Source organism: Globicephala melas, chromosome 8 (genome assembly GCF_963455315.2).
Source record: "Globicephala melas chromosome 8, mGloMel1.2, whole genome shotgun sequence".
Classification (NCBI taxonomy): domain Eukaryota; kingdom Metazoa; phylum Chordata; class Mammalia; order Artiodactyla; family Delphinidae; genus Globicephala; species Globicephala melas.
Window position 1 is genome coordinate 33,925,663 of NC_083321.1, and position 72,089 is coordinate 33,997,751.

General features: G+C 37.7%; 1 protein-coding gene and 1 pseudogene across 1 annotated transcript; both read right to left on the reverse strand.

Annotated features, from left to right (window-relative positions):
* Positions 1-20,579: 20,579 nt before the first annotated feature.
* SLC17A6 (solute carrier family 17 member 6) lies at positions 20,580-58,930 on the reverse strand. The gene is made up of 12 exons (XM_030864948.2): positions 58,085-58,930; positions 55,076-55,328; positions 53,368-53,486; positions 36,625-36,739; positions 35,438-35,525; positions 34,818-34,904; positions 31,686-31,828; positions 27,803-27,952; positions 24,535-24,667; positions 24,013-24,123; positions 23,419-23,546; positions 20,580-22,698 (listed from the first exon to the last, which is right to left on the reverse strand). Exons 1-12 carry the CDS (start codon positions 58,168-58,170, stop codon positions 22,363-22,365), a joined length of 1,749 nt encoding a protein of 582 aa, XP_030720808.1. The 5' UTR covers positions 58,171-58,930; the 3' UTR covers positions 20,580-22,362.
* An 11,695-nt stretch (positions 58,931-70,625) lies between these two features.
* LOC115857688 (small ribosomal subunit protein uS2-like) lies at positions 70,626-71,610 on the reverse strand (annotated as a pseudogene).
* Positions 71,611-72,089: the final 479 nt, after the last annotated feature.

Genomic DNA, 72,089 nt, shown 5'->3' on the forward strand with positions numbered 1-72,089 from the left:
TTGTGCTTCGCGGTCGGGGGCGGGGGGGGGGGGGGCGCAGCAGTGAGAGGCCCGCATACCGCAAAAAATAAAAAAAAATAAAAATAAAATAATGCTCAAGTTCTTAAATGTTTATATTGCCATGTGTAGAATATATGATTTATAGAATTGCTGTTTTTTTAATTAAGTTCTTTTCTCCAAAATTCAAAAAATAGCCATATTGTTGAATTTCTTTATTTCTGACACTGTCTGCACACCTAGCATTTTACAGACGAACAGGGAAAGGAAAAGACAAGAAAACAAAGAAAATCTCTGTCATATCCAGGCCAGATATGGTCCTCAGAAACATTGTGAATTAGACAAGTTCTTCTCAGTTCAGATTTAAACACCTTCCTATCATATGCCTAACATCCTGTTTTTCTCTCAAAACCTATCCTCAATCCTTTGCTTTTCATTCATATTTCATTTACTGATAAAACTTGAAATTCCATCTTAATTTATTTCAATATTCTTCCCTATGTCCTTGAATCCTCTGTCCTTGAATCCTCTTAATACTGGCACATCAAAGACTCCCAAAGCTGAGAATCTTGATGCATCACTGAATCTCCAAGTCATAGCATCATTTTATACCAATAACCCTCGTTTATTGAGTGCCTACTATATGCCAGGCTCTGCCCTAAATCCTTCATGCATTCTCTCACATTTAATCTTCACAACTGCTATCATGTAGATACTCTGACTATCCCTGCTTCATAGATGAAGTTTCTGAGACACCAAAGAGGTTTTCTTCTCAAGCTACACAACTTTTAAGCCGCTGAGATAGTAAAGGAGGTCTATTTAACATGAGAGACAGTGCACTTAAATTCTGTGTTGTCCTGTGGTCTTAAGAAGGTGTCCAATGCACAGTTGTTTAATATATAGATTCTAATACATAGAGAAATTCTAATACATAGAGAAATTTGTGGAAACTCTTAGCTAGAAAATGGTCTCTGTTCCAATAGGACCTGGATTTCTCTTCTTTATTTCAGTTGTTTTTGCAAACAAAAGAGACCAAGTACCTTGTAAATCAAAGGACTAATTGTGAAATTTTTCTTGATCACGATTTTATAGGCAGTATCATTCAGATCAACTGGGTTTGAAAAATGGCTGAAATTTAAACTGTCTTAATCAAAACTTTCTTTTAAATATATGCTCTGCTTTAGTATTTAAAGAGCACATATTGCTGTGGTTCTTATCAGAAGGTCACACCAAGATAAATTACAAGTGGAAGAGGGGAGAAATGGCAAGGGAAAAGAGTGGGGATTTGTGGCAGAAGGAAATAGCAGACCCAGCGGGAAGACATTTGGATCAATGGGGGACAGTCAGGGTTGATGAATGTAAGGAGGAAAGTAATCTAATTCTTATTACTGTCCATATTTATAGAACTGAAAAGGGCAGGTCCAAAGCATAGTCCCTCCAAGGAAGGTTTTCTTAGGGTCTAGGGAAAGATCCTGCCAGAAGAGTCTGAATCCTTCTCTAAGTCCTGTCACTTACTAGACAATGTCTTGCCTTGGGGGAATTGCATCTTACCAGGATGAGGGGCTTTGTATAAAGGCTGCAAATGCTGGTTAGCAGCAGTATTGGCATCAAGGTCTTTTCCTTGTTTTACCTGTTTTGGCTACCAAAAGGTATTTTGGGTATACCAAAAAGTATTTCTTTGTTTCTCTGAATCTCCTAGCTAATGACTTCTCTCTCAGACTCTTTAACCACTGTTACATCAGCTCCTGAGTCCCCCCAAAGTTCTGTTTACCTAATAAGTAACATGCCTAAAATTCATGACAAAAGTCAATATAGTCCGACAACTCCATTTATCAATGTATTATGAATATTTCCGTCACTTATCTAGGACTTTGAAAGTCATAAAATCCACCTAAGAACTTTTTTTAAAACAAGAAAGATAATTTTAACACAACTATATGCAATGAACTATAAATAATACACAGTGTAGATTTAATTTTAAATCATCTTCCTTCTCCACTACTTTTAGTTCTGGTTTTATCTGATTCTGTCTTGTTCTTTCCCTTCCCTGATTGACCAGGATCTTTCTCTGTGCATTTATTGCATAATGGTAGTTAACTCCTACTACCCATTCTTCCTTATTATTTTTTTAATAAGAGAAATTTTAGTTGTATATGTGGTCACCCAGATAAAGTCTACATTTTCCAGCCTCCCTTGCAGATATGTATGGCCATGTGATTAGGGTTTGGCCAATGGAATTTGTCAAGGCAATATGTTTAACTTCTGGAACATGCCTTTTCCTGCAGACTGTCCCGTGGAAGTGAAGGAGAGCCATCTGTGAACGCGCAGACAAGGCAATACCCTCAAGAGGGAAGAGCAACAGAATGAGTGGGTCTCGGTCCTCAATATGGTCAAAGTCACCCTACCAGCCTTGGACATGACTTCCTGCTCAGAGATGAGAGCAAAGTAAACTTTCATACTGTTCAAGCCATTATGTTTGGAGTCTTATTCTTACAACAAGCAAGCCTACATCCTAACAACTATATTGTGTTCTTGCCCCACACCATTTTTTTTTTTTTTTTTTTTTTGCGGTACGCGGGCCTCTCACTGTTGTGGCCTCTCCTGTTGCGGAGGACAGGCTCCGGACGTGCAGGCTCAGCGGCCATGGCTCACAGGCCCAGACACTCCGCGGCATGTGGGATCTTTCCGGACCGGGGCACGAACCCGTGTCCCCTGCATCGGCAGGCGGACTCTCAACCCCTGCGCCACCAGGGAAGCCCCCACACCATTTTTCATTGGATTGGTCACTCCATGTACCAGGATCTTTTACTATTAATCAAGCTCTTGGTTTGTAATTGTCCAAAGTTTGGGTTTTAGAGTTGCCACCAACCAAATTTAAATAAGAGTTTCTTCATTCCAATGTATCTACTGTAATATGTTTCATATGCAGGAAATAATCTTTCCTTGTTTTCATAGACATTCTGGAAGAGAAGCTTGCAGGTATGGAGGTTTCCTGAATGTGCAAATGGAGAATCTTTGGGGAATATATGTCTGTACCATCCCTGGTCTTTTAAACTCAATCCCTCTGCTCGTGCTCTGCATTCCAGATAGCGTACAAAATCAAACCAATAAAGAGGAGTGCAAAGTTTAACCAATTTCCCTACACCCTTCTGAAAACTTTGTTTACAGTATATAACATTAGTTCATTTTCATTAAAAATCATCTTAAATCCCAGAAAAAAAAATAACAAAATTGCCAATAAGTCTGGCATCGTTCATAGTATTTTGTATTAACCATTCATAGTATTTTTGGTGTATATCTTCCTGTTTTGTTTCTGTTATTTTTCAAAATAAATGTAATACCAATATAAATTTTTCATACTTAAAAGCTAACTAAACTCTATGTCATGTGTATTAGAGCATGTTAACTGCTATAACAAACAACTCCAGTTGCAGTGCTTAATGTAACAAAGGTGTATTTCTCATGTAACTAATAGCAGAATATGGTTCAGTTGGGACATTTACTCCATTTGGTCATTCAGAGACCCAGCTCCTTCCATCTAGTGGCTATGCCATCTTCTGGTGCTTCAGAAGTCCTACACGAAATTCTCTAGATCTGGCAGGGAGATAAGAGTTAAACTGAATGCATGGAGGATCTCATAGGATCATAGGAGATTTCAGGAGTCAGGTTTAAAAGTGGCACCCATGACTTCTGACTACATTCTATTGAGTGAAACTCAGACATTTAGGAACACTTAAATTCAAGAGTCTGGGGAATGCAGTTTAGCTGTGTGCTGAGGAAGAAAAGGTCACAGCTTTGATGAGCATCTCTTTTATCTCTACAACATAGTATTTTCCCATATGACTTAAATATTCTTTGAAAATGTGACTTTAAATGATTACATAGGTTTGCTTCCTGCTTATTCAGATACTCATATCCCTGGTTCTTGTATTGCTGACTGTGTATCTCAGCTTCCATTTCTGGTTTTAGAAGTGCCATTAAATTTCCATGTTGTCTTTCTATCCATTTCTTGATTCTGTTCTCTCTTCTTGCTTCAGCATCTCATCACAGTGTTCATGAAGAATTTTCTACTCCCAATTTGAGCCTGCAGAAACCTAATTAGCTCCAAAAGTTGATGTTCATTTGGAGAAATGGGAAGTAGGAGGAATATCTGGAATCTGTCAACCATTCACCTTTCTTTGTTTGTGAATAGCTCCCTATTTTATTTGGAGATACTATCCCCATCCACTGCTGTCAGATCATGAACTTCAAATGGAACTGACTCTACCCATAAGTCCAGGGATAGAATTCAAACCCATGTCTGGTTGATTAGAACATCATATTCTCTTCTTCAAAGTAGTTATTTCAGAGAAAGGAGAGTGTGTGTAAGAAAGTCTGAAACTCAAGAGGAAAGTAGACAGATTCTTAATTTCAACATTTTAACTATTGGATACATGATTTCCAGATTTCTGAAATCTGTATGCCAATGGATTTTTAAGTTTTTTGTAAACCAGCACATTCCAATTTGGATTGGGTGTCTGCCTCTTTTAATAAAGAGGCCCAACTGATAATAAATATGGAGACATGGGGAGTAGTTAAGGTTTTATCAGTTCAAGGAGTTACGACTCCAGGAAAAGAAAATAAAGTGACATCTAGTAAATAGCAGAACACGTTAAAAAATGAAAAAAATTAAAAACATTCTTTCTTTTTTTTTTTTTTTTTTGCAGTACATGGGCCTCTCACTGTCGTGGCCCCTCCTGTTGGGAAGCACAGGCTCCGGACGCGCAGGCTCAGCGGCCATGGCTCACGGGCCCAGCCGCTCCGCGGCATGTGGGATCTTCCTGGACCGGGGCACGAACCCGTGACCTCTGCATTGGCAGGCGGACTCCCAACCACTGCGCCACCAGGGAAACCCTAAAAGCATTCTTATTGAGCAACTCAGTAAACTGAAAGAGTAAAGCAAAAGAGGAAGAGAGTATTAGAACAAGTCCATCGTATAGCAGATAAAGTTTCAAAGCTGGTTCAGTAATTAATTCCAAGAATATCGAGCATCTGTTGTGGAATCCTTTTAAGCTCAGCTAGGTAAGCTTCACTAGTTAAAACACAGGTATATTTCTAAAGTGTAACGTCCACATAATCTCTCTATTTTTGTAAGATTAGGCTTCATATCTCAAGTTGCCAAAAAAAATTGTTTAATAGGGTGTTCCAGCTCAACCTGAACAGAAATTGAGTGTGGACTTGGCCAGAGGTCAGCTACCAAATGCCTAGGGAAAAGGCAGTGATTCCTCAGAGAAAGACATGGAAAAGAAAAATGGATTCTCCATTGTCATTGTCTCAGTGCTTAGATGTCTTCCTGGGTCATGGATTTAGGAAGCGTTTTCCTTCTGCAGGGGTTGTTAGATGAAGGGAAACATGTGACAGTTTACAGTTAAAATCTGGCTGATATTATCCCTTAGGTTGTTTAAACCTTGATGGAGAAATTGTCACAACAGTTACCTTCCTATAACACGAGGTGGGAGTTTAACTATAATATAACTATACCTTTGTGGTAGGCCATTTCTTGGTTCTTGGAAAACCATGCAAATGGGTTATTTACTTATGCAAGTACTTTTTAGAGATTATAATCAAAAATAGAGGTGTCTCAGAAGCTGTGGAATTGAGGCGATGAACCGTTTGATGTGAATGTTTGTTGATGTTGGACAGAGTTGCATCTCTGAATCCTGTGTTTCATTCAGAGAAGATCTAATTTCCAAGTATGGATTTGGAGTAGTGTGACTCCAAAATATCTCATGGATTTATATGCGCTTCCTTTGGACTACTTTTTCACAAAAGAAGAACATTTATTAACATCACTGACAATTTCCATGTTTCAAAATCTAAGCATTAATTTCTGTCCTCCTTTAAGTTACTCTCAGCAGCATTTGACACTGTGGTAACCCCTTCCTTTTTGAATTACTCTTCTCTTCTGAATTATGCATCAACTAGAAGACCTTGTATTGCAAGTTACTAAAGCTATAAAATCTGACTCAAAAAATAAAAGGGATTTATTGGCTTATACAAGTACAAAACATTCAGAGATAGCATAGGATAGATTCAGGTAGAGTTTGGTCCAGGCTCTGACTCCATTTATACACAGTTCTTTCACCTCTACCTCTCTCCAAGAGTCAGCTTCATCCACAGGTGTGCTTTTTATGGTTATAGATACTTCCAGACACATCTAGGATTAAGAGCTCCCTCACTTACAACCAGGAAGAAAAGTCAGCTTTTAACTATGAAAAAATTAAGATATCTGTTTCATATTGACTAGAACAGACTAGAATGGAATCCTGTAGTCAAGATAATGTCATGCACTACTTGACTTAAACCAGGGCAACAAACCCAATTAGGTACTGAGTCAAGGGGGATGAGATTATCCCTACGTATTCACTTGGAACACATTTTATGGGGTGGAGTCAATCTCCCCCAAATTTCGTGGCTGCCACACCATGAAGGGATGAAATTGATGACCATTAGTCAAGGTTAGTCAAATACAACTTTGGTAAGATAGTCTCTTCTTTTTCCACATGTTTCCTTCTTATTGTCCATTACTGGCTCCCCTCCCCTACCCAAGCTGTAAATATTGCACAATCCAGAGCTTGGTCCTGGACCTCCTTCTCTTTTCTGTACTGTTTCCCTGGCTGATCTCACTTTCTCCCATAACTTTATTATCTATTGGTTAGTGACTCTCAGATTTATATCTCTAGCCCTGACTTCACCTTGAGCTTTAGACTCATTTATCCAACTTTTTATACAACGTCTACAGTTGAATGTTGAATAGGTATCTCATATTTAGGATGACCAATATAGAATTATTCATCTCCCTACTCTAAACTTTCTTTTATCTACCATATTAACCTGAGTTAACTAATAACACCACCAACTATCCAAAGGGCAGAAATTCTAGAGGTCATTACTGACTCCTCTTTTTTCCTCACTTCAACATCTAATCCACCAGGAAACCTGTCAGCTTTCCCTTCAGCATATCTTGCAACTCTAACAGTTTCTTACCTTTTCTATGGCTACCTTCCTAGTCCAAGCCCCATTGTCTGTCAACTAGACACTAAAGTAACCTAACTGGTCTCTTGCTTTCATTCATGCTTCCCCTACAAGTTATCCTCTACAAGGGAACCTCAGATCTTATTCTGAAATTTAAGTCAAATCATGTCACTACTCACTTAAAACTTTATAGTGAGTTTCCCATAGCACAAGAAAATACATACAGGTATTGTTTCCCCATCTACTTCTCCAGCTACATTTCATCCCATGGCCCACATTTTCACTGGGCCCCAAAAGCATTGGTCAAACTCATTCCCATGATGGAAAGGACACTTGCCCTTTCTTCTGCCTGAAGTACTCTTCCTCCAGATATTTGCATGACTGACTGTTTCTTACTTCCAGGGCCAAGATCAAATATTATTCCCCATAGTGAACATGGCTGGCACTTACCCATTGCTATGCCAGTGCACCCATTCTCAACTGTTGGGTATATTGCTCATTAATAGCTCACAGCTGACACCTTTTACAAAGAACTGCCCTCAGTCCCCTAGTCTAAGAGGTTGTGCGCCCCTCACCAAGGGGCAGACTGAAGTCAATGACTGACTGATGTCAGCCCTCTTGATTCAAGATGGTACCAGTTGTGGTGCAGTTCATGTTCTAGAGCTCCTGGTGGGACCAGGATTATGGGACCTACAGCTGAGACCACATCCCTGATTTGCTTTCTTTTCCTACTCTCTTTTTTCCCTAATTCCCCTTCTCCTCAGAGTATACTTTCAACAAATCACTCAGGAATCCCCATCGCAGGCTTTACTTCTAAAAACCTTAAGATTCCTCCTCAGAGGCTTTCTTGACAGCTGGATCTAAAGTAGAAATCCACCTTCCCACCATTCTTCTCTATCTCACTACCCTGTTTAATTTTTGCCCTAACACATACCATTCTGAAATTATCTTTTTAATTTATTTACCTAGAAAAATCTGTCTCCTAGACATGTAATAAACTCCATGACATACATACATATCTTTGGAACAATACCTGCCGATCGATGTGTGGCCACGTAGTCTATATTTGTTGGATAAATGGAATTCAGGCTTTAGACTTAGATAAGGAGGGAAATGCTTTCTCTCTCTGGACTTTGATCTCTTGAGCCTGGCCTCTGATGTGGGTAGATGTTTTTGAGCACAGTTGCAGGTAAAGGAAAAATGTGGTCTCTGCCACAGGAAGATAGGCTAAGAGGAAGGCAGGGAGGTATCCCTAGATATTGCCAGCAAATCAGGCCTGCAATGAGTGTGGGGTATCCTAAGAGATGCCTGAGGAGTTTCCAAGCCTCCAAAATTGTTAGCCCAGAAACTTCCAAGTTGGAACCTGCGGGCCAAATTGTCCTGGAGAGATTTTGTAAGGTAACATAGATTGTTAAGCTGCCGATATGTTTGCCAACGTTAAAAAAAAAATTGTGAGATGTCACATAGATTTTCAGTCTCTTGGAAAAAAAGTGGCATTGTTCCTACATGGCCACAGTCTACTGGAACTGAGGAGTTGCTGCCCCCTTTCGGCTGGGCATGAGTTTTCCCTACCATCATATCCACACTAGCCTTCCTTTTTCTTTTGCATAATATGCTTTGTACCTACTGAGTTTCTAATCCCGGTAGTGATCAGTTGAAAATCTCTGTATTGAAAACTTCATCTATAATCCTGGATCCTTTCTTTAATAATTCTTTGTAAAATCTTCAGTTTGTCTTGATGTGTGCTGTGAATGACTATAGGGAAGATTGGAGTGGTAAAAAGGAGCTTGTAGAACCATCTCATAACTTGGTGCAAGGCATAGCCTGCACAAAGGGGCCAGGCTGAGGGAGCCATCGAGGGCTGAAACCCAGCTAGAATCCTGTGTGCCAGGCAATATACCCTGACATCAGTTCACCTGAACTGGGAGGAACAATGTCCCTTTCAAATCTTATCTGCTCTTTTGTAATTCATTAGTCACAGACAGGCCATATGTAGAAGCTATGTCTGTGGGAGAACCATACCCCCTCAGGTCAGCATGGTGGTAGCAGGAAGAGTCCCTGATGAAACTTCCAGCAGTAGCACTGTCAGTGACCAGTGGGTGAATCAGTTCCCTGGTATCGAATACAGCAGAGGCCCCGTCAGCCACTCAGATGCTTATGCCAGCCCAAGGGAAGCTCCCCCAAAAGAAAGTTGGACATTGAGACAGGAGGGAACTTCAGGTTTAACTGTTATGTGACCTCATTAGACCCCAGAAGCAGAATGACCTAGAAGAATACTTCTAGGTTTTATTTGATTTTCAGGCAACTATTCAGTTTCATATACTCTGCATATCTCACATTGAGATATACACAGTTGTTGATTCTTAAAGAAATACTTACACCAAATAAATGCTCTACCTCGTGCAGTGACTGCTGTTGCCATTATATTGAATGGCTTTGCTGAATTTTCTGAGTGACATTAAGCATAGTGTAAGACACAAACTGCCAAATGGAAGAAACCAGTCTCTTGAGTGATTGAGAAACCAGTCACACAGCCAGGTACACTTGTTTCATGCCCTTGTCTTCAGCGCTCATTTTCTTTCTTGCCCTTTGATCTAGGACTTCTACCATCTGATCCTTGAGGGGATCGACAACATGTCTTGTCAGATGGACTCCTTGTCAGCAGAATGGCCGTGCAGTGTCTCTGTGATGTTTTCCTTGCTGTCCAGAATGCGTGTTCACTCTCCCATTTCTGGACATGTTAGCGGTAAGATGAGATGGTCACATTCCTGCATGTCTTAGAGAAAATGCTGGGAAACCAATGCCCACAATAAGCCAAGTGTAGCAACATTTTGCAAGAGTCTTATTACCCACAGTAAAGAGGAGTAATGGAGAGAGAATATAAAAAATAGCCGCTTCGTTATCACTAACTGAACAAGCTCTGAAAAATGGAGAGCCTGGTAGGCTCTCTTAAGACCAGAGGGAGGTTGTGATAGGTTGAATTCATATGTAGAATTCCTGACCTCCAGTACCTCAGAATGTGACCTTATTTGGAAATAGAGCCATTGCTGAGGTAACTAGTTGAGTTAAGATGAGGTCATACTGGGTTAGGGTGGGTCCCCAATCCAATGTGACCAGTACCTTTAGAAAACGAATTCCACGTGAAGAGACAGACATGCACACAGGGAGAAGAATGCCATGTGAAGATTGGAGTTATGCTGCCAAGGAAATACCCAAAACTAGGAGAGAGGCCTGGAACAACCATCATTCCATAATGCCTTCAGGAAGAACATGGGCCTGTTGATTTCAGGAACACCTTGATTTCAGACTTCTGACCTCCAGAACACTGAGACAATAAACTTCTGTTGTTCTGAGCCATCCAGTTTGTGGTACTTCATTACAACAGCCTGAAGAAACTTGTACAGAGGTATTCTGAGCTTCCCTCCTCTCAATTCTGTATTTATTAGGTGGGAGGCATAGTTTTTGGTAACATGGGAATATATGAAAAGAAAATAAGACATGATTCCTACTTTCAGTGAGTTCTCTGGGGAACACTAATTTAGGCACAAATAACGAGACAATGATAAATAAGGGCTACATGGAAATAAAAGTAACTTGTTGTCAGTGAGCAGAGGAACGCATGATGTACTAGACCGATTCCCTTCCTTCTCAGTGCTCCCTTTCTCCTCACCCCACACAGGGCTCCCATGCAGTCACATGGCTTCTCCTGCCTACCCTTGCCTGAGGTCTCCCTACCAAACCTACCCTTCCTAGAGAGCAACTCTTCCCAATTACCACCCCTCTTGTGAGTTATTTCACTTGGGTCTCTGATCTAAGAATGAGTACTGTGGTGTATCTGAATTAGCACTAGTCCTGGGTTTTAACCCCACATTGGACAAATCAAATATTCTCTCTGAGTCTTGATTTTTTTTTTATTATTTGGAAAAAAAAGGGGGAATAATGATCCTTCTCCATTCTGCCTCAGATCAAATAAGAGACAATGTCTAGAGGAACTTTGAAAACATATAATAGACCATAAAATATTCATAGTTATTAGTGGCCTAATATATTGGCATCCAGTTTATATTTCACTTTTACTGGGAGCCTCTGGGAGAGTATCACCTTCAACTAAATGGAAGAACTTGAAAACACTGTATTTGTTTGACACCTTATAAAGATTTACAAAACATGCAAATCAAATCATCTCACTCAACTTTTACCATAGTTGGGTGAAATATGCATTGTTATTCCCATTTGCAAATGAGCATACTGAGCTCAGAAAAATGAAGTGGTTTGCTTATATATGATTAGAGGTGTTAAGTGGAGGCAAGTCCAATGCTCGTATCATTGCACTTGGCAACACCTAGTGAGGGGGATATTTTGGATCACCCAGCCCTTTCTATGTTTTTTTTAAAATAAATCCCAATACAGGCAACCATAATGTCCATCGTTACTGACGAAAAAGTGTGATTTTGACCTTGAAAGCCCTCGTGATACATTAAGTTTTCATAGAGGTTTCTAGACACATCACGAATAATTATGCTCTGTCAAGGAAAAAGGAAGAAATACAAGGGGGAAATAAAGCACAAAAAATGATGGGGATATGGCCAAAGTTTAATGTGAATCTACCATTACGGCTATTGTTCCCTTGGTTGAATGCATCAATTTCCTTGAGGAAAGAGATTAACCTGGGGATACTTCTGGAATAAATATGCCCCTTGACATGAGAGAGAAAACAAAGTCAAAATTGAGATACTTTTTCTTCTTCTTGTGTATAAACCTTGAGTTTCATACTGAATTTTGAAAATGAAGGAAGTATTATCTCATAAATATTGTGCATGGTTCTATCTGTCTAGAGTTGTAGAAGCCAGGGACAAGTGGATCACGCTGCCTTGGAATCATTATTCAAGGTGTGGAAAGCATGAATTGTGTATTCGTTAATATATTTGCATTATCCACATCTTGCTCTGGGGTTTGAGTTGTGAGTGGGTAGATATGGAAATAAATATGCCAAGCTTTTGTCTTGACATCTGTAAATACACCATGGTCCCCAGGGTGTGCCACCCCCCCACCCCACCATGTCTTCCTTGACACTCTTGTCCAGAACCTGCTTCCAGTCTCTTCCCACTCCTGTGCAACATTCTACCAGACAGATCTTATCACTCAGTCCCCACTTAAAATTCCTTCAACTATAAGAAAACATCTGAACACCTTAGCCTGGCATCTATGGCACTGCGCAACTAGCTTAATCGTCCTATCTAGCTTCATATCTGCTCCTAAGCTCACTTGATAGTCCAACCACACTCACTCCTCCAGACACATTATGGTAGATGCACCTGCATGATCTGCTAATGATGGGGTCTCTGCCTCTATGCCTGTTCTCCATTTATAAGGTAGACAAATATCTATTCCACTTTCAAATTCTAGTTCTATGTCTTCTTTCTTTCTCTGTCTTCCTTTCTGGAAAGAAGAATTAATTTAATGAGGATAATACCCTTCTGCCTACCTGTATAATTTTCTGTGCATATCAAATATGACCATGCATTTTTCCATTCATTAACTATTAGTTGAGTTCTTAATCTATGTTAGACCTTGGATATAGTATAGAGAACAAAAGATATACTTCATAGTGTTTATGGTTTAGTGGGAGAAATATATGATGAAGTTATAAACAAACAAATGTCTAAGTGAAAATTGTGATAAATCATATTTAAGAGTACCCTGAAAACATTAAGTGGTATACTTATGTAAGGAATAATTGTGAAATCTGTTGATATGCAGGATTCGCTGCCCAAATGACAGATTCTATATACATGAAGTTATCTTTCATTTGCTCTGAAGACATTCTATATCTATTTCTATGTGTATCATTCTTCTCCTCTAAATGAAGCGTTTCTCAGAGCAGAGACCATGTTTAATTCCTTCTTGTATCCTCATAGTGCAATATATACTTGCACATAGCTTAATAGATGTTGAATGAGGTAACGAATAGGCAAACATTGTAGCTCTTGAAAAAAATGTTCTAGCATGCTAGATTTAAGCATTAGCTGATTAGCATTTCTATGTATTAGTTAAATCCCATATATCCTCATTAACATTTGGGGAATGCTAACACTAAATACTAAAATACTTGCCAAGATCTTTCCACATTGGGGTCTTTGCACATAGTGCTCTGTCAGGCTAACTCCTTCTCACCTCTGAGGTCTCACATTGTATGTCACATCTCTGAAGAAATTTTCCTCAACACATTGACTAGATCAAGTCCCCATTTGAAATCCTCAGAGCACCTATACTTCTATTTTATAGCATCTATCACAATTGTAATAGATATTTTTGTTCATTATTTTTACCATCTGTCACCCCACTGTATTAAGGGTTCTATGAAGGCAGGACCCATTTAATCATTTTCCCCACTGTATTCCTAGGACCAGCCATATAATACGTTATCAATAAATATTTATTGTTTGAAAAACTAACTTAATGAAAGAGTGGTTTTTATCTCAAGAGCACTGTTTTGAATCCCAAGATATAAGTCCAAGTTACCCCTCCGTCACTAACTAGTTGTGTAGACTTAAGCCTGTCTTTTCATTTTTCTACCTACAGCGTCCCCATCTATAGAAAGAAGGGGTTTGAGCATGTATTTCCATCCTTTCCAGTGCCAGGACTCCATAACACATTCCATTACACCAGTAAAAGCTGAGTGTGACCTGTTATGGAAACTTTGACTCATGTTTGTCATACAAGTATTTCAACTCACTGCAGGGTGTTTAGTTAATAAATGGTTTCATGAAATTCCCAAATCTCAAGTCAGAATGAAAGGAGCGTCTCAGTAAGAAGCCCACTAGGATGAAGGGAGCCTTCAATAGTGTCCAACCTGTTAGCTATTGAGATGGGTGGCTAATTTTTTTAAAAAGTCAATAGGAATGTAAGCAGAAAATATTTAGTCTTCTATTCAGCAGAATTCTGAGAACAGTTATATTTCATCAAGTTAACTTGAGGAACTCAGCTATTTGTCAGCAAGAATAAAGACAGAAAATTTCAGAGCTTCAGAGCTGGGAGGATCAAAAACCACTCAGGATAACCAATCCCTTTATTCTCCAGATGGGAAAGCCCAAGCCCAGAGGGCCAACATGGCTTGTCTTGGATTATATAAAGGGGCAGTGGCAGGTCTAGGGCATGAACCCCAATAATTTTGTTTTATCTGTGATCCCATTGCAACTGGAATTGAAAGTTAATGTGCCTTTAGACTAATGGCAATATACTAATTTCCACCCTGAATTCATAGTGATAGACATGCCCTTCCACCCACCAACACTCCTTTTTTTAAATCTTTGAGAAGCAGTCCAATAGACTATGATGAGATCTGTCAAGAACGATGGCTTTCATCTGTGACATTTATTCTCATGCACACTTTTGTTAGCTTTGTACAGAAGATCTTCATTTGGATTCATAAATCTGTTCATGAACACATATAATTCTACCTTTACCTTGACTTTATAAAATAAAAACATTCTCCCAAAACTGTTGTATTAAGTTCTGTGGCTTCAGAAAACTGTCAAATGCTCTTGAAGATCATGACAATATCTCCATTGGCAGCTCAGAGATTAAAAAAAAAAACAAAAAAAAACTGGAGAGAGATAAGACTTGTGTTCTCTGGGAAATATATCTTATCTGGTTTGCTTGTTTTTACACTTTAAAATATAGAAAAGTATCATGAAAAATATAATTAAAAGCCACATGTGAATTCTGAGAATAAACGAGTATTGATATTTTTCTCATATTTGCTTCAGATCTTCTTTGAAATTAAAAGATGACAATTTTGAAATTTATTTTATGCTTTTCCCAGGTCCATTCCCTTCCTTCCTTTCCAGATGCAATTGCTATGAATACTTTTTTTTTTAACATCTTTATTGGAGTATAATTGCTTTACAATGGTGTGTTAGTTTCTGCTTTATAACAAAGTGAATCAGTTATACATATACACATGTTCCCATATCTCTTCCCTCTTGCATCTCCCTCCCTCCCACCTGCTCTATCCCATCCCTCCAGGCGGTCACAAAGCACCGAGCTGATCTCCTTGTGCTATGCGGCTGCTTCCCACTAGCTATCTACCTTACGTTTGGTAGTGTATATATGTCCATGCCTCTCTCTCACTTTGTCACAGCTTACCCTTCCCCCTCCCTATATCCTCAAGTCCATTCTCTAGTAGGTCTGTGTCTTTATTCCTATCTTACCCCTAGGTTCTTCATGACATTTTTTTTCTTAAATTCCATATATATGTGTTAGCATTATGGTATTTGTCTTTCTCTTTCTGACTTACTTCACTCTGTATGACAGACTCTAGGTCTATCCACCTCATTACAAATAGCTCAATTTCATTTCTTTTTATGGCTGAGTAATATTCCATTGTATATATGTGCCACATCTCCTTTATCCATTCATCCGATGATGGACACTTAGGTTGTTTCCATCTCCGGGCTATTGTAAATAGAGCTGCAATGAACATTTTGGTACATGACTCTTTTTGAATTATGGTTTTCTCAGGGTATATGCCCAGTAGTGGGATTGCTGGGTCATATGGTAGTTCTATTTGTAGTTTTTTAAGGAACCTCCATACCATTCTCCATAGCGGCTGTACCAATTCACATTCCCACCAGCAGTGCAAGAGGGTTCCCTTTTCTCCACACCCTCTCCAGCATTTATTGTTTCTAGATTTTTTGATGATGACCATTCTGACTGGTGTGAGATGATATCTCATTGTAGTTTTGATTTGCATTTCTCTAATGATTAATGATGTTGAGCATTCTTTCATGTGTTTTTTGGCAGTCTGTATATCTTCTTTGGAGAAATGTCTATTTAGGTCTTCTGCCCATTTTTGGATTGGGGTTTTTGGTTTTTTGTTATTGAGCTGCATGAGCTGCTTATAACTTTTGGAGATTAATCCTTTGTCAGTTGCTTCATTTGCAAATATTTTCTCCCATTCTGAGGGTTGTCTTTTGGTCTTGTTTATGGTTTCCTTTGCTGTGCAAAAGCTTTGAAGTTTCATTAGGTCCCATTTGTTTATTTTTGTTTTTATTTCCATTTCTCTAGGAGGTGGGTCAAAAAGGATCTTGCTGTGATTTATGTCACAGAGTGTTCTGCCTATGCTTTCCTCTAAGAGTTTGATAGTTTCTGGCCTTACATTTAGGTCTTTAATCCATTTTGAGCTTATTTTTGTGTATGGTGTTAGGGAGTGATCTAATCTCATACTTTTACATGTAGCTGTCCAGTTTTCCCAGCACCACTTATTGAAGAGGCTGTCCTTTGCTATGAATACTTTTGTGTGTATCCTTCCAACCTATGTTTTTATCCTTTCATTATGCAGTATATACTTTCTTAAATTTGTATAAGTATATATTATATTTTACATAAGTCGCATCCAACAGTGTTTAATGTTCTGCACTTGTGTCACATAACTGATAACATACAAATTCAAAAAAAATAATTTAGAGAACAAACCTGAGTAATTTAGTTATGGTAAAAATAAAAATTTCTCTAAAGATAGTTTCCAAAATGGTCCATTTTGATGAATCTGACGAAGTTATACTGGAAGAGTTAATGTCTAGTGTTTACTTAGTGTAATGAGGAAGGGGAAAGGGAAAGGACATTTGTTAAACACTACGTGCAGCTTGCTGTGCTAAGAAGTTCTCTGTTATTTGATTTAGTTACAAAACCAGCTACTAATGAGGTGTTAGATTGTCATTTTACAAATTAAAAAATTGAGCGTCAGTAGACTTAAGTAACTTCCCAAAGTCACACACCTATTTAGAGGCAGTGTATGGTAGTGATGAAGAGTACAGGGTCTGGAGCCAGATGGCTTGTGTTCACTTTCTAACTTTACTCCATTAGTTGTATGACCTCAGATAAGTTACTTAACTTCCCTGTGCCAAAGTTCCCTCATTTATAAATGTGGTTGATAGTAGTATCTACCATCAAGTGTTATTGTGAACATTATGTGAATTAATACAAATAAAACCCTGAGAGTAGTATCTGGCATTTCATAAGCTATAAATAATTCCTATTATCATAATTTTTATACTTGATCCTTCATTCACATCCTCCTTCAAAATAAAATCAAAGGTAAGTAACACCTAAACAAACCAACAAACTGTAAAAGACGAAAACTAAATGAAAATGAGAAAGGGAGATAAAAGCAGCAATTGAGCCAAAAAGAGTGTCTCTAAGCTCCTTGAGAAGCAGACAAGGGAGCCATGGTGGATCCCAGGTCCTTTCCTATCTAATCGTTGACAGTGCTCTAATGCATCAGGAAAAGCATTCCTCAAACTCTTTTATATTTATCTAACGCATATTAAGTAAAGTAATAAAACATGTTCTCAAATGTGATTTAGCAAAACTGGAGGGGTTTCTTCATTTTGTTTGCTCTTGGTGAAAGCCAAGGGTTTCATTTCATAAAAGCTACTGAATTTGGACAAGAGACAGGGTAAGAGTCCAGATTATGCAGCTTTCAGGTGCCTGCTGCATTCAGGGGAAAGCTTGGAGAAGATTGAGCATTTGAAGGGACTGTATAGCATAGACCGATAACCTTCACAAATAAAGTGCTTTTGACAGCTGCTGAATGAAAATTCAGGTTTGAGGTCTTGCATGAGATGAAGATGGAGAGAAAAGAAAAACCCACTAGAATTAAATGTCAATAGCCCCTATTTGAGGTTAAAACTTAGGGAGGCAGCATGTAGATAAAGGGGAAAAAAATGAAAAGAGAAAATATATAGGTCCTTAAAAACCCAGGGGAGGAGCACAAACAGAAAGAAATTTAGAAAAGAAAAAAATGCACTTAGAAGTTCAGTCCATCCCTCTCCCCTCCTGCAGAGAGTCAGGCACTGGAGATGGTTGACACTGATTCCCACCCCAGCCCAACCCCACAGCCTAGGCTCCTTGCAGCACAGGCATCTCTGAGGCTGAGAAAAGTTTCCTCACCTGAAACTTTTAAAAAATGATGTAGGGAGTATATTGAATGCAGCCCACTTTAGGTCTTTGGGGGATTAAGAAAAATCCTTTCTCAGGAAAGTTAGCAAGTTTCTGGTGTCTAGACAGGAGCTTCGTCTCTCCGTCACATCTGTGTGGCCTGACTGGGCAGCTGGGGGTGTCGCCAATATCTCAAGAAGGGGACTGGACTTTAGGGTCCAGGAGAACAGGGGCTGTTTTCTCCCCCGTGTATCCCCCCTGATTGCACAGTGTAGCTGCTTAGTAGACATTTATTGAATGAATAACTAGTAAATGAATCTCAGAAAAGCCAATTGCCAGTAATACTCTCTGTAGACAAACACAGGAACAATAAACTACAAATAGTAACTTAAATATCCATTATGGTTATAGAAGTTAAAGGTATATGTATATGTGACGTCAGGTTTCCCCAAAACACCACGCAAGCAGAAAGATAAAGGGAAAAGGGTGCAAAAATGAAACGTTCACAACTAAGGTATTGCATAAATAGATTAAATATAGCCTATGTTATGTAATATATTAGACTATAGAACTCCAATAATCAAATAGGAAAATATGCATGCCACACTGTTAAATGAAAAAGGTAGTTGGCAACAGTAGATCAAGTATGACTTCAAATTTGTAAATCACAAAGTATATGAGAGTTTTCTGTGTATTTTTCATAGAAAATAACCTAAAAATTTTAGCAGTGTTTATCTCTGGATAGTAAGATTTTTGATTACCCTTATTTTCACTGTTCTTAATACTGTTCTTTCCTTAATGAAGATCCCCTCCCCCATCCTACATTTATAATCAGAAGATTAATAAAGTGATTTAAAAGTAAAAAATAAATTACTCTCTTGCTGTAGCCAGATAGCCTGTATTCTTGTTCTAATCCTGCCTGTGGAAACTAGGAAGTTAACTATACTGCTTAGACCGTTCCCTTACTTGGAGAATAGAAATACTAATATTGATATGGGGCCTTTCAATTTTACAAGGCAGATGTGTGGATGGAATGAGGGAATGCATGGGAAAGCATTTTGTAAATTGCAAAATACTAGATGCATACAACAGTACAGATGGGGGTGGGCATTGGGATAAGGGGGAAAATGAAAGGGAAAGTGACTTTGCATGATTGAGATCAGAGTAAATGAGTGTGGCCAGTGGTAAAATTTAGAGACATCATTAGAACAATTTTCTTATAGAAACTGTAAACTTTTGTATTATGGAACTGGAAAAATTCCAGAGTGTTAGATTAAGACATTTTCATTCCTGCCCTCAAGTTATGGAGAGATGGCTTGTGGGCCTCCTTAAAAATTAGGCGAGGCCTCTGGCTGTTGTTTCTTTATGCAGAGGATTACGGGAAGAGAAAATATATTCCCTCACCTCCCACTCTGAGGTTATGTGAGTGGTGGATATGGGGTAGTGGTTGAACCAATAAATATTCTTATTTAATTCCTTAAGTAAAAACCAGTCTAAAAAAATCAAAGTAAGAGCAAAAACACAGCTAATTATAACAACTTCTTTCCAAATCCATAATATCCTCTGTGTCCTCTTGATCAAGTCAGTTTCCCTTATTGACCTTCAGTGTTCTCATTTGTTAAATAAGGAGTGTCAACTAAATCGTCCTGTGAGTCCCGTTAAGTAATAAGTTCTATGAATCTCAGTTACCAATGTTATATAATGATGGTCTGCCCTTTCTACACATCTGTAAAATTGGAAATCAGGGCAAATGATCACCTTTCCAGTGACATAGACATTCCATTGGCTTCCCTGAGAAATCTTGCTCACTATTTGCTGGTTTGGCTGACACGTTATACTAAAATATCATGACTCAATTTTACCTTGGGAAAGTTATTGAAACTTTGTGAGCTTCAATTCCTTCATTTGTAATCTGGGAACAAAAAGAGTACCTACTTTGGAGGGTCCTTGTGGTGTTCCATAAGATACTCCACACAAAATGGTTAGGGCGGTTCCCGCACAAGGTATATGTACAGTCAAAATTAGGCAGTATTGGGGCTTCCCTGGTGGCGCAGTGGTTGAGAATCTACCTGCCAATGCAGAGGATATGGGTTTGAGCTCTGGTCTGGGAAGATCCCACATGCCGCGGAGCATCTAGGCCCGTGAGCCACAATTACTGAGCCTGCGCTCCGCAACAAGAGAGACCGCGATGGTGAGAGGCCCGCGCACCGCGATGAAGAGTGGCCTGCGCTTGCCGCAACTAGAGAAAGCCCTCGCACAGGAATGAAGACCCAACACAGCCATAAATAAACAAATAAAATTGGGTAGTATCATTGACCTGACAAGTGTTGAGTTTTTTCCTAATTTTTTTAAAGCTTAGCACAAGTTGTGAGAAGACAGGCATTGAAAGATAAGAGTTTGACTCAGAGACCTCCTATTTCTTGATGTAAAACTCTCTTTGTGGAACCACATCCCACACAATCTAAAGAATGCCATGTTCTTCCATTAAACCTCAAGTGGCTGAAAAGGCTGATGTTCTTGAGCCTGCATTTGATTTTGTTGGGACGTACACAAGCTAAACTATACAAAGCCAAGCTACAACAACATAAAATAAACCCAAATTAATGTACTGTTTTTTTGCAAAAGGATAAATAGAACATTTTATTAATACTTTTTTTTTTTGCTGCAGCAAAATGATAGTCCACATCTTTTCATTCAACACAACAGAAGCGATGATTACATTACATCACTTTGAGACGCAAAGCAAAAGATATTTTTATTATCTTAAGGTCAAGAATCGTTTGCATTTTTAAAACAAACTTTATGTTTTATATTTGCATTAGCAGGGCCTCCAGTCACTAGCACAATACAATGAACAGATCAAATATCCAGAATAGACAATTAAACACACCAATAGTATTTTAAGTTGAATTGGGAAATGCATCACTGTCATTTTAGAACATTATAAAGAGGTCTGATGTTAACTTTTTAAAGGAAAAAATTCATTCCAACCACCCAAACAGCTACCACAAGCAAAATGAAGATAATATACAGACAGGAAATTTTATTCATTGCACTTATTGCTCGGTACACAAATGTTACAATTCCTGTTGAGTTATATTAAGAAATGACAAGCAAAATGCCTCTGCCCCATCTAAAATTCTATGACTCTATGAAAGTAGAAATTGCAGTCCCCTAACCCAACATTAGGTGTATGCTATTTTTGGTTTTTTCTGAAGATTGTTTATTATGTATCTGTGTATGGATATGTATAAGATATACAGATATATAGATAGATATAATTTTAATATAATTTATTGTCCTATATATTTAAGACAAATATTTTAATGGGAATTTAAGTAATAAAATTGTCTACTTACAATATCTCTATTAAGTTTATCTTTTCATATTATATATAGCTCTGTGGCACAAGTTTTATCTATATTTAATTACTAAGGAAGAAGGATATCTATATCATTTCTATTTCTTTTGTTGTTAATATTGCATTTTAAGGGCTATATCTCCATAGTAAATTTCTTATTAGATTCTTTATGGTGTATGCATCTTTTCTTTTTCTAATGCCAGTTACAACCAGTACAAAGTTGTAATAAAAAATACATTGGAGTTTATTTTTAATATTTTTTGCAAAAAAGTGATATGCTACATGAAAAGTCAGATTTTATTGGAGTGTGAAGTGTTTTATACTGTTAGGTAAATGAATGGAAGAACATGAAGCATACCCCTCACTTTACAAGTTCCTTTTCACAGATATAAATGTTTGTGCCAAAGCATTTCATATAAAACACTGCAAGATATTCCTCTTGAGAATCAACAAAATATTCTACATTATGTAATAACAATAATTATTTAGTACACCTTGCTAGTTGCTAGCCCACAACATTCTTCTCTGCATGACAGATATCTCAACTCCATGATTTAAGTCAGTAAATGTCGCCAACATCTAATGCAGCCAACATGACAATTTCACTTTTTTTTAGCAGGATTTCTGCACAATATCTTGCCCTACAGTGTAACAAATACATAAGTGCATTTTGCATGATCAAGTAGCTTTGGCTTCCTAACCTTTGTAGGATGGGATGTGCCAACTGTTTTAGTTGTGCTTTATTAAATGGTGATGAGTTTTCGCTCATATGAATCCAATGATTAACTACTTGCTTCTACAGTTTTGACCAGTCAACCTTTAAATCACAAATGCAAGAATGGATGACTTGAATGGAAACGATGGAATTTCACAACTTCTATAGATTGCACTTGGTGGTAACTTCATGAGTTTGTTTTGATTTCATTTTTACAGCAAGACTTGCCTGGCTGATATGTTTACATGTTTACACCACATTTTTTTAAAAATTTTTGTGCAATCACAATTAATTTAATCACAAACACTAAAAATAAATCCAGCAATTAGCTTTGTTATGAATAATCACCTCGGTCCTTGTAAGTGTATGAGTCTTGTACGTCTTCTTGTACAAATTCCTCTTTCTTTTCCCAATCATTAGGCCAACCTCCGTTGGCTTGTGTTGTGGCACCGTAAGACTTGGTGGTACCATAATTTATATAATTTTGAGTAATGTCCCCTGTTTCTTCATCAAGCTCATCTTCATGGATAAATCCACATTTTTCTTCACTTGTTTCCTCAGGGTCTGCCCAGGGTTGCTTCTCTCCTGAGGCGAATATTGCATAAAATATAACTCCACCGTAGTGGACTAGGGCAGCGATCAGGAAGACATACTGCCACTCTTCACGTGACTGCAGTGACAAAAAGTGGCAGTGTGAGAACAAACTCCCCATGTTTGAAAAGCCTAACATCTCTGAATGTTCCACCATCAAGCTTTTCATAAAATGCTATCTTCAGGGGAAACACCTGTTCTGATCACACAAAGCAAATAATGTGATAGAAATGCTCTATAATACTATGATTTTCATTCAAAAAATTAAAAAAAATTTTAATCTAAAGTTCTGAAATAGAACTCCAAATATATCTAAGGTCTGCTAATTTTTAAAATATTCATAACCTATCTTTTAATTTCCATTGAGTTACATATTTTTTCTCCCACTTCTTTTATTTCCTTTTGGTAAACCATAATTTAGAAGCTCTACCTATAAAGACAAATAGCTGATAACAATATTCTTCCATCAATTACTGCAGAGAAGTCTGAATTGATGTTTACAAATAAAGCTCAGAAGACTTCCACTTGTTTTTAATAATGAGCTAGGTTGTTGTTGTTTTGCCTCACCAGGGATATCAGAAATATTAAAAGGTGTTGAAAAGCATACACTTATTGGTTGAGGAAGAGGGTTCCTTCAGAGCTCTTAGAGATAAATTCTCTTCTGAACCTCAGTTACCTCCCCTACTCGGAGGTGTGGTGACTGGGTCACAAAGAGAATGCCAAAGAGAATATTTTAATGCTTTTCCCCAACCATGAGAGAGATATTCTACAAGTGAACATCTCTTTTGCTCTATCTTACCTTATTCTTTGTCATTGCACCAACAATAATAGGGCAAACCATTCCTGACAATGTGCCAACACCATTTGAAATGCCCATTAATATACTGGCATATCTTGGAGCAATATCCAAGTGGTTAACGTTGAAACCTGAAATACACACAGAAGATGAGGCTCAGAGAATCCCAAACTTCTAAGAAGTGGGTGACTATAGAGTATCCTCTACCACATTCACCACCCTCCTTAAAAGATACCAGGTTCATAGCATGTGCTTAATAACTACTTTTTGATAAGTTAGCTCAGGGGTATAATGAGAATGAAAGGAGGTATGATTTGTTATCCAATACTTAATATGTGATAGTCACTCCACAGAGAGGAGGAGATATTCACTTAAAAAAAAGAGTAAGGGTAAGCAGGGGAAAAGTGAGTAGTGAGTCGTAACATATCCAAATAATAATTTCTAAATGTTTTATTATTTTTATTTTCTAGTGGAAATATGTTGAGTAAACCTTCTCAACATTCAAAATGTTAAAGGGGAAAGTAGAATGTATAGACTTTTTATCACTAACAAAAATCAAAGTGTTACAAGTACATATTTTTTTAAAAAGTATCTTACCAGAGATAGCAAATCCACTGAATCCCACTGCAAGTACCAAGAACGAGATTGCTACCCCTCTAGTATGAGAATAACCAACAACCAGAAGCAGCGTTGCTTCCATGCCAAAACCTTCAGAAACAGACACGTGAAAATATTTCAGAAATTTATGTAAATTCTTCTGATGAGTCAAAACTGTTAAAAATGATCACACATCAATACTTGACCTAGCAAACCACTTCAGGGAGTCTATCTTAAAAAATAATAATAACAGTAATAATTTATGCACAGAGGTTACTGAAGGCTTCTTTGTGTTTTAATAAAAACAACCTTAAGTTTCAATGGTGGGAAAGGTAAAGTTAGTCATGCAATTATTTAAAACTAGGAGTTATGAAAATTTGAAGATGGGAGAATGATTATGAATGAACAGCGAGGGTGCAAATTTAACAGGATATTTGATACGCATGGAAAAAGTTGACTCACTCACATCAGTTGGAACTTCATGAAATAAACACATGCTCTTAACATCATTTATGTACTTACCACCACAATTCATGATCTTTCTTACTGTAGTAGTTGAAAGAATTTGCTTGCTTCTTAGAAAATCTGCAATCTGCCCTCCAATAGGCACAATAATTGTCATTACTAAGTGTGGAACAGCAGATAGCATGCCAACCTGATGAAAAACAGAAAGGGGAGAAATATACGTGACCATAAGTAATATGGGCAATTTAATAGTCTCATAAGCTCTTTATGGACAAGGAAGAAAAAAAATACTGTCTCTAAATGACCACTTACTTACTTAGTCCCAGAATAAGCAATAACTTCCACAGAATAAATGAGAAAAGCTAAGCAAATTTACTTTGATCCTTTTTTATCTTCTAGAAGATAATACGTTTTTTCTGAGTCAGTAAATTTTGAGTTTATGAGTAAACTATCCTGAATTTTATCACAGAGTGATTCACATTTATGTATCCTTTTTATAGTCTTAAATATGTTTGCAAAATCTCATCATTAGCATGAGAGCGGGAGAGAAAGAGAGACAGAGACAGAGTCAGAGAGAAGAGAAATACATTAGACAAACCTTGAAGAGACTATTTTAAAATTCATTTTAATTTATAATAAGGCTAAAACCCTAATTCCATTTTAAATATATATCTCTTATGAGTTTTATATTTAGTTTCTAAAGATTAAGAGCCCAGAAAAATGCAAATCAATTCTCAGTTTTAGGCATTTCCTTGTCAAATACCAATACTTGGTCACATTGTCATAGAGCGGTATATAGTTTCTGTACTAATTTCATACTAAATGGCCCAATCAAAAGCCTAACCTGCCAGCATCAATTAAACACACGTTCTGATCAATAATTATATGTAAGACATTGTCCTCTGGACATCACGGGGGCAGAAATTATGAACAAAATACATGTTAATTGTATATTACCACATATATGGACTTAGTACATTTTGTATGTATAAAGATACAAGGAAGATTTTTACTAAGTATACTTTGAAGCGCAATTCCTGGAAAATGTTAAGTATTAGATAAATGTTTATTATTTGTATAAACATGCCCTTCCGAACTAGATTACTGAAGGTTTGAGAAAAGATTCTATTTTATAATGCTGTATACTGTGGTGTCACGACCATTGACTTGGTATGGTTAGTAATTAAGGTAGTAAAAGACTCTAAAATACCTTAAATATCCAAGCACTTTAATTCTCTCTTTCGCTCCAGATGGAAAATTTTTAATATTATTATTCTCAGTGCATTGACGAAGAAACTGTGACTTAAAGGAGGGTTATGTCATTCTCAAGGGGTTGAGAAGTTTTATATATGAGTATAGGCTGAGACTCTGTGTGTGTGTGTGTGTGTGTGTATGAAAAAGCCATTGCACTTGTGGTTTTGTCTACAGGATACTCAATTTAACTAAGGTTGGTTAGAACCATTCTCCATGTAAATATTTTAGTTCACTTAAATTTTGTTGCACTTCTGAAAGATGGTCTTAATACCATTATTTACAGGTAAGAAAACTGAGGATGACAATTATTCAAGAGCAGGCCCAAGATTATGTTATGTATCAACAGTCTCTTGCAGAGCTTGGATTTGGGACCATGTCAGCCTGGCTCCAAAGCCCATGCTTTATTTCCTCAATCACCTCCTTTTCACATTTTTCAGGTTAAGTCAGTAATTTTTTTAACCAGTATAATTAAAATCTTCAGACCAATCTGTGTAGAATTTATCCAAAATTCTAGTTAAAAATATGGTAAGTGAATCAGAGCAACATATCTGATTATATTTAGTTTTTGCAAGAGATCGTTGCTTTTACTCAGGCATTTTCAATTAATTGGAGCTACAAGGCCAGAATGACCACACAGTTTCATTAACATCAATTGGCTCCTTCACTCTCCCCGACGAGACCTGACTTGATTAATAGCCTCTCAGTGTCATATTTGTCCTAGATTGTGAAAATGGACTCACACCTCCAGCAGCCTTTGTTGAGAAGTATAACACCTCTCAGAGCTCCCAAAGGCTACCCTGCAATGTTTGATCAGCTCCAGAGAGAGGAGCCCTGTCTAAAGCAGTCATTCGTCTCAAGAATGGAGGAAACAGTTTCCTTAGAAACAGGGATTACAAAAGAGCTCTTAGAATAGAGACTCCTAAATTCAGGTTTTCTTCAGTTCCAGGCCTCAGATAGTCTTTCAAGTAGAGACATAATATGAATAGCGAGCCCAGCTGGACTTACGTAATGACATGAAGAGAAATAGCAAGTCCATGGCCAATATAGACAAATGGGTTCAGCAAAGGGCTTGGCACAGAGATGGCATTGAACAAATACTTGTGAAATGCTTAAATGAATTACGGTTTACCTGAATTTGAATGGCATAGTAAAGGGAATTGAAACATAAATCAAAGGATATGGGCTTACACTTGATTCTGTCACTTATTGTTAGCTTGGCCTTAGGCAATTTAAATACCTTCCCTAGTCTCTGTTTCTCCGTCATTTCCATAGAAATGACGAAAGTTATCCAGCTGGTAGACCAAACAAGGTTGTTCATGAGTATGAAAGGACTTTGTAAATTTCATGTAAAGTAGTATTTTTATGTTCATTTTATCCTTCTAAAAATCTCAAAATGATTATATTTTCATAGCGACAAATAAATGTCTGTAGCATTGAGAATGCTGTGCTATAATTGTAAATGTATTATTTTTGTCTACACCACCAAGCTGTGAACTCTTGAGGAAAGGAACCACGTTTTTATTTCTGAATCTAACACATAAATCTTCACATATCATGTTCCACAAATGCTTGCTAAATGATTAAACTGGATAAATAACATACAAGAATGTTTTCAGATATTTTTGCTATCCTCAAATCTTTTAGCCAGACAGATTTCTGAGAGCATTGAAGAAAAGTTAGATTGATAATTATATAAATACAATTCTATTGTAATAAAAGAATTTTTGTTCACTGTTGTATTGTCTTTGACCTGAAACTTCAAGGGAATTATGTTTATTTACAGGGAAAAGGCTATATTGCTACCCACCTCAACCAGGATGTAAGCTCTCTGAGGGCAGAGAATAGGTCTGTTTTGTCTGTGCTCCCAGCAACAAAGAGCCATTTCTATCAGGCACTTGATTGTAGTAGGCACTCATACACCTTACTTAGTCTTTGTTTATTAGAAGTTATTTGTTGAATAAATAAATGAATAACTCATGAAATTTAGAAGGTAAAATCTTGGCAAAGGAACTTAATGGTCACTTAAGTAAAAAAATAATGCTCTAGTTAAAGAAGGATAATTTTTACATACCTTGCTGATTTCAAATCCAAAGACTTCCTCAAAATATGCTGGCTGACTAATAAGCAATAAATAAAAAGTCCAGCTTCTGCAGAAGTTTGCAACAATTATTGCATAGACTGGCATAGATGTAAAAAATTTCCTCCATGGAGTCCTGAATTTCTGAAATCCCAAAAAGAGAGCCATTCTGACCATTATAAATATTTTCTAACTTAAATGGGAATAATAGATACTTCGCATTTTTAGGATATGTACGTTGGGGCATGAGTAGGAGGTAGGCAGGAGGTAGTGAATCATTAATTGCAACAGTCCAGTCAAACTTAGCTGCATGAATAATTGTTGAAAGAAGAGAAAAGGATATCAGTCTCTCCTTCTGATTAAATTGATTTAGTTTTAGAAATATACAAGATTCTATATTTATAGAAAAGTAATTCCAAAAGCAGAGATCCTAGTTTCCAAGATCTTTGTTTTGTTTTGGCAGTGATAGATCAGGTCTCAGCTAAAACTCACTGCCAAATCAGTGACCTTGTTGGTATCTGACATATTTTATTTAAAATGTTGAAAATTCAATGTATCAATAGTTAGGAGGAGAAAAATAAGAAGAATTAAGAGTGCAATATCCTAGGCCCTATCAAAAGTCAATGATAACACTACCTAACTACAAATTCTCTTGATAGCCAGTGCATATCAGTATAAACTCTGTGACACTGGAGTGCAAGATTCGGTAAAATTCACATGGTATACATCTGGGTTAAAGCATGTGGCCACCCAGCATACCATGGATACATCATAACTAGTTATTTATGATATTCAAGACATTCAAAATTAACTTAAATATGATTGGCTTTGCTTATGACACTCAAAAAATTACACCTAGTATACTTAAAGATCCTGTGTATGCCCAAATATAAAACAAATATCTTTCCCCAAGACTAATATTTTTAGACCTTAACATCTCTTTTAGACCTTAACATCTCTCACAGTTCCAAACACTTTCTCAATTCTTTATTTTGAGCACTGAAATACTGTTTGGTGAAGAAACAATAGCCTACTCTAACTGTGTTTAATGCTAGCTTTGGATTATTAACCTGACCAAATTAGTAAAAGAGGTGGCATACATATTTTACACAGATTTAGTAATTATTCCTGGATGTAGAACCTCATAATTGCTAGTATTAATTGTGAATCTAATGAAACTTCTTACAGATCACTTTAAAGCAATATAGTAGGAAGATATATTGTGGTGCTCACAAGGAACAAATCAAAACACAAAAACCTGTCCTAATAATAAACAGTGAGTATTGTGGCTTTAGATAAAAGTTCTAGTGACACCATCATAGATAGATTCAAAAAGTGCAGAGTTAAAAGAATTTTTTCTGATGTGTTCTGGAAAAGTGGTGCTAGATGAATCTACTTATTTCAAAGATGGCCAAATGCAGGAATGTCTATTATAACATTATAGTTGAATAAGTAATAACTTCAGAACATCATAAGAAAATATTTTTTTCCTGCTGAGAAGGTGTTGTTTTTAATTCATACCAGGATCATCTCTATTAAGTACTTTTTCTTCAGGCTGCAAAACATTTCAACAAATATAAGAGAAAAGTGTCCAATCATATATCTTAAAAAATTGTTGGTAGCTGTAGGAGGGCTTATGGTATTCTGATAACATTCTATTTACTGAACTGCTGTTTGCTTCACAGGTGTGTTTAGTTTATAAAAAATCAGCAAGCTATTTGCTTACGATTTGTGCACTTTTCTGTATGTATTTATATTTAATTATCTTGTAAAGAAAAAAATAGAGATTTAAAAGACATTAGAGTCAACTGCAATATGTGATCCTTAATTGGATCCAGACTCAAAACAAATGGCTACAAAAGACATGAATATTGACTAGGTATTAGGATTTGAATCGGGTATCAGAAACTTGAAAATGATCTAGTTATTAGATAATGTTAGAGAATTATTTTCAGTTGTGTTAGGTATGATGATAGTACTTAGTCTGTGAAGGAGAATATTCTTATTTTTCTAGAGATGCATGTATTTTGGGGTAAAGAGTTATGATACCTCATTTACTTTAAAATCGTTCAGCAAAAAGAAAAGTGAAATAAATAAGGCAAGATGTTAAAAACTTGTTTCTATACAGTGGATATATGGATGTTCCTGTTACTTATTCTTTCAATTGTTATTGAAATTGATCACAAAAAGCTCAAAATAACTAAAGTACAAGTCCTATTCCCACTTGATCTCATTTTTAAATTTACTTCAGGAAAGTAAAAAACATCAGTAAGAAGTAAAATATTGTGTCTAGAAACACAGTAAGGTCTAGAAAATGGGGAGTTTGAGCTTATCTATACTGTTTTATCAATCTACCAATTATTCCTTTTTGGCTCATTTCCAGAAATTGGTTTTCAATTAGACTAAATTTCTTATTGTTTTAAAAAATTTATGCCTGACCTGGACACACAACCTCTCGAGAACTGGTAAATAAAAGAAGTATATTTGATCACTAAAGATATGGGCCAATCAGACTATTTTTGACTAGAAATTGAAGCAAAGTACTGAACTCACCATAGATTAGTCTATGTTTAGATTCCATTCAGAGCAACTGGAGCTGGTGGGCACCAGAGCTTACTGCCAACATCCACACCACCCCGCACATCACCACTTGCTTCTTGAGTAGCTACCATTAGAAAGAAATGACCAGTCTCTTTACAGAAAGAAACAGGAGGGGCACGTTCTAATGCCACTCTATTTAGCTAATGGAACAATTATAATGTAAGATTTTTTTTAAGTACTGGTTTGACTTCTGAATGATATCCAATATGGCATTTTTCTTATTCATTAAAGGCCAAGATACCCTCAGCAACAATGGGTGACAGACCTTTTTTTTACCTAGGATGAGATGTCAAAGACAGGCCTTCCCTAATAAATGAAGTAGAGAATCAGAGCTGAAATAAAATAGAGTTGAAATTGGAGAGAAGCCTTTAAAAGAAAGAGGAGAAGCATAATGCATGAGGGGCATTGGTTCCTCAGCCAATGTAACTTCCTCAGCCAGAGTAACTTCCAACTCTTAGCCTAAAGAAATTGAGCTACTGATTAGGTGCTGAATTACTGAACCTGTCTAAATACATTACTTTTGCTTAACAGTTTTCTTTTCTTTTCTTTTTTGTAGCATCAGATGGCTATTCATGAATTACTATTTATGATGTATTAATATGTGTGCTAAAATATTTACTTACTGATATACAACTGCATTTCTCTCTACATCAGCAAATCCTGCCCAAGAAACTAAATCATAATCAGAAAAAGGCTTCACAACATTATCTTTATAATACTTGATCTTCATATAGTAGTCCTAAAAAATTGGTAACATTTTATCAATAAAATGGTTATATTATATTAAGAATACTTTTCAGGTTAGCTACCTATGGTTGGCATGCTAATGCTTACTAATGCTTACTAAATCACATAGAAATACACATGTATAAAACTTAGATTTAGAATATTCAATGAACAAAACTAGCCCTTTTCATGACTGTGTTAGGTGATTTGACATTTCCTATAATCTAAATTTAACAAATATTGGTTGAATTTGTTTCAATTATAAGCTATGTTGAACTGTTTTTAAAAACTTGTTGAGGTTTACAGTCATAGCTATAATTCAGTTGAAATTTGAAGATGCATAAGAAAAGATAAGGAAAAGAAAATAAATCATAGATGGAGGAAGTAGCAATAATTTCTAAATCAGGGAATATGCATGGAGTAAAGAAAACAATCATGATTGATACCAAATTAGTTTTGTTGAATAGGGACTCATAAAATAATCTTGTTGGTCAAAGGGAGGTGAGATGGAGAACAAGAATAGGAATATACACCATAATAAAGTTCTTACTTCCATTGCACCTAAAAGATTTGCACTCTCTCCAATGCTTTCTTCTATGTACCTACGTTCTTCATCTGTAATAGTAGGATGCTTTGCAGGACTCTCATAAGACACCAAAAGCCAAAACATGTACCAGATCATTCCAAAGCTTCCTGAAAGCAAAAGTTCAAAAGGAAAAGCCATCATAAATACTTCCATTTAACAGTCATTTACTGGAATAAAACTACAATAATCTTGTGATATTCCATAGAATATGAATTCAAGCTTATGTTTCTCCAAATGAATCTAGCCATCTTTGCTTGTCTTTTGCCACCAGACTTCAAGCATCCTGAAAATTGGTCCTGTAGTTTTATCTCTTTGTCACTATTAAATAATGTGGATACACAGGAAATTCACAATAAACAATTATTGAATGGTGTAGTTTGGAACATGTTCATACAACCAACAAAGATTTACTGAGAAGCTACTCTTCCAGGCACTCTGCTGAGTGAGAGAAATATGATAAACAAGACAAAAATCCTGTCCTCAAAAAATTTCTCTAGGAGTGAATCCTTTTATTTTTGTCTGTCTTTAATATGTGCCAGTGGTCTGCATTTCCAGGGAAAAGAAATGCTTGTTTCCCTCTCCTGTTAGCACTTCCAGATCTAGTAAACAGACTATTAAATAAAATCTAGAAGAATATTTTAGCCTGAATAACTATTATACATGAAAAATGGGCTTCTGTAATTAATGTGATAACATTCAGCAGTTTATGTGACTGTATACCACAGCACATACTATTGCCTATTGATCATTGTTTGGGCAGATGAAAGTTATGAATTCCAATATAATAAATATACTACTGCAAGTTCTTTTTCATCCCTTTATATAGCACTCTCACCATTAAAATATACCCTTATTGTGCAATATAAATCTGAAGCATTAATAATAGAAAACTTTCACATAATTTATTCTGGTTTCCCAGCAACTGGCCATTTCATTTCTGCCTCATGCTGTTCTATTTCCCCCCTGGGTAACAATATAAATGCCCCTGACCTCTATAATACTGTTTTGGGTTTTTTTTTGACTGTTCAATCTCCAAGTGTTCCTGAATACCATAACTTCTGATGTGCTGTGCCCTTTTAATTACTGAACATGACAGCAAACACTATTTGGAATCAGATGGTGTATGAAAATTTGGTATAGTGTAGCAGTTATGGAGTATGGCTCTTCCCAGATGAGAATCCTGGCTGTGTCACTCATTAGCTACATCTTCTAATCAGTAACTAAATCCCTGAAAATCTCCGCTATGAAATAATTCCTTTTTTTTATAAGATTGTTGCAAACAGAAGTTAAAGGAGGTAATACATAAAACAACTAGCACAGAGGATGGCACAAAATAAGCACTCAATAAATGAGAACTCTTGTAATTTAGTAATAATTATCATTTCCACTAACTGAATACATCTAAAATGCCAGACACTCTGCTAATTGCTATATATGCATTATATTTTTTTAACTTAAGCTGCCATATGGGTCTTATCTCATTAATTTTTAAAATATGAATATTGAATGTGTGGCTCAAAGACCAAATTTTTGTTACACACAGCAAGTAAACAAGTACAATTATATGACATTTTCAGATTGATATTTAAACTTTGTAGCATTCAATGATAAATATTGAGATATAACTTGAAATAATGAGGTTGGTTGTCATGAGTCCTCTGTGGAAATTAATATTCTTACTCTAAAGTCACATCACATCTTCAATTAAGTAATGGACTAAGGCACAAATCAGAGAATTTAATGGATGGCAATACCAACTTGTAATATATACCCTATAAGTAAGTGCTTTAAACCTCTTTGAATCATGGGCTTTTAAAAAAGTCAAACAAAAGGTATGGATTAAAATCTGATAAAAAGATCTCCCTAGAACACAAAAATATGTACAAGTACATGTATGGCTTACCATTTAGGGCATTCATGAATCCAAAACCCAACCACGGCTTTTTTTTTTTAACATCTTTATTGGAGTATAATTGCTTTACAATGTTGTGTTCGTTTCTGCTGTATAACAAAGTGAATCAGCTATATGTATACATACATCCCCATACCCCCTCCCTCTTGAGTCTCCCTCCCACCCTCCCTATCCCACCCCTCTAGGTGGTCACAAAGCACCGAGCTGATGTCCCTGTGCTATGCAGTTGCTTCCCGAAGTGAGAGAGTAGCACTGACACATATACACTACCAAATGTAAAATAGATAGCTAGTGGGAACCAACCATGGCTTTTGAACCAGGATAAGAGACCCTACCATAAAGTACATTTAACAACATTCTGCAAATACAAGAACTTGCTTTAATGAGAACATTTCAAAATTAGAATGGATCATAGCAAATTTGGAAGCAGCCAGGTCCTGTTCTGCTCACCATGACTTCATTAATCTTTCAGATTCTTCTGCCCATGTTCAAAAATGGTATTAATCAGTGACAACATCAGTTGGAATCCAGATCTCTTATATTTCTTCTTTCCTTTTTATTAAAAAAGAATCTCTTAGAGAGACACTACAGGGATACTTTCAAGTACTATGCTTCCAGGTTCTGGTTAGAAAGTGAACAGAAGGGGAGTTTGGACTTTGGGTTTCGTGTCAGTTTTTTCCACTTAATCTTCTTTAATTCTGGGGAAATATGGACTAAAATGTGCTGCTGCTGCAGCTGACTGCTAATAGTTCATCACAAAACTGAATTTTTGCATTAGCGCTAATATCACCTTTCAGCTTTCTACCCCTATTGAGTCTTGAGGAAGCAGGATTAGGGAAATGCCCAAAAAAGCAGGAGCCGAAAAAGAGAAGTGGGTGCTGCCCAGCTTCTTCCTCCTAATCAGCTTTGAATCAAGAGCTAATTTAATTATTTCATAATCAAGGACAACACATACCATACATTACAAAGTTTCCATCAGCAATGTGGTTGCTTTGAAAAACAAAAAATAACAGTGTAGAGAAAATCACAGAGATAAAACATTTTCCTTGATCTTCTCAGAATAAAAGGAAAGGAATCTTCATGAAAAAATAATAATTAGCAAACACAATATAGTCACTGATCTATCTTACTGTTTTAGTTTATGCACATTTCTTTTAACTCTATTGTATAGAAATGCAACATACCATAGACATAGAATACTGAAGACCAGCCAGTATACTGTACAAGAATGCCAGCTAAAGGCATTGCAATCACAGCTCCAGCATAGGAACCTAAAGTAGAAGAGAAAATGGGAGGAAGGTAAGTGAAATCAATAAAATTCTTGACTTCATTTCATGTTTCTTGGTTGGATCACACAAACACACCCTTGCACACTTGGGTGTGTGTGCACTCACACCCATGCACATCCAAACACATACATATGTCTATGTACTTAGCCTTAGGAGTACAAGACTACACAAGTGAATATTACCTACTTACCCAAGTCAGATATATAAAAACAATACAATACTATAATTTAAAAAAACATTTAAAAGACTATAATAAAAATTATTCATGAGTATATTTGAAAACCAGATGAAATGAACAAACTACTATAAAATACAAAATGTAAGAAGGAATAGAGGATTTGAGGAGACTAATAATAATTACAGAAATTGAAATGGTGGGTCAAAAACCTTTCCTCACGTATACATACAGACACACCACAAATGGTTTTACAGGTGAGCTTTACCAACTTCCAACTCTTATCAAAGTTGTTCCTAAGCTTTTGCCGGCCATAACTATATCTGCACATAATACTCACCACAAAAGGAGGTGGTTGCCAGTCTACTCCTCTCTAGAGGAGGGGCCCATTTGCTCCATATCCCATGACATGCTGGGTAGGTGACGCCCTATGATGGGAGAAGATATCCATCACCATTTAGGATGCAGGATCATTGTAAAATAAGTACATTCACTTCTCTGATGCAATGCTGTTTCCTTAGAATGGGTGCAAGGTCTTAGGGAAAGCTGCCACTCATGGGCCTTTCTTTGCTCATTCCATGAAATTCCATTTTAAAAACTTTCAGCCCAGACCAGGTAAGACATGGCCTCTTTTTTAGTCAACTGTTCAAATTCTTCCCACCCTTCAAGACTTCCTGCTACCTCAAGTTTCTTCTGATTAAGGCCAAAGAAAAGATCCTCTATTACTCAGTTCATCTGCAATTCTGAACAGTTAGAGTAATTTGAGACACATTTTTGTGAGGCGTTAAACTCAGTTATTCCTAACTATAAGGAATCCCTACAGAGGATGGTGACGCTTAGATCCTTGAAGGTCATACTTCCTGAAATTAGTGTCTAGAACTTAAAACCTTAAAAATATTCTTTTTCTGTTATCTTGATCCTATCATTTCTTTTTTCTTTATGGAGAGACAGGAAATTGTTTTCAGTGCCTTAACACTTTATCTGGCTTGTCTACTCCCACCATACTTCATGGAAAGAGAAGGGGCAACAGGTACGCCATTCTCAAGTTTTTAAATGATGTTCTTTCAAAGGCTACAGGCTGATGGAGCAAAAGTCAATCATTAGAGTTAGACGCCAAAAGTATACATTCAATGAAATGTTTTAGTGAAAACTCAGATCGTGATTTAAAGCCAACAGGGACTTGTTATAAAACTCTCCAAAGGTATTAATTCAAGGTTATCACCAGCAGAGGATGGACTCAAAATTTTTATCACAGCACATTAACAAAAGTGCCTGTTGTTTTTTTTTTAAATCAAATAGTCACTAGACATTTCTTTAACACCACTAAATTCTAGAGAAGTGGGGTAAGCTGTCACAGTTGTAGTTTGTCATCATTTAAAGACATCTGATTTCTAATTTTCCAATTTTTTTAGCACTCTGTAGACACAACCTAATAAAATATATTTATTTGTAGATCAAAACAAAGATAATCTTCTGATTCTTACTAGCATGCCAACCTTAAAATGATGTCATCCTGTAGTTGCATACCTCAACAAGTCCCTGCAGTATCCTAACAAAGATGACACACCCATAATGCACTCTGGCTGCTGATGGGATTAGCATATTCAGGGTAGAGGTAAGAAGTATGGCAGCTCCAAAAACCCTGAAAAATAAAAGGAATTAATAGATCTACATTTCTCAGATCAAGGTTAATTGCAAGCAATTTTAAGGTAGACTGTTTTATTCTAAAAGAATAAGAATGTTCTGAACTTGATTGGCTAGCCACTGCAAATAGATACTTGGACTACCTTGCATTGCTATATCATTTGAAGCACAAGAAATAAAAGAAGGACCCAATAAATCTGGTTATACTTAATTTTTTCACTTTCTTCACAGACCTAATTACAAATTGCAAATAGATAATTAATCATTGTATATGTTTTTGGTCTATATATCAGTCTACAATGTAAGGTGCTTAAGGGCAAGAGCTTGTTTTTTAGATACACTTTTGTATCTCTAATGCATAGCACAGTGCCTGATACATAGTAGATACTCACTGAAGAGTTGTTGAAGAAATAATAAATGCCTAAATGGAATTGTAACTCATGTGATACCATGAAGTATGGTAAATATGATTCCATTCATAAAATTTTATGAAACAAATCTCATGATCAGCTCCCTCAGGACATGTTTATAATAGAAATCATGATCACTTAATATATCTATCTCAGGTTTGTCTGTCTTTTTGCGTAGATGGGTAGGTGGTGGGATTCTGTCTGAGGCACACCTGCCCTTGCATACATATAAACAACAATTCAAAGTTGCTAACACTTTTATCCATCTGCAAGTAAAAATTCCATTCCATCATCAACCGAAAAATCTTCCATAATGCTAATACCAAGCAAGAAAAACATCCCCTTAACTGGGCAAATTTAGAAATATTTTCTGGCAAAGAAATTTGGGGACACATTATATCTAATGAGCTAAGCTGTGTGTTCTGTGCAAGTTTTTTCAAGTCAAACTTTGAGCCTTGGATTCAGTCAAGATTGGTTGCCTCATAGAAGCTCTCATTTTTCCAAGGGCCCATTGAAATGTAACTGTTAAAGACATGAGTTTCTGAAAGGGGTCTTGATCATTATTAATTTGCTCCTGAAATTTGAGAAATGGCTTTATGAAGGGCTGAAGTGGATCAGCTCTTTTTCTATGAATCATAGACTGGGCCAAATACATTTATTTACTTGATGTAGCCTAATATGTACCTGTCCTCAATGGCTTTTCTTCAGAGGTAACTAGTCACTCAGGAGGTGAATATTCTGTTCCATTCTTCCTCTGTGCTGTTTGCTAAATAGGTATCTTTGAGTTTGAGTCAAAGAATAACTTATTTCCTAAATGTTGAGCACAAAATAGAAACTTTCTATTCCTAGAAATGATTATTCTCATTAAAATGCCACACATGCAGTGATATTAAACTTCTGCCAAATATGGATTTATTTTTTAGAAAATAAATGCAAAAATCCCATAACCTGTCTTTATAAAATAAAAATCCAAAATTGTTATTTAAATTGATTTAAAATGTATTTTCATGCTTGATTACTTTCAAGTTAAAGGAATTTTCACCTCTTTTAAGACTGAAATACGCATGTTCTTGTGTGCAAACCCCAGAACACTTTGGAGGTTTCCTTTAAGGCTGAGAGGAACTAGATAGAAGGAAATGTATGTAGCAAGTTTCCTGGACATAGTGGTAAATGGTACCTGATCCCAAAGCCCAATGAGGAAAACATATTTTCCCCCTGTTCTGGGAGTTTGAATGTTGAACATGTACAACAGAGAGGATGAAGGCAGAAAGTGCAGATGACACAGGAGTTCTGGGCATATGGGTAGGCTGTCTTGATACTGAAAAACCAGTGTTGAGAGTATCTTTCTGTAGATCCATCCCATTTTGCTTATTATGCTTGATAATAATGAGACTGGGGCTGCTTAAGACATCAAGGATAAAGAGAACCAGAGCTACATGGTGCTAAAGGATTTTCAAAATTGTCTATATGAGTTATGCATCCACCCCATTCAGCCCTTTGGAAGAATTCCTTCAAACTGTCATCTATGAACCAGCTGCATTAGAATTCCCTGGAGTGCTATTAAAAATGCAGATTTCTCACTCCAGACTTTCCAAACCAGAATGTGCTAGGAGTGAAGCCTGGAAATCTGTTCTAATAAGTAGTCCAGGTGCTAATTTTGCATGCTAAGTTTTACAAAAAAAATAAAAACAACAACAAAAAAAAACTGTACTTTTTAAAATCCAGGTTTATCTAACATATGTCTTTTCTAATACTGTACTTATTTTGAAAGAATGATGCATGATGTTTATTTTCTATGAATATAGCTTTTAATCATCAGTTTCTTTCTCCCTATTTGAAAGAGTTTAAAATACTGCTATCTCTAGATAAACTAGAGAGAGATGAATTTTACCCATTCTTTAGCTCAAGGTTTCTCAACCTCCACACATTGATATTTTAGGATGGTTAATTCTTTGCTGTGGGATGTAGTCCTGTGCATTGTATCATGTTAACAGCACCCCTGACCTTTATGCACTATATGCCGGTAGCACATGCCTCCAAGTTGTGACAACCAAAAATGTCTCCAGCAATTGCAAAATATCCCTTGGGGGATAAAATCACCTGCTAGTAGAGCTGAATCAATTATGAACTATTTGTTACTCAACTCATACTATAGTCAGAGCTAAATTTAATAAGTGCTTATTTAACTTGCTAGACAGGACATGAACATTTCACATGCCATAAAACCCACAACCATCTAACAACCTAATGACATGGGCATTATTAATACACCCATCTTATAGATGAAGAAACTAAACCTGAGATAAGTGAAATCACTTGCCCAAGTTGTTAACCAGCTCTAGGTAGAGGAGCCTTGTTTCAAATCTAGTCTGATTCCAAAGTCAGTGGGTTTTGCCACTGGGATTTATACCTAATTATGCACATAATATGTAGTTAGTAATGTGTTTCAGTATTCTAACCATAAATTTAAATAATCATCTTCACAAAGCTACTTGAAATCACACTACTATTCCTGAGATAAAATGTCAATAGATCACTTTAGATGTTTATTTTCCACTCTTACCCTGAATATAGTTTCCAATTATATAATCTGTGACATTTCTAAATGCTTCCTACTTTTACCTTTCTTAATCTGTTTAACAATCCATTTTCATTATTAGTGGCCATTGCATCATAAAAATAGATTGACTGGGCTTCCCTGGTGGCGCAGTGGTTGAGAATCTGCCTGCCAATGCAGGGGACACGGGTTCGAGCCCTGGTCTGGGAAGATCCCACATGCCGCGGAGCAACTAGGCCCATGAGTCACAACTACTGAGCCTGCGCGTCTGGAGCCCGTGCTCTACAATAAAAGAGGCCGCGATAGTAAGAGGCCCGCGCACCGCGACGAAGAGTGGCCCCTGCTCGCCGCAACTAGAGAAAGCCCTCGCACAGAAACGAAGACCCAACACAGCCATAAATAAATAAATAAATAAATGGATTGACTTTTTTCTAACTATTTAAGAATACGATCCATCGAAATTTTCAGAACCTAGTCTTCTTTTCTAATTTCATGAAAATGATATCCAAATCAACAGCCAAGTTATTAAAATTATGATTATCAAAATTCTTGGCCAATATGGGAAGACTTTATAGTTTTTCTTGATGTACTACATACAGCCCAAACTGAAGCAGCCACTTCATTCAACACTCATTTATGCATTCACACTCCAAACCTCTGTGAGACTATATTTAAGGTACTGTGTGGAGGAGAAGGGAGCTACAGTTTACGGAGCACTTACTATACTTTCTCCACCTACATTAATTCACTTAATCCTCACAACAACTCTCTGAGTTACACTTTCTTTTCATTTTATAAATCAGAGAATAGAGACAGACTGTGCAAGAAAAAAGCAAGCAATAGAGCTATTTGAATCCAGAACTGTCAGATACGGAAATCTGTAAATCTGCGCTCTTTCATCTACATGATGCAACTAGGCAGCTAGAAAAAGGCAAGGATGTCCTTGGTGTAATAGAAAAAAAAAAGAAAGACAAGTGGCCAAGAGACAACATATGCCAAAGGCCAAAACAAGAGTACAAATGGAAAGCAAAGGAGAGAAAAGTCCATTCCAGCTGGGGTGACCAGGAAACAAGTCCATCAGGAGGAAACTTTAAAGTTGGGCTTTGGAAGATTAATCTAAAAATGAATGAAGAAATTCCAAAGAGGAAATGGATCAGCAAAGTTTTGAAACATAGAAGAGATTAAATTACATACCAAAAACTAGGGCAGTATTGGAAATGGCTGGACACAGTAGTACACGTGAGTAGAAGTAAGAACGTCAGGAGTGAGGTGATGAAAAGGGAAGTTGTGAAGAGGGTTTGATGAAATGTAGATAGGATAAGGAAGGCAAGAGAAGAGACCATAAGTCCATGACATCTTGGAGATGATGGAGTTTAGGGTGATCATAGAGGGAAATCAATTATGCCCCTAAAGTCAAGTAAGTATGAAGCTTACTGAAATTGAGAAGAGAGGAAACTATGAAGTCAGGGAGACAGAAGGTGACCAGCATGCATGTAAGTTCAAGTAAGATGAAGGCTTGCAGGGGAGTAAAGGGGCCAAGGTCAATAAAGTTGGTAAAGAAAAAGAAGATGACATAAATATTGTACAGAAATTTTTGTAAAACTTTAGCTTTATTGCTTAATAACTATGTGACTGGAAAGTTACTTAATCTCTCTAGGCTTCTGATTCCTTGTCTATAAAAAGGGCAGTGCTGTGTAATGGTCTAGAGCATGGTTACTAGGCCAGACATCTGGGATTCAAAGCCCATTTCTGTTACTTATTAGTTGAGTGATCTTGAACAGTTTATTTTACTATCTATGCTTCATTCCTCATCTACAAAACATGGATATTTACAGAACCTATGAGTTATTACAAATTAAGCACCCAGAAGAATGTCTGGCATATCCTAATCATTTAAGAGGTATTAGTTGTTCAATGATTATATTAATCTATTATATTTCATAGGATTGCTGTGAGGCTAAATGAAATAATATACCTAAAAGGCTTAGTCTGGTGCCTGGCACATAAAAATAAATCCATAAATGTGAGTCAGTCAAGTAGAAATAATCATAGCCAATGGTGTTACGCTAGTGTGTGCCAGACACTATTCTAAATTCTCATTTTAATCTAACAACTATATTAGAGGGCCACCACTACTATTCTTATTTCACAGATAAAATAACCAAGTCCCAGTGAGTTAAATACATTGCTAAGGTCATATAGACATTAAGTGGGGAACTATGGTTTATAATGACTCAGTCTGATTGTAGATCCTAGGTATTTAACCACTAAGCTCTATTGCACTTTAATAGGGGCAGAACTAATACTAGCACCAATAGTGCCAGCAGCAACAGATAAAATAACAAAAGCTCTGAAAGACCAAAACATTATTGAAAGATGGATTGTCAAAGCAGTGGGGAGTGAGAGCAGAATTCTACTCTATCCTTCCTATGGTTTGTTTGTTTGTTTGTTTGTTTAGTATAGTTGACTTACAACATTATATTAGTTCTAGGTGTACAACATAGTGATTCAATATTTTTATAGATTAAACTCCATACAAAGTTATTATAAAATAATGCCTATAGTCTCTGTGCTGTACTTACATGCTTGTAACTTATTTAATTTATACCTAGTAGTTGGCTTTGAAGTAAGTAGTTAAATGGAGAGGCCCATTTCAGGAGGGTTGTCTTTTTATGAACAAAATCTAAGCTTCACAAAAGAAGTGGAAGAAATAGTAAAACTGAGTATGGAAAAGAAGTTCTAGGATATAACCTAGGTCAGCACTATGATTTCCAGAGTTCCTCACGTATGATCAACACCTTAGGAAGCTTGTTCAAACACGGAGTGCTGGGTGCCAGAGCTTCTGATTCCCTAGGTTTGCACGGTGCCTGAGAATTTGCATTTCTAACAAGTTCCCTGGTGAGGCTGATGTCGCTTTTCCTGATATTAGAATCATTGATTTAGCAGTACTATGCTAGATATTCCCCCAGCCATCACAGAAGAGACAGATCTGGGGCAAGGGACAGGCCCAGAGAGAACAGAGCTTGTCACCACAGCTGAAGTAAGAGCCTTACCTTTTATTATAGAGGGGAGCAGCATGGGTGGAAAGGAAACACCTGCTGAAAAGGACAATGTCCCTTATAAAACACAAATCATAATTAGATCATTTGATCAAGACCCAAAGTGAAGTTCTTTGACCTGGTTTTGATTGTCTTCATTAACCAAATTGACCGAGCAGCTGCCATATTTTTCTTGGGGGCATATGAACAGCATGACATAACATTAGTTAAGAATACACGTTCTATGGTTACACTGTACGAATTCAATTTCCAACTCTAATTTCTTACTATGTCTGACCTTGTGCAAGTTGTTAATACTTGAGTTCTCTAAGCCTTACCTCTCCATTTGTAAAATGGAGATAATATGTCTTCATAATTCAAGGGATTATCATGAAGATTAAATAAATCACTTATGAAAGGAGACAGTATCTGGTTAACAGTAAGTAGTTTATAGTATCAGTTATCATAATATAGAAATTCCCTAACATTCAACAGAGTTTTCAGAGAAGTTTTATTCTCTGTCTTTTTCTTCCAGAATGTTTTTGCCCTAATTAATAATGCTATTTCTGTGACCATGGATTCAAAGTCATTCTGTATTATCCTGAAATTCTAGAAGCTTAAAGTGCATGAATTCTAGCTCCCATTCTGAGGGCATATAGAATTGATTAAAATGCGTCAGCCTCTCAATCTGTGCCTCAACAGTCCATCTAAAATACCTGACAGGAAACAAACAAACAAAAATTGACAGCCTTCTTCAGATCAATTTTACTTGTCTTGGAATCCCCACAGACTTGCCCCCAATACCTACCCACCATACACGCACGCATGCCTTTCTTTTCCAGCTAATTGCCTCTCTCAGATATTCCTAAAGCACTGTAGATCATTTTTATAAGACTTAACCCAAGATATCATGTGTTCCTCCATCCCCCACGTTATCTGTGTCTCTTGGAGGGCACAGTCTAGGTCTTTCATTTCTTCAAACTCCTTGATGGTAGCAGAATACTTTGCTTGTGGCATGCTCTTAAGAAATGATCACCAGTTACTTTTTTATAAAGATTTTAAATCGAGGGAAATGAAATCTTCCCTTCCTGAGATATACGTAGGTGATAACAGGTATTTTTTTCTTTGAGCTTTCTTTATCCCAATAGCCTTAAAATCAATTGACCATTTATTTGTTCTCGAGTTTTTAATGGGGACAAACTGCTGTTCTGGGTATCCTAACAATCTAGGAAGCTGAGTTACTCTCATAGAATAACTATAGGATGGTAGCTATGGACTACAGAATTTAGAGTACTCCTGTGGATAAATCCTCACTTGAAATAGTTGCTGAGTTCAAGTACATGACCCAGTCTGGCCTCATCCTTAAGTCTTCCAGACAACATTGTGGAATCTCCTGAAACCAACTGCCATTACACTTTCTGTTCAGCACAACATCCTCATTAGCTTTTGAAACCACTGTCTTTGAAGCTCTGCTTTCAAAATTAAACTAGGTGCTTCAGAGGTGATATATTGTTCTCTTAAAGAATCTCTCCATTTATCAATATTTAACATAGTTGTGTATGTTGTATTATGCTTGATAGTCATGATTTTTGTTTGGCTTGATGTTACAAAAACAAATATAAGCATTGAATATATTTTTGATAACTCAACAGAAGGAAATAGATTACATACTAAGAAACATTTAATATTCATGTGAGTTTTATTTTCCCTAGCACCAGTCTCTGACACACAATTACATTTCACAGCAATATTGCCCTGAAAATATTACCCAGCATTACCTGTTTTTCAAGTTTATCAAAAGACTTGTCTAAAAATCAAAACCATGCAAATAAATAGATATTTTAAATTATTCCACAGCTGTGCTGCTCTTTCCTATGGACCTAGCCCAGCACTAAGTAATATAGTAATTTTTTAAAAGAGACTATAAAATAGATTTTTTTAAAGAACATACACACAAATCTATCCAATAGGAAAAATATATTTAGTAAAGAAGCACATCATTTGAAATCAGACATACTGGGGTTCATATGCCAGATCTTCCTCTTACCAGATAGTGATCTTTGGGAAAATAACTCTGCTATTCTCTGTTCAGTTCTCTCATCAGTAAAACAAGTATAATAATGTCTGCCTTATAGAGTTGCTATAAGGAAGAATGATGATATGTATAAAAAGTTTAGTGATACATATATTTATTATTCTATTTAATTCTAATTGCATCTGCCTCCTGAAATGGAAAACTAAGGCAATTATGAAGACAATTTATATTTCATATCCTCTCTCTTCCCACCCCCAATACAAATGTACTGTTTAGGGTGAGGTAGAAATTTTATACCTCAATGATCTACTTCACATTGATTGAAAAGCTCTTCTGATATTCACTCACCCCTTTCCATTTCACATAATTAGAGTGTCTCTTCTGTGTTTCCATGCAATGGAGCTGGCTTTCTATTTTTCCCCATTTTAATCTAAAAGCTAGATTTCTGGACTCTTTTTAACTATGGATTAGGAGAAGGCTGTCCTCTACTCCATCATATAAATTAAACAGTCATGCTACTGCTTGACGTCAGGAGGCTCAAAGAGAAAATTTGTGCTGTTTTTCAGATTCATTTTTACAATCTTTGTGTCTTTTGAAATTCCACTGTGGATTTTTTCAGGTGCATTTTTCAATGCCTCGCCATAGGTTAAATGTTAAACTTTAAAACATATCAAATAATAATGTAGTTTATCTGAGAATGTTTTAATGAATTGGTGATTATAGAATAGACATTTAAGACTCTATTCAGTATAATTAACCAATTACACATTTGTAAAATTAATCCAATTTCTGATTTATAGCCTGGGCTTTCCATTTTTTTTGTTTTTTGCTTTATAATCCATTTCAGTTAAGAAACTCACATAAGGTCTGATCACTGCTTCTTCCAAATAAAGGTGAATAATGTGAAGAAAAATAAAGAAATATTATATTTTATATTAAAAAACTTTTTTAGAAATAAATTCCCCCAAATAAATATTTTTCCATTTTTAAATAAATTTTTGATTTTCTGGCTTGTAAATCTAGGTTATCTATAATATCAGGCAGTATTTATATCAGTATATGTAATATCAGGCAGTATATTTATATCAGTGTACTTATATTTATGTTAATACCATATATAAAAATAAACCATCAGTGAAAATTCTAGCAAATTACACGAATTTTTTAGCAATAAATGAAACTAATATATTGCTTTTGCTGAACAAATAGTCAAACTATCTAATTAGTAATTAGATAAATATTGCTGAACTTGAAGTTCCAAGTAATAAGATGAATCTCAACTAAAATGATATTTTATTCTGTTTAAAGCCCTTCTCCTTATAACTGGCAGCTAAAGTGCTACCTTGAAAACCCACTCCTGGTGCAAACATAAGTAAGTAACTGGGTTGAGAAAGAAAAGCAAAGAAATGTGCAAACTAAATATGAAAAATCTTAACTTTTCTGTGCCTGAAGAACAGGATTAGAAACTGATGGGTGCTCTAAATGTCTCAAAGAACATCGTTACAATTTCTGTGAAATGAAATAAGAGCCATTTGCTTATTAAGATTGATTTTCAAAACGATAAACCACTTGAAAGCTACTTAAAATTGTTGTTTTCCTCATGATTTCTCTTGCAGCAAATGACATACTAAGATGAATTCAATTTGCTTATTTTCAAGTTAAAACCTCATTTTACTTGTTTCTTTTCTGCTTGTTATATACACACACACACACACATACGTACACTCCATATAATATAATCATTTCACACTGTAAGACAAAAAAGGGAAAAGAAGTGTGTGTGTGTGTGTGTGTGTGAGAGAGAGAGAGAGAGAGAGAAGATAGAGAGACGGAGAGAGAGAGAGAAGATAGAGAGAGGGAGAGGAGTTTCTATATTACCAAACGGATTGCCAGAATTGAGAGGCATATAGTATCCCTGATACAGAAATGTTTGGAAAAGCAAATGCAGTTGCTGAGAACCGGCATCACGCCCTGCCTGATGATTAACATTCATTGTGACCCAGAGTGAGTTAGCTGTGAAATTCCCAGTCATCTTCTCTTTCTATGACCCATAGCCACAAACAACCTCACATATCAAGCCCACCCGACAAGGATTTGCCCGGAAGATGTGACAGGAACACTGGTGACTTGTCATTTCTACAGATGATATCTATTTTCCCGGAATCAATCAATCAGTTTCCATTTGCGTAGGGGCTTGTCACTTAACAGGGATCTAGTGTTCCTCACCCCAGGTGTGGCACTAATCCTCTTCTAGAGGGTCTGCAGGAATAGACTGATTCAGGCTGTTTAATGGATTTAATCTAATCAAATCAGGACTCCAGTGCCTCCCTTTGTCACATCTGATGCCCCCATTCCCAAATTAAAAAAGGAATACACAAGCACAAGCCAGCCCTCTGGGTCCCTTGGTACCTCATTATGTTGTAAAAATGACTTCATCACTCATGACAGAGAAATTAGACAGCCCCAACAGTGGCATATGGCAGCGGGAGAATCATTCTACCAGCTGCCCACCTGACTCTCTCCTCCCTCAAAATCACGTCCCTCCCCCCAGAGGCTGCTTCTGCACTGCAGTAGTAGGCTGTGGCAGCCGCAGGGGAAGGCAGACCTAGTAAGGGTGGGAGGAGAGGAGAATGGAAGGAGAGAGAAGCGTGTGTCAGCAAACCACGTGCAAGCCCTTAGGGACCCCTCCTCCCAGATACATCTATTCATCTCCTGGAAAGGGTATTTTCTTTTGTCAGAAGAAAAGAAGGCCTCTTCTGCATTGCCCCAGATACCTAACCTATAGAGCCCACAATGGGAAGATGGCTAGATGTTTGATAGGCAGCTAGATGAGTGAAATAGAGATAGTCACCTCTGGCCCTGAAAGACTGGAGGACTATAAACCAATTCCATCATAGCAGGATGGTGGTCTCTTGCAGCAGGCTTTATGAAAATAATCTGAATTATTTTCTCACCAAAAGGAATTTGCAAATATTTCTCACTGGAAGTGTTAAGAAACCCCTGCTTGCAATCCACGTTACAATGGATAAGTAAGTGTAGAGGAAAAAAGATGATAGGAGAGAGAGGGAGAGAGGGAGAGAGGGAGAGAGGGAGAGAGGGAGAGAGGGAGAGAGGGAGAGGGAGACAGTGTTTGGTGATGAGACTTAAGAGTCTATTTCCAATGCTTATTACTATATATAAAGCCCATCTTCATTATTTTATTTCTGTGAAAGAAAAATGACAGAATAACACCAGTAAAATTATTTCTTTCTGGACTTAAAATATGAAGATGTGTTTAAAATATCTTTGTTCATCTTCCTAAAGATCATTCTCACATTTTCATAATCAGGCAAGCCATATATTTACCTAAAGTATATCAAACTCCACTTACATAAATGCAAATGCACATTAGTAAACAGTTCTATAATCCATGTATTAAAATTTGTTCATTTTTAAGTATAAATCTTCTCTTTTTTATATCAGTAGTACAAACTGAGCTGTATCAATCAAAATTGCAAGGAAGAACCTCTTCTTTCTTGCAGACAAAAGTTTTAAGCTATCCCAGTCACGCTCAAACCTCTTCAATCTTCTAGAAGCTCAAACTCCCAAAGGGCTGCATCAGGAGAAAAAGTTCCAAATACCACGTTTTTTCCTCCAGAAAAATCACACTATTTGTCTAAGTATTTATCAAGTTTGGATTTTGCCTTTTGCAGGGAAAAGAACAGAAGCACTCAGGTTATGGCCAAATAATTTGGGAGCCAGTACACACACAAAAATACAGTATGTTTCTCCTGCCACGAAAATCTAAGAATCCCTTGGGCCTGCTAAAGCCTTCTCTCTCTAATTCGTGGATTTCTGTCCTGGATTTGGGACATGATAGATTGCAGGCACTCATTCAGAGAGCAGAGGGCTCAGCTTGCTACTGAAAGTGAACTTTGCCATAAAGCAAATAATATGAGGCAGGGATGATACATTTCAACATAGAGAGAGCCTGTGGTCATGTATTACTGGACACCTGAGTTTTAGTCACAATCTCTTTGTGACTTTGAGCCAGTCACTGCCTCCCTGATTCTCCATTTCCTTTCCCGGTGGATAAAGTGAGAGGATTGGATTAGATGAGCCCTGTCCAGGTCTAATATGGGTTCTTTCTGTTATAGGGAGTTCACTATATGCTACACATACATGTGATCCTCAGTCTCTTATCTGAATAAAGAACTGTTTTCTCTTTAACGAAAGTCAAGTTAGAAACTCAAGAAATACCTGAAAAGGTAAAATGTTGCACTTGGAACTGAACCCTCTTTGAATAAAGGATAGGGGTGGGGGAAATAATCTTTAATTTTCATCAGAGAAGACTAACCTCAAACTTAAATGGATTTCTCTAAGCACATTTATAATGCCTGGCCAGAATTCAAAGATTGCATGCACTGAAATACTAGCACTCTCTACACTCTTGGCTATAAGTAATTTTTTAAGACAGCCCTTTACAAGCCTTCAAATGAGACTTATGACATTTTCAGTGAACAATAAGTTTAATTGTGAAGTGTGTATGGGAAAATAATTTTAAAGGCAGAAATCTGACATGTGAAAAGAGGTATTTTTATCACAATAGAAATAATCTTTTTGCATTACTAATACTTACAGCAAATTTAAACACAAGTGATATCGAGTGATCACAAGAGGTTTTTTCTTTCAATTTTTTCTGAATTAAGATGTGATTGAAAATAAATGATAACAGCCAACAATTATTGAGTGCCAGGCATATCTAAGAACTTTACACATATTCTCTTAATTAGCTGTCATGATACTCATATCAGGTAGATAGTTTGATTAGCTCCCTTTTACAGAAATGCAAACTGAGGCTCAGAGATGTTAAATAATGTTTTAAGTCATTCAGTTATTAAGTAATACATTCAGAAGTCTGAACCCATGCCATTTGGCTTTAGATCCTGTATCTTAACCACTATGTAATATTGCCTTTTGTAAAAGGTGCAAAACACTTTGTGATGTTTATTTCATTTATTCCACAAGTATCTATTATGGGTCAGGGTCTCTTTGGATAGAGCAGTGTAAATAACAAGGACAAAACTGCTTGCACTCATGGAGCTTACATTTTATTGTAGGAAGGCAGTTATTTCTTAGTTATAGATCAGAAAGAAAAATAGCGGTATGATAGCTGGCAATAGTGTTACATAAATAATTAAAGCAGAGTTGGGAAGTCAGGAGGACAGAAGCAGAACAGGGAAATTTTTTAAATAGGGCTTAAATAATATTGCCACCTAGACAGAGGCAAGAAGAGTCTTTGTGAATACAATATCATCCATTAAAAATATAGTGTTGACCAAACTTCCTTTGGTAAATCTGAACCTCTTTGGTTATGCCTTTGTAAAAATTGTGTTGTTTCTCCCACTAAATACTTGACCAGGTTCCTCATCACTCTCTAAATGCAAGATAAAGATAGTTTTTTTAGCAATTTCACGTTCATAAATTTTTGAGTTACTGTAAGCCCTATGCTCTTTATTGTTTAAAGACAAAATTAATTTGCCTCCAATACCTTCTTATCACTGTATTAAATGTTCTCATCTTAAACATTACAGATTTTGTGAGGAATCTTCCTTTGATTCCCCACTCTAAAGCCCTCCATGGATTTGACTAAATTCTCTGGCCCAGGATGTGCATTAGCCCTTTAAGGAAAGGCAAAAGAAAAAAATGATGCAAGAGGTCTCCCTGAGACCCAGTTTCCTTTCGCCGCTACTCTCCCACCTTCTCTCCTCATTGAGCAGGACAGCAAGCATACTTAGAATAGGACAAGAAAAAGGACCAAGAATCTGTATTCTGACCAAGAGTAGGGCTGCTTTTGCTTAATCCATGAAATGGAGAAGCCAAATTATCATTTGTTTTTCATTGAGAAATCTGCCAGGAAGTGTAACCAGAAGCCCTTCTCTCTAGAGGAACTGTCTCCACACACTTCAGTTCCTCTGCTCTAGTTCCACCCACAATGCTGATGGCAAACACTTTCCAAAATGAGTTTCTTTTACACCTAGAGGGAAAGGACTCTGTCCCCAGTATCTCACTCAAGGGAAATCTTGTTCTATTATTAAATGATCTATAGGGAAGGGAGAATGGGTATACAATGCCTGTAGGTGGAAAACTGGTCTTGCTGTGTTGTTTTTCACTGTTTTTGAAAAAGGAAATATACATCTTTCAAGCAAATTCTAAAAATCTTTAAAATTTTGTGTTAAAAAAGTCTTCCAAGATAAAATTCTATGTAGCATGTATAGGACTAATTGGACATTCACCAACTTGTCAATAAAGGTGTTTCTGGGTGATTATGTTATTTATGATTTTTTATTATCCTCTTTTTAATATATTTTTATTCGATATGTAATACTTTTATAATCAGAAAAGGGAATGTTATACATTTTAAACCTGTTTTCACAGGAGGCTGTATATTTCTCACTGTATGTTTTGTAATATTATTTTCAAAATAAAGCAAGTATGTAAAAATCTTAAAATGTGATAAGGAAATGAATCTATACGCTTCTATCTGTTCACAAGATTTTACAATAAATTTTGACTTTATTTTCTCAGCCTTGGAGAATACAAAGCATTGTGTATGAAAATATTGTTTCTCTTCCCTAAATATCCACTTAAAGGTAAGGTGATTTTGGATTCAAATAATAATTCTAAAATTCAGAAAATTTTTCCCTTGAGGAAAATCTACCAAACAAATTAGAACCTGAGTCAACGTCAGTCTTTTCTTTACTAAACATGACACAAATGCTAGCAATGAGCTTGATTTTTTTTTTTTTTTTTTAACTAAGAAAACCTGTTTACTGACCTCCCAGTGTTAGAAAGAGGGAATGCTGGAGCATCCCTGGTGTTTTTTCCTGGCAGGAAAATGTTAGCATTTTAACATTTGGCAAGCTGAAGGTTTTGACTCTGAAAAAAGACTTAAAGGCACAGCCATTATATTTTTATTTCACATTTTATTGAGTTTCCTTTTTTCTTTTTTGGTGACTTGTTGGATGTTTTCCCAATGAAGTGAAAATATTTTACATATGTATGTTTGGAGTATCTTTCTGGGAAGTTTGTTTTGCTTTAGAAAATATTTTTAGGAAAAAGAGAGATTCAAGACACTGCATTTTGGATATAAAAGTCAAAACTCTAACATGTTCATTACCAGTAATATTCCTTTACATTTTTCTGCCTTATATCAATTTTTAAAATTTATCCCATCCATAAAATTGGGTTCTCTACACAGTTAATAATTTTCAGTTTAAACTGATTCATTTTTAAAAAGAATATTTTTTTCTCCTGTTGGGTCTGAGTATTAACCATAATCATGTCAAGGTAAAGATGATATTCAAAAGGCACTATTCCTAATCTATTGCACTCTCCTCTCGACATTTTGAAGGCCAGACCAAAAATCCTCACCCTAGGGGCATTAAGCCTAAAATAAATTTCCAAGAATCTCTCCCTAGGCCTTGGAGATGACTGAGAAATCTTGCGCAGGAAAACACCTCTGGTGAATGGATTGTAGGTGACAAAAGCCAGGGAAGGGGCCTTGGAGATTTCACTGAGGGATAGGGAGCGACCAGTTTAGGAAAGCAAAGAGGAGATCAAGACTAGAGAGGTGCCCAGTTCTAGATTACTTCCCAGGAAAACTTGACCTTTTGCGGGGAGCGAGAGGGGTGAAGTCATAGGTACAGGGTCTGAAAGAAGGCCCAAAGTCTTTATTTGGGATCTCTATGTAGCAATAACTGAAAGGGCGGAGTGCATCTTTTCTTTCTCAGCTTAACACTTAGATTCAAGAAGCATTTAGTTTTATTTATCAAAATACACACAATGAAGCAAATGAAGCTGTCTCTCACAGTCGGCGTGCCAGGCTGTGCTCCTTGACACCCTTATCCCATCAGTCCTTTCGCCTCGTATTTCGGGGTGCCTCTGCAGGTGGCGCTGGGGGCACTGCTGAGGGCTGGCGCTAGGACCTCGGCTGCAGCCACCACCGCGGCCAGGCTGGAGGCCTCTGGCAGCAGCTGAGCGCCTTCCCCACCCCCGCCCCTACTCAGCAGAGCTCATTAACAGGTGGAGTCGCACCCGGGGCGCCTGAAATCCCGCCTGGCTCCATAGAAACAAATCCTGCAGACCCAGAGCACCATCTGGGCGGGCTGTTTTTTGCGCTCTACGGGGAGGTCAGCATCACACGGAGCAGGGGCACCCGAAGGACGTGCACACCAGAGCGCAGTGACGCCCCCCATCCCTTTGTGCGCTCGGCGGCGCCGTCTCTGCTCCCCGGCTCCCCGCCTGGCCTCAGCTCCTAGCAGCCACGGAGGCACGTCGACCATTTCTCGAGAAGCAGGTTACGCCAGGGCAGGGAGGCGGCGGCGACAAAGTGCGCCCGCCGTGGAAAACCCAAATCCTTTGGGGCGCCTTATTCTGGAACGAGGCACAGTGTTCGAGCCCCGCGAGTGGGTTCCAGGGTACTAGGAGACCTCGCCCAGGAGTTCCCCAACCCCGCGGGGCCGTCGCTCCTGCCCGCGGCCTCCGCTGCCCCTCGGAGGGTATAAGTCCCACCTCCCCGAGCCCCCGCCGGGCCCGATGCTTTACCTGTTGGCGGCCAGCCGAGAAGCGATGTAGCCGCCCGGAATCTGGGTGATGATGTAGCCCCAAAAGAAAGAACCGTGGATCATCCCCACGGTTTCCGGGTCCCAGTTGAATTTGGCTTTCTAGGGGAGTAGGAAAACAAAACAAAACAAAAAACAGGTGGAGGGAGAGAGTAGAGTCAGTGCTTGGGCTGAAAATTCATGTTCAGTAATTCTCGGTCGAACAGCCCTCACCGCCCGGGGTACTCCCAGCATTCTGAGCATGGGGGTAGCTTAATTTTCGTTTCCTAACAAAATTGAAGCTGTATCTTCTTACGGAGAAGAAATGCCTCTTTTAACTGAAAAACCGTGCTCGTTTGAAATGGATTGTGATTAATAGCGAAGTTGGGCGCCCTGGCTTTGCTCCCCGACGACTGCCAGGAAGGTCGGATCGCCTCTGCGAGCGAGGAGTCATCAGGGCTCGAGTTTGGGAAATGAGGACTCCCCACGAAGGGATTCTGTTCGCTGGCTGGGGAAAGAGACACCTGACGCGGGTCCATTTAGCCGACGCCGACCACGCAGTAGTGGAATCGCTTGGAGAATGGAACCCAGCTGGAGAAATTCTGAGGAAGGGAGGTGGGGAGCTTGGGATGGAAGGTGCTGAAGTCGGAGGACCTAGTAGGAAGGATGGTCCCAGCACAATGGGGATAGGCATAGGCCAGAAAGATTTGGAAAAGCCCGGGGAAACTGGGGGACTCAGTGGAGGGGAAGGGGCTGTTCAGAGGTGGTCAGAAGAGCGGGAGAGGGTGTGTCTGAAGGTCGGGGCCTAACTCCGCCCTCACCAGCCTGGTCCGCTGCACAAGGTGAACCTTACAGTACACTGGGGAGAACTCTCTGCGCAGGAAAGATGAAAGAGCCCTTATCCGGCCTGGGGAACTGAGGACCCTTATTTTTCCCCCCTTTGAATAAAATTATGAAACCAAACGCACTTTGCACTGTTTCCCGGAATACCCAGGGCCCATCAGCGCTCACAGCTTCCCATCCACAGCCCGTCCCAAATTTTGCATCCCAACCCCCAACCCTCGCTCTGCTTGGCTTACGTTAGCTCAGATCACTAAACAGGAAGTCGGGGCCCACGGGTTTCTGTGACCTTGACGTTGACCCTCCTCTCCCTAAGCGTCACCCAACGCACATCCTAAGATTACGGGACTGGCTTCCCCGTGACCCCGAGACTGTCCTGCGCTGCATCGGCTCCCCTCCGACAGTCAGGTGGGACGCTCCTAAAGACCCCTCGGCTAAAACTGCCGATGTGTGTGCACAGTTGTTTGATTTGTTTTTCGGTTTCGTTTCATTTTGGTTATGGAGAATGTTGGCGAGAATCGGAAGCCGGGGAAAATTATAACTAACCTGCTGCTCTATTCTTCCGAGTAAAAGAAAATAGTTCGATTTAGATTTAGCGGACAGTATTAAGGACCAATTCCTTGTATAAAGTCACTCTCCTCAAAAACCTAGTGAGCCAGATGTTTTATTTTACACTTTGCAGGGGAGAAGAGGAAGGCCCAGAGAACAGAAGAGACTTGCTCCAGCCTGAAAAGGGCTTGATTATACTGTCGCGTCCCAATCTAGAAGGGCAGTGCTCGAGGGGCCGGACAAGCCTTCCTCATTCAATGGGGATAGTGGGGCTCAAACAGGTGAAGTGGCTTTGCGAAACCACAGGGCCAGCTGTTGCCCACCTCCTTGATGACCTTGCCCCCGCGGTGGATGGTGCTGTTGTTGACCATGTCCACGATGGCCACGCCCAGGTTGCAGCGGATGCCGAAGGAGATGCAGAAGCCCAGGCCGCTCATGATGGCGATGATATAGCGACGTGGCAGACCGAAGCACCTGCAGTCGCACAGCGGCGCCTTCTTCTCAGGCACCTCCAGGGGCTTCCCATCCTCCGTCAGCTCGATGGTCTCCCCGGTCTCCTGCTTCTTCTCCAGCACCCTGCGCGGCACACCGTGGGGAGGCAAGGACGCCACGGGTTAGACACCCCGACGCCGGCCCTTTCCCAGTTCCCAGGACCGGTCAGGACTCGGGGGATGGGCCCTGACCTGCTTCCCCTCCCTCAGGGGTTAGGGGACTGGGGCGCCACCAGACTTCAGGACCTCCCGGGCTCTCCAGCCTTCTTCCAGGCTCCCTCCCCGCGGCAACATCTCTTCAACTTTAATATCTTCTGTCCTATGGCAACCAGTGCCCATTCCCTCGGGATCCACCCCACAGCGTCTTGATTCACGTACACCGCCTGAGCCTAACTTTCTTGCGGGGTCTGCAGTTTGTGAGGGTGACCCGAAAGGCGCCTTCTCAGCGCCTGTGTAGACACCTCCCGCGTGCAGTGCTCTGCCCAGGCGACAGCCGCTTTCATCCAGCCACCCAGCCTCCCGAGGGCTGCTCCCTGGTGGGCGGGCCCAGGCACAGTCCTGCACCCACGCTACTCCTTCCTTCCCAGCCAAGTTGAAGGTTTCCGGGTTGAGGACACCGGGATCCAACCCCCTCCCCGCCAGCTAAGCCCTGGAGCCCCTGGCACCAAGGCCTGTCCCGTCCGGTGCCCAAGCGGAGAAGGTCTGTGAACGCTCTTTCAGTGTCACGCACTCTCCTTCCCCTTCCTCCAGCTCCTAGGATGCCAGTTCAACATTTACTCTCCTGTTACACAGCTTACTCTTTTATCCCTTGTTACTTGAGTTTGAAACAAAGGCCTCCACAACATATGGCCGACACCTAAGATTCCTACTGCCAGAACATGAATAATTAATTATTCACAATCTTGTGTCACTACTATCTCAGTTACAAACACCGAAAAATGTCATGGACCCATTTCCAAAGAAGTAAAATGAGACTCCCAGATTATACCAATGCACCCGCAAATCAACTCTGGTAAGATGTTCCACACCAAGGTAGAAGATCTCACATTTATGTTTCGTTTTGTGTTTTTTAACTTGCATAGTATTTCCTAAGATTTCACCCCACTGATTCAGTTGCTTTTAGGCTTTCCTCCTTGTGGGGAGGGGAAAGGGGAAAGCAGAGTGATAGAATGGTTTTACTAAAAGCTGATAGTGTTGTTTTGGTCCACAATATATCAGCGAAATTTCTGTTTAAAAGAAGAGGAATGTGAAGGGTAACACACCGTGGACCCTTGAGATGGATATTTAAACAAAGAACCTCTCCGTTTACGATTTGCAGATGTTTTCCAATCCACCATATATCTTTTTTCTATGTGTGCCCCTTTAAATGATTATATCCACACACAATTGTTTTCATACCCGCAGGTAAAGCGAATGAAAATTTTAGATCAATTTCAAGAATGCATAGCTTGGGAGACGGCTGTCAAGCAATTTGAGAACTACCAGAAAAAAAATGTCAAACTTCCAAATTCTACAAAATACCAACTGGGGAAACACCATAACTGCATTTGCGGCTATGTTAATACTTATTCCTAAAGCCCAATTCCAATGTTAGCGTACAGAGCAATTTATTCTAAGAGAGAAAAATTCAACTAATGTGATTTTTTTTTCATATTGGCTTCATGTGCTCATATATGCAAAGTTAAACTCCGCACCTGAACTCCCCACCTGATGGCAGTTGAGCTGGGAAAGAACAGCTCTTTCCAGGGCAGCTGCGGGACTGCAGGGCCTTTGCAGTATCTACTGCCGCATAGGTGCATGATGGTGCCTACAAGAAGCCCACCAGGACCAGAGAGATTTGGAAAATTGGGAGGTGCCTTGGTCATTTTCTTTACATATCCTATACATTTCCAAAGGCTTCAATTTCTCAAATGCAAAAATTAGCGCTCTCTTAGAATCATTTATCCTTTTGTTTCTGCCCTTCTTGATTTTCACATTATTAAGAAAATGTGTATTCATTTAATATCTTGAAAAAATTTAAAGTTGTAAAATTTACAGAATAATTAGTATAGTGACTACAGGGAGGATTAAAATTTTAAATCATTTCTAGTACTTCCAAAGTCATTTTGCTGGTTATTATTATGGCTTTTCTTAAAAGCACTGTGACATTTCCCATGCAAGAAATAGACTTCTAGGAGAGGTCAAATAATTTAAAATGCATATACATTGTTTCAGATTTAAAGAGAGGAACTATTTCAGCTATCAATTATTGATATATTTTGATTCTTCTTCCTTCAGTACAGAAGGAAGATTCCACTGGGGGATTCTCTACTCAAGTGGTTTTAAAGCTGAGACCCAGCTTTCTTTTCACCACTACTCTTTGGAATTTTATTGTTTAATTTTTTAGGTGGTTGTGTTTTTTATTCATTTTTCTGCATTAAAGGAATTTAATTTGGTGTCACTATAAGCAACAAAAGAAAGGCTCTTTGAACAGGTGCAGGTCATTTCTTAATTGTAAAGGGGATAAATCCTCGGTAGGAAAGGATAAAAATCTGCAGGTACCAAAACAAAAATCACACACACACACACACACACACACACACACACACACACACACACACACACACACACACACACACACACACACACACACACACACACACACACCAGACAGGTTAATTTAGTGCAACATTCCTGAATTACTAAGTAGGTTTCCAGAGCAGCCCCGCTTCAGCAATGAGCAACAAAAAAGATTTTCCGAACATATTACAATCTCTCTAAGCAACCAGGACTTAAGGAAATAGCTCTGCAGATTTTTTTTCATGCTGAGTCCCAGGCAAACAGAGGTTTGCTTTTCCTTACCTGTAGATCTGGCCGAGGGATTTTCCAGCAAAATTCTTTAGTCCCTCTTTTCCTGGGGTCAAAATCCTTTGTTTTACCGACTCCATTCCTGCAAAGCGTGGTGTCGGCTCTTGCCAGATTTAAATAGAAATCGCTAGGAAAGGGGAGAGTTGCGCATATTGTCTTAATCGCTTAAGGTAGTTGTAGGTTTTTTCTTCTCAGCAGAACGGTATCGGTGTGCCTCTTGCAAGAGTGCGAGTGAGAGAGGGGAGGGAGAGTGAGAATGAGAATACAACAGAATAGCTGCATGCAACCCACGGGTTTCCTAATAGGAGAGTTGGTAGACACAATCAGAAAGTCTCATTGGAAGGGGAGGATCCGGTGGCAAAGGGCGCACGCAGTGCCATGGTATTTGGGCGGGTGCAGATGAGTCCTTGTCCTGGAAGTCAGTCCACTGGAAAACAATGTAAATTCCCGGTTTTGAAAGCCTTGTTGCTGTCAAATCTTCTGCCTTTTAAACGTGGGCGGAAATACCACAGAACCCTTGTGTAAGGACAAAGTCAAAAGAATAGTACTTTTTAAAATGGTGCCTTTGCGGTAAGGAGCAGAGCAATTCCAAAACTCATGGGAGCATCTTAGGTCTCAAGTGAGCGATACTGCTATAGTTTTTCCTCCTTGCCCACGACCTCCTCCCATCACGCCGGCGCAAACTCCGCTCTGCGGTAGTGTCGAATTAAGATGGAGAAAGCTTGCTGCTCTTTGAGGACGTGAGTAAATAACAGATACACGGTTCTGATTTGAGCAGCGTCAGGGAAGATTTTGTTTTCAGCACCGCTGACAGAGCCCGTCTGGGCGCTTCTCGGAAAAATTGTTCAGCACCAAGGACAGAGTAAGTTTCAGGAAAAGGGGAGGTTTCTTTTGGCTGGCCAGGTTGCCAACTTTCTAGGGGAACTGGGAGGATGGCCCTGACCAAAGACTATACTGGGGATCTTCAGGAATGGATGCTATGGAAACCAAGTGAGAAGATGTCATCATCGCCAGGGTTTGCAGGGAGCATCGTGCATTGAGCTCTGCAAAAGAGAAAGACTTTATTAAAAATTGACAAGTTACTTCTAGTTTCCTATGTTTTGCCCAGCACGCTGATGCCAGCTCTGACAGTGTTGCAGGGAAGGAAGATTACAGCACATTTTACTTATGTTTGTGTTATTTGGGGCACCGGGGCTCCCTTGAATATAAAATATATGTATACAAAGTGCATAATTATATTGTTCCTGTGTTTTGTTTTAACCCCTGATAGGTAAGAAAAAAAAGGAAGGAAGAAAGGAGGAAAGAGAAGGAGGAAGCAAGAAAGAGGGATAGAGGGAAGGAGGGAGGTGGGGGAGGGAATAGAGAAATAATTTAAAAAAGAATAGTTTTCCTGTGTTCTTGGTTAAATAAAAGAGAAGCAGTTTAATATAAATTCGTTGGAATTGTATGCTTCTTCACTTAACTAATTTTCAGCACACTACTGAAATACCAATATACTGATGAAATTTGTGGCTATACCTTGTGCTTGTTAACAAATTATCATTGATTATATTTTCAAGATTTATTTAAAATTATTTATAATCGTTTAAAATGTAATTTTTATTTTGTACCATCTTCTCCTAAAGCAGAACTACAGAGAGAAATTCATGTAAGATATTTGCTTTCACATATATAGGAATAGCATCAATGAATCTATTTCATTAAGCAAAGCAAGAAAACAATGCAAGCTTAATGTTAATTATTAATGCATTTGACATGAATCACGAACCTCTTAGATGAAATTCAGGCAAATAGTTACAAAACAGATTGTCCTTGAAACACATTCGCAAAGTCGAAATCCTTCAATTTCCTTTAAGCCAACAGGGGGAGTAGATTTTTCTTAGGGATTCTGTTACCGCATCTCAGAAGTATGGATCTAAGTACAGAATCATGTAAGAATATTACCCAAATAGGCCAAATAACACAATGAATATGCATACACTGAATGGATAGCTGAAAAAAATTTCAAAAGTAGCTAAAACTACCATTATTAAATTTAATATTTATCAAATTATATTTTCTATGAATTATAATAAAGAAAAGGATACCGGAAGCATCTTTCTCTTATTTTGTTGTGCATTAAAATATATATTTCCTATTACAATACTGAACAAGATTTTTCTAAAACTCTGGAATGCCTCGAAATAGTATCTACCCCCAAGGTGATCAACTGTAAAAAGGGAAAAAAGAAAACTCATTAAACTACCTTCCTCCAAACAAAAGATTCAAGCTTGTCAGGACTTGACTCATCAAGTGTTTTTCAAAATATCTAAGTTTTTCAAATCTTTAGTGACCAAGTTCATTAAATTTAATTCATTTGGGATATCCATTATTTTGAAATTCCAGAAAGTTATATAAAAAATAGAAGTCAAAGAAATATCTGTGAAGCTATGATGGTGACATAAAAATGATTTTTCCAAGCATTCCTGCCTAAGTTTCACCCGAAATGATTAGAGATCTAAACCACTGGCAAACTTGATTGCTAAGTCATGTGTGTGTGTGTGTGTGTATATATTCATATATACCATATATATGAATGATACAAATCCAACACAAAAGCATTGTTTGTAGAGTAAAATAATTACATTCATCTTATTGAAATCAATGTCATTTGGCTCTCTCCTCCATTCTCTTGATAAAAGTGTGAGTGTTTAAATCAGAATTACTGCTAATATTAATCTATTCATACTAAAAATATTTATTTAGTGCTAAAAATTTCACTAGGTTCTGAGGCTGTTCCCTGAAAGATCTCACAAGCTGCATGGGAAATAGACACATAAATACAATGACAGATACTTCTGGGTGAAATTGGACAAGTTAAGTAACCCAGCCTGGGAGTATAAAGTGTACAGAAAAGATTTCAGGAAGTGATGTTTCTTTGTCTGTCTTAAGACTTGAAGAGAAACTTAGTCCTGCAAAAATGATGACAGCCCAGGAAATTGGGTGGGGAATGATGGTGGCACTTGGGGAGATCCCAGCCAGAGGAGAGACATCTTGAGCAAAGTCATAAACAAGGGGAAAATGTTGTATGTGAAAAATTACAAGAATTGTTGCTAGGCTACAATTTAGGCTATTCTTAACAGCTACACCCAATATTAGAGACACATACTTACATATTACTTACTAATCCAACATATTTTCTTCATGCATGGTCCCCAAATCCAAACACTGAACATGTACTTTTGTGACCTTACTTTCACCAGATTTATCTTTATGCAAGGAAATATTAGTAGTTATACATATGGCATTCATTTAGGGACATTGAAAAAGTCTTTCATTCTCTGGACACCTTCCCTTACTGTTAATATTTTCCATCCAATTCTAGCCTTAAATTACATTATTAGGCAATTCTTTCTCTGGTAGAGTTGTCCCCTTTATCCAAGCACTCTTAGCAATAAAAGGAGAAGGTTTCATTGACTATAACTAACGTGTGTAGTGTTACAATTTATGAATGACTTTCATTTACATTATCTCATTTATTCTTTGGAATGATTCTTCAAAATAACTAATTTCATTCCCAGTTTTTTTTTATTCCCAGTTTATTGAGGAGGGAAATGAGATTTAATGAATTGCCTGAAGTCATGCAACCAGTGATGAAGAAGCAGTATGGGTTAGAGTAGTTTTTCACCATTTAAGATTTTGTTAAAATACAGATTCTGATTCAATAGCTCTACAGTGGAGCCCAAGATTCAGCAATTCTAACAAGTTCAGGGCTGCACCTGTGGATCACGATTTGAATATCAATGGTGTAGATTATGAAATGTGAAATCAGCTGACCTGAGTTTGGGTCCTGGCTCTGCTGATTAGCATCCCTGCAACTTTGAATCAATTACTTAACTTTAATAAACTTTGGTTTCCTTATTTGTACAAATGAAGGCTTGCAGTAAGTGATCTCTATCAACCCTTCCACTTATAAAAGTCTCTGAGTTTTTCATTAATTTATTCATTGATGTAGAACAATATTTTCTTCATTTCTTCCACCCTAAGATTTTTTTATTGTATTTGAACTAAACAGCTAATAGTGAACTGAAAAAAAAAATGCCAATGATATAGAGAAATATGTTCCTTTCTGAAAGTTCTATTTTCTTACATATTTAAAGAAGTCAATTTATTGTTTGTGTTTTACTGAGTATTTTTAAGTTTTATAAGCAATTGTTTAAATAATTGTCATCATAGTAGTCTTTGAAATTTACATACGATATTACCCAATAGCAATGTTACGTTTGCATTTGTTTATATCTTTGTGGTAGGAAATACTTTTGAGAGATCATTTAAATGTCTTGCAAATGTTGCCCTCTGGTGGAAGGATATGTTATTATTTTAGAAGCAATTGTCTTGAATTATGTAATTAAAACTGTTTTCCTTCCTTCCTTCCTTCCTTCCTTCCTTCCTTTCTTTCTCTTTCTCTCTTTCTTTCTTTCTTTCTTTCTTTCTTTTCTTTCTTTCTTCCTTTCCCTTCCCTTCCCTTCCTTCCCCCTCTTTCCTTCCTTTCTTTCTTTTCTTTCTTTTTCTTTCTTTCTTTTCTTTCTTTCTTCCTTTCCCTTCCCTTCCCTTCCTTCCTTCCTTCCCCCTTCCTTCCTTCCTTTCTTTCTTTCCTTTCTTTCTTTCTTTTTCTTCTTTCTTCCTTGCCCTTCCCTTCCTTCCTTCCTTCCTTCCTTCCTTCCTTCCTTCCTTCCTTCCTATCTTCCTTCCTTCCTTCCTTCTTTCTCTCCTTCTCCTCCTCCTTCTTCTTCCTCTTCCTCTTCCTCCTCTTCTTCTTTTCTTCTCTTCCTCTCCCTCCTCCTTCTCCTTCTTTCTTGGCACTTGTTAAATTAAAATCTACACCTAAAAATATGAACATCCTCTGTGGGCAATATGTTTGCAATTACCTGACAAAATACTAAATGTCCTTAGAAATAACTTGGTTGTCTGGGAGTCCCTCAGTTAATGAAAGAGTCATTATAAAGAAACTTCACTCTGTTAAGATTTAGAAATGACGTGGTAATCATGGGGTAAAAATGGGTTAATGTTTTCAGTCCCAACAGAATAAATGGTGATAATTTTATAAGTATTTTGAAATAGTTATATAAGTTTGATAAACTTCCTTTCTCATCACCAAATATGCATATATATATATATATATATATACTATATATACTTAAAGGCATTATAATTAGGGCTATTTATAAATCACTGGTAAGGTGTTTTTAAGGCAAATTTATTTCAAAAAATATTTATCAACAAATATTCACTCAACAGATATTTGCACTCACTGTGGGCTAGGTTCTCTCTAGGATGTAGTAAACCAGTTGACTCAGCACAGTTTTATAGCTTTTCATAGCAGTTGTACAGCGTGCACATTCCTAAAGAGAAAACTGCTTTGGAAAGGTTTTTTATAGTATGGCTTTATTTGACTTTGAATACTTAAACCAATGTTCATTCTAATTACACCCTTCTTTCAGGTTGAGGCTATACAAATAAGCTCTAGGATTCATCTGTGACTTTTTTCTTACCAAGGGTTTTTAAGTGGATGGATTTTAGTTCAGCTTTATTTGACTTTGCAGTGTTAGCTTCAGAGACATTTCCAAGAAATTATGATTATACAATTTCTAGAGAAACAGAGATAGAAGAAATAATTTAGTTTGTCTTACCCACATCTGTGTACATAACTCAGTACTTTGCACTGCTATATTTAATGGCCTAATATAAATTATCTTTTGATTTACCTGTGATCTGTCTGATTTAAAATTTGGAAGTAGGGAGTTCTAAATAAACTGTAATCTTAAATATATATAATTAATTACCAAAATACATGTATATAGTCATATACGTAATGTGTCCTTTTTGTGTGCATCTTACTCTTTATAATTTACCATTAGAAAGATGTATACATTTTATTCCATTTCTTTCTTTGTGTATCCAAGGGGAAAAAATTCTCTTTCACTTACACAACATTGTCCCTTGGAAAAACCCAAGTGTTAAAGTGAATGAAGACCAACTATTTCTCTTCTAATGCCAGAAAAGTATTCCTAGTTTTCAATCCCACACTATATACATAGAGCAATGCGATAAATTACAAAAGGACTTTGAAAGTATTAGCCTCTTTAAACTCTCAAAAAATTTTTTTCTTAAAGTAAAAGCTGTGATTGTATAAGAGAATATTGGAAAACAATTAATAGAAAAGAGATGCAACTTGTAAAGAGAATTAAAGAAATACATACTTCAACATTAAGGAGTCTAAAACAGAGATCACCCTGACTTAAGGTATTTTACAGACTAATAAATAGATTAAATGACAAGTAATATGTAATGTTCTTCGGGTCTGATGAAATATTACCTAATTGAAATCTCTCTCTCTCTCTCTCTCTCTCTCTCTCTCTCTCTCTCTCTCTCGCTCTCTTTGAGTCCTATAGGGGTGCTATTTTGCTTTCATCATCCTGGGTTACTGATTCCCTTTGGGTACCATTATGCTTATCATTCCAGATTGTGGAATATGGTATTCCTTGGAAGAAAGCATATAACATTATTGAAATCACCCACTTGGCTGCAAACACCTAGAGATTGTCTGTTTAACTTCTTCACACTGTTTTCTAAGTCATACTGTGAGAGGCAGAAGGTAAAAAGATTTCATTTCTAGAATATTTAAAGTTACCCTTTCCGGAGTAAATATCTGAATACATAGTTTGATAATAGGATAGAATATTTAAAATACAGAATATTTAACTGCTATAAGCATACTCTAATCAAAATTTTGGAGAAGGAACAACAAAAATGTAATGAAATGCAATGGCACCTATAAATGTTTTCGAACTGCTGCCCTCTAGTGATCAAATAGAAAATTTTCTTTGACCTAAAAAGGCTAATCTACAGCTAGTTGATTTTAATTTTTTGAAAGTCAGCAGGAAAACATGCTTCAAATAACATTTATATTATATGTATGGCTTTTTTCCTAATACAAAGAATAAAGGGGCACTGATAAATCAGGATTGAATAACTGTGCAATTTACACAATTTTTTGTGCCTGTCGGTGGGATTATAATAACAGTAAATACACCATTATACCGTGGTGAGAACCACAGTGGGTAGGTTTTATTGTGTAAAATGGAGAGGCTGTGGTCATTCACTGAGACTCTGGATACAGAGTGCCAATATGTTCGGTCATTCATTGTGGAGAAGCAGAGTCAGAGCTCTTATCAAACCATACCTGAAACCTGCCCTCTAACTAGACTGATCTTCCAAATTTTTGAGTCAATGAACCCCATTTAATTAACACTTAAGCCAATTGGAGTTGGAGTTTCCATTACTTACGACTCAGAGTATTTTGATTTATTACCTTAAAAGTATTTTATGAATGGATAAATGGATGAATGGAAAAAGAATGGATAGACAAATCCAAGGTTTAGAATATAAATTAAAAGTACTGGAAAGAGGGAAGGGTCATGTAAGAATAATTATAGATCAAAATATTAGAAAGGCAGAACAGGGTAAGACAAAAGGTAGCCTTAAATTTCAAGTTAATTCAATTAAATGTTTATTAACATTGCTAAGTCATAATTACATGCTTTTACTGGATACCAGGGAAGAAGAAATAAATAAGACACGTATCTTGTTCTTAGAGGCCTCAGATTTTAATTAAGAAATTTAGATTTTTTTCTTATGGATAATTGGAAAAAAAATTTAATCATGAGCAAAGAAATGATTTTATCAAAGCACAGTAATGTTCTTAGAAGTTTATCAGGCAGCAGTATGATAAACTGTGTGGAGAGAAGATGAAGGCAAAGGGGTCTCAATTCAGAAACTAGCTACTGTAACAGTCTGTGTGTGAGCCAATAAAATATTTTAAAAGAATAGTCTCCTAAAAAAAAAATAGTCTCCTTTCCCCTATGATCATCAGACTTTTAAGTCATTCAGGAATTGGGGAAAAATTATCCACAGACATGTAGATAGTACAAAAGAGCCATCACTAGAACACTTGTTTAGATCAGTTTGAAAATTATGGACTCAAATGACATTGGGAGATTGCTTCTGTGAGATAACTTAATTTCTAATAAGTGTATTTTATTTCTCCCTAGCCCACTCTCCTGTTTCATCACTGGCATGACCCCAGACATCCAAAGAGAAAAATTAGCACATTTATTTAGTGAGTGGAGAAAAGGAAAATGTCAATGGCAAATGGCATCAATCAACAGCCCTTACTCTTCTACCCTTGGGCCCTTCACAATCTAAAAATTCCTCCTCGGGACAGATGCAGCTAACAATGGATCTGATGGAACTGACTCCTTTTAGACTGAGATGACTCAGGAGCAAATGAAACCCCCACTCTTTGGCCACTTGTATTTTCCTTCTAGGGATAGTCCTCAAGGTTGAAATGAGTCTTGAAACAATATCAGGACGTGCAAATTGTGTGCAAATCAACCCCGATATTTGCATGGATCTCAGCTGTCTTATAGTGCTTCCTATCCCGGAGGCTATAAGATCAGAAGAGGGTAGATGGGGAGAGGAGAGTAATTTTCAATAGTTCATGACTTCATATTCTAGGGAGGCAAAATTTTGGTAATAACAGAAATTAAAGAACTTTTCTACCATAGCAAGTAAGACAATACAAACATATCTCTAATGCATTATACTTTTTACATTTAGTTTAACTTTTATTTTATCAAAGTGATATATGAAACTAGATTTAGAAGTCAAACTTTTTTTTTAACAGCAGCAGTCCTTTGACTCATTTAACCTACTGACAATTCTTGCTACTAAGAGGTACCACTTTTGTGGAGAAGATTAAATGAGTGTGTGTGTGTGTGTGTGTGTGTGTGAATGTGCATGTGTGTGTTAAAGGATAAGGGAGTTCCTGGCATAGAATAAGTAAGCACTGTATGTGTCAGCTATTATAATCATTACACTGCTCTTGTTTGATGTTCAATTTTTGACATCTATTGACATCCTCCTTTGAAAGATGAGGAATTAATTTTAATTCTGCTTTACACTTCTCTCTCTTTCTCTCTCTCTCTCTCTCACACACACACACACACACACACACTTGCTATCCCTCATTCTCTCACTAATTTTATTTAAATAAAACTGTAATGTTAATATACCAATCAAAATAATAATGACAAGCAACTCTCACAGGATCACACAGTTTAGTGGCAGAGTTAGAATTCCACCTCAAGCCATCCACCTCTCCCTGCTCACAGCCAAACTATAGGGCTACTTTGCTTTCATTTCCTTTCTTTTTTTTTTTTTTTTTTTTTTTGCGATACGCGTGCCTCTCACTGTTGTGGCCTCTCCCGTTGCGGAGCACAGGCTCCGGACACCCAGGCCCAGCGGCCATGGTTCACGGGCCCAGCCACTCCGCGGCATGTGGGATCCTCCTGGACCAGGACACGAACCCGCGTCCCCTAGCATCGGCAGGCGGACTCTCAACCACTGCGCCACCAGGGAAGCCCCTCATTTCCTTTCTTATATACCATTTTCTTTTCCCTAGAGTCCATAACTGTATCCTGCTATGTGTTGATGTTGTTTTATTATGTTTCTATATTCCTGTCATTAATCCGTCTCAAAACATACCAAGAGAACTAATTCCTCTTGATATAATCAAACTCATCAGGTAATCTATTAGTTTCTTTTTTTCCCCTGGAAACATTTCTCCTGGAGCTTTCTGCCCTTCAGTCTACACTAGATGCTTTCTAGTTCTGTCATATACATGCCAACCTGGAGTTCTCAGTCACCATCCCTCTGGGGGGCTTTCCATCTCTCTTCTGTGTCACCTCCTTGCTTTCTGGATCCTATATCCTTCCTGGATTACATACTCCCACAGTTTCCTAAACCAGGAGCCTGTTTATGTATATAAACAGGGGCCTGCTATTTATTTATTTATAACAAATCTTGTTATTTGAAACCCTGCAAATGTGAAGACTGATTTTTTCTACCTTCACACTTGATTGATAGTTTGCTTCTGTGAATTCTAAGTATTGATACAATATTTTTTGATGGTATTATCTCATTGTTTTCCATCTTCTAATGTTGCTATTGGGAAGACTAATACCATTCTGATTCCTGAAGCATTGTGTATGTTTTTTTAAAAAATCCTTCTCTGGAATCATTATGGTACTCTATCTCTAGTGTTCTGAAATTTTAATAAGGGACTTTTTGTTGTCTTTGTGCTTGTCACTAAGAGGCAGAGCCTTGTAAGTCCTTCAAATCAAGAAACATTCTTATTTAATCTTCCTGATAATTTCCCCTCTTCCTGTCTACAGGAGTTCTCCAAGCTTTTTCCTGAAGAAGATTAAACATCTGGTAACCAGCATTCTAGGAGCTGAACTGAGAAAGGAGCTGGGGGTAGAGTCTTACTATTCAGTATGAAAACTTTCATTTTTCCTCCTGACTTCAGTAAGGCATCTCATCTCACCCCAGACCTCATCTACACCTCTGTCCTTGAGGTCTGGGACTATATGATCACCCTGCAGAGATATATTTCCATATTCTTCCATGATAGGTGAGGTCCATTTGCTTGTCTGCTGGTCTGTGTAGGCTGGGGTGGGTCTAACTCCTCTTCATATACAATTGCGGCAAATCATCATTTTTTAACCCTCAGTCAACCATCCTGCTTTCAGAGTTACCTGGTCATTTCAATTTCCAAACTTTTCTACAGTTAATGCATGAATTAGATGAGTTCCTTTTGGTTTCCACTGAAAGGCATTTAGAAATCACCCTTCCCCACTCTCTAGGTCACTTCTCATTTTTCTATCAGCTTTCCATCGTCTAAAAGCTGGGTAACATCTTCTAAATATTGTTGCCTGGTGTTCCACTTTTTTTTTTCTTGGGGGTTTATAGCTTTTTAAAAAACTTTTTCACCATCATTTTAGTGAAACGTTTGGAGAAAATGAACACAAACTGTATGTTCAATTATCCAAATTTAACTGGAAATCTGTGTCCATTTTATATTTAAAACAAAACTCAGCTGAAAACTTATGTCCACACAAAAACCTACACTTGAATGTTTTTAGCAGCTTTATTCATAATTACCAAAACTTGGAAGTGATCAAGATGTCCTTCAGTAGGTGAATGAATAAACTGTGGAATATTATTTACATACAATGGAATATTATTTAGTGCTAAAAAAACATGAGCTATCAAGCCATGAAAAGACATGGAGGAATATTAAATGAATCTTACTAAGTGAAAGAAGTCAGTCTGAAAAGGCTACATACTGTATGATTCCAATTATGTGAAACTATATGACATTCTGGAACAGGCAAAATTATGAGACAGTAAAAACATCAGTGGTTGCCATGGGTTATGGGTAGGGGTGGGTTTGTGGGGGAGGGATGAATAACTGAAGCACAGAGGATTTTTAGGACAGAGAAAATATATCATATTGTTGGATACATATAATTATACATTTGTCCAAACCTATAGAATATATAAGACCAAGAATGAACCCTAAAGTAAACCACAGACTTTGGGTGATTATGATGTGCCAATGTAGGTTCATCAATTGTAACAAATGTACCACTCTGGCGGGGGATGTGGATGATGCAGGAGGCTGTGCATGTGTGGAGGCAGGGGGTACATGGGAAATCTATATAATTCTCCTCAATTTTGCTGTGAACCTTAAACTCTTACAAAACGCCTTAATTTTTTAAAAAAAGAAATCCCTACCTTTACTGTGTAAAACTCGAAAGAGGGCCCATGTTTCTCTCTTTTAGGCATAGATAAAACATAACATTCATCACAGAAAAAATTCTAATGTCTGAGCCTACACCAGTTTTAAATTTCCTCATTGAGATCAGAGTTAGATGATCTCACGCAGAATGTTAAACTATCTCCTCTCTAATGAAGCCTATTTCTCCATCTCCATTTTTTTTTTTTTTTTTTTTTTTTTTTTTGCTGTACATGGGCCTCTCACTGTTGTGGCCTCTCCCGTTGCGGAGCACAGGCTCCGGACGCGCAGGCTCAACGGCCATGGCTCATGGGCCCAGCCGCTCCGCGGCATGTGGGATCTTCCCGGACCGGGGCACGAACCCGTGTCCCTGCATCGGCAGGCAGACTCGCAACCACTGCGCCACCAGGGAAGCCCTCCATCTCCATCTTAATGGTTCTCATTCTTGCTCTATACACACCAAGAACGCAGGCCAAGTGTGAGGGACTTTTCACTGGCTCACTATCATACTATCCTTTAAAATTTTTTCTTTGTTCTAGATCTTAATACTACCTAAAAATATCTTTTCTCCTGCTTATCTGTTTTAGTTTCCTGTTGCTGTGGTAAAAAATGAACACAAGCTTAGTGGCTTAAAACAACACAAATATATTTTCTTTGAGTTCTGTAGGTTAGAAGTTGGACACAGTTCTCATGAAGCTAAAATCAAGATGGCAGCAGGGCTGCATTCTTCTAGATGCTCTAGGGGAGAATCTGGTCCTAGTTTTTTGTTGTTGTATGTTTATTTTAAAGAAACTGATGTTTATTTTCAGTCAATCGTATTCCATTTTTCTGTGGAGGAGCCCGTGGATGAACAGCTTAAGACCACTTAGTGGTCATTCCTCCTACCAATTCAGTGTCCTGACCAGTGGGAGCTGCAGACCAGTCCCCAGTGGCAGGCTGAGCCCTGCAGTCTTCCCTAGGGAACTGGTGAATAGGCACAGAGGGCACCTATGCCTTCAGATGCAGGGTCTGTAACCTCAGATGGAGTGGCAGTAAATTCAGGGGCTGGAGTGTTATAAACACGCTTATAAACAGAGTGTTTCTTTTTTAGTGTACTACACATTCCAACAAATTGGAGCACTCTATTGCTAACAAAAGCCCCATTCTCTGTTTTTCTGCCTTTATGTTCACTGTTACTCTCACCCTGAAATTCCTCCTGGGTCACATCCTTTCCAGCAGCAGCCTACACTTCCTTTTCAATCTCTTCAGCATTCTGTACAAATAGAGATAAGGCATGACCTCTCATGGGTGCTCACGTGGTACCACACATGCACAGAACTTCCTGCGCCAGTGTCCACCACGTCCAACCCACTGTCGTTGCAGAGGATGGCATGTCCACATAGTGCAGAGAATATGTTACACAGAGCCATGGCAGACAGGTTAGCATAAGACAGTTCTGTAAAAGGTTAGTGATCAGCCCTGGGGTCAATAACCTCCAGAAGACGTGGTTCCTGGAAGGCTCCTTGGATCTGATTAAAGATGGTTCCAGAAGCAAAGTGGCCAGCAATAAAAATGGCTCTGGTAGCAGCAGCAAACTTCAGCCCAGCCCTGTGGCTAGTGTTCCTGGAGGATATGACACTGGTATCAGCCAGATTTTCAATGGCAACAATGGTACAAGCCATCAGAAAAAACTTCCCCCAGGTCCTCTTCAGATTTATGATGTAGATGTCATCACCTATTTCCTTTGTAGATGTATATTTATATGGAAGTCAACACTGGTGCCACCTAAGTACATTCCTGATGCAAGAAATTTGAGGACATCCTCCTCCTTCATTTGCAGGATAGCAAGGGCTCCAGACATTGTGAAAGTTTTCCTTTAAGTTATGATGTAAAACCAGGACATTTTCATATGAATCCCTGCTTGGGTAGCACAGAAAGGCTCAACAGGTTTTGTTTTGTTTTGTTTTAACATCTTTATTGGAGTATAATTGCTTTACAATGGTTAGTTTCTGTTTTATAACAAAGTGAATCAGCTATACATAAACATATATCCCCATATCTCCTCCCTCTTGCGTCTCCCTCCCACCCTCCTTATCCCACCCCTCTAGGTGGTCACAAACCACCGAGCAGGTGGGGTTTGGACTACGATTTGTTTTCCGAGGAATGTGAATGGCTTCTGCCCCTCTCTCTTATGACATTTGGCTCCTAAATGGACCTTTGCTTACCAGTCTGTGCCAGTCTCCAGTCCATTTTTCACACTCCGGTGGGATTCATCTCCCTGAAGCAACAATCGGATCGTTCTACTTGCTTTAGCACAATCTTTCGGAACTTCAATCTCTT

Excerpts from the sequence above, each read along its gene's own strand:
- SLC17A6 (XM_030864948.2), bottom strand. The coding sequence starts at position 58,170 with ATGGAGTCGGTAAAACAAAGGATTTTGACCCCAGGAAAAGAGGGACTA. Across the intron at positions 24,668-27,802 it reads TTGGATTTGAAATCAGCAAG|GTTGGCATGCTATCTGCTGT; the intron begins GTATGTAAAAAT and ends GTTTTTCATCAG. Across the intron at positions 23,547-24,012 it reads CAGTGGATTTGCTATCTCTG|GTTTCAACGTTAACCACTTG; the intron begins GTAAGATACTTT and ends TGTGTATTTCAG.